The following is a 72,089-nucleotide window of genomic DNA, read 5'->3' on the forward strand; positions in this document are numbered from 1 at the left end:
TTTGATGGAGCAGTCTGAGTGGTGGTAGGCAGCAGCAGGCTCGTAAGCATTCATTCAAACAGCACTTTCGTGCTTTTTGCCAGCAGCTCTTCACTGTGCTTCAAGCATTGCGCTGTTTATGACTTCAAGCCTATCAACTCCCAAGATTAGGCTGGTGTAACCGATGTGAAATGGCTAGCTAGTTAGCGGGGTGCGCGCTAATAGCGTTTCAAACATCACTCGCTCTGAGACTTGGAGTAGTTGTTCCCCTTGCTCTGCATGGGTAACGCTGCTTCGAGGGTGGCTGTTGTCGATGTGTTCCTGGTTCGAGCCCAGGTAGGAGCGAGGAGAGGGACGGAAGCTATACTGTTACACTGGCAATACTAAAGTGCCTATAAGAACATCCAATAGTCAAAGGTATATTAAATACAAATTGTATAGAGAGAAATGGTCCAATAATAACTACAACCTAAAACTTCTTACCTGGGAATATTGAAGACTCATGTTAAAAGGAACCACCAGCTTTCATATGTTCTCATGTTCTGAGCAAGGAACTTAAACGTTAGCTTTCTTACATGGCACATATTGCACTTTTACTTCTCCAACACTTTGTTTTTGCATTATTTAAACCAAATTGAACATGTTTATTTATTTGAGGCTAAATTGATTTAATTGATGTATTATATTAAGTTAAAATAAGTGTTCATTCAGTATTGTTGTAATTGTCATTATTACAAATACATTTTATTTTAAATGAGACGATTAATCGGTATCGGCTTTTTTTCGTCCTCCAATAAAGGGTATCGGCGTTGAAAAATCATAATCGGTCGACCTCTAATTCTAACTACTAATGTAGTGAAAAGACCTGCATTGTAACTTATAATGTAGTGAAAATACCTACATTCTAACTACCAACTGCAAACAGTAACCACCGGTTGTCACGGCTGTTTGTAGGATCGGACCAAAATGCAGCGTGTTTGTAGTTCAACATCTTTATTTATTCGTGAAACGTAATGCAATACACAACATACTTGAACTAACAAAAACAACAAACCGTGACGCAGAGAGAAAACACACTACTCAAAATATAATCACCCACAAAAACAAGTGGGACAAACATCAGCTTAAATATGACCTCCAATTAGAGACAACCAGCTGCCTCTAATTGGAGATCATACCAAACAAAACCAACATAGAAATACAAAACTAGAAACTGAACATAGAAATACAAAAACAGACAAACACCCCGTCATGCCCTGGCCTACTCTACCATAGAAAATAACAACTTACTATGGTCAGGACTTGACACCGGTGGCCAAAAATGCCATGCTACACTAATGCTAGTCTAAATCAACAAATAACACAGGGTTCATCAGGGATAGGGTTAATACGTGGATCATAAGGCAGCTGTTAGTGGAGCTTATGTTCCCAGTGGATCACTTGGTTTCATGGTTCCTTTTACAGTATAACTGCTCGCTGTACCAAAACTGCATAACCGCATAATATAAAGGAATTAATTTTGGAGCCGCTGCAAGAAGTACCATCAGCCAAAGGTGTGTGTACAGTAGTAGTTACTGACAAGGTTCTCCATTTCATACATATGTCATTTAGCTTATACCAGGGCTCCCTTTAGTTGGCTTCAACACTTACAGTACATTTCATTCAGAAAGTATTCACACCCCTTGACATTTTCTACATTTTGTTGTGTTACAGTCTGAATGTATTACATTTAGATGTTGTGTCACTGGCCTACACATAATACCCCATAATGTCAAAGTGGAATTATGATTTTAGAAATGTGTACAAATAAAAAAATACATGAAAAGCTGAAATGTCTCGAGTCAATAATTATTCAACTCCTTTGTTATGGCAAGCCTAAATAAGTTCAGGAGAAAAAAGTTACTTAACAAGTCACAAAATAAGTTACATGGACTCACTCTGTGTCCAATAAGTGTTTCAAATGATTTTTTGAATGACTACCTCATCTCTGTACTCCACACATACAGTTACTATAAGGTCCCTCAGTCTAGCAGTGAATTTCAAACACAGATTGAACCACAAAGACCATGGAGGTTTTCCAATGCCTTGCAAGAAGGGCACCTATTGGTGGACGGGTCAAAAAAGCAGACATATTGAATATCCCTTTGAGCATGGTGAAGTTATTAATTACACTTTGGATGGTGTATCAATACACACAGTCACTACAAAGATACAGGCGTCCTTCCTAACTCAGTTGCCGTAGTAGAGGAAGGAAACCGCTCAGGGATTTCACCTTTAGGCCAATGGTGATTTTGAAACAGTTAGAGTTTAGTGGCTGTGATAGGAGAAAACTGAGGATGGATCAACAACACTGTAGTTACTCCACAATTCTAATCTAAATGACAGAGTGAAAAGGAGGAAACTTTCTACAGAAAAAAATATTCCAAAAAATATTGCAATTATGATGCATCATGTGCATCCTAAAGTGAAAAGAAATTAACTTTATGTCCTGAATAGAAAGTACTATGTTTGGGGCAAATCCAACACAAAACATCGCTGAGAACCACTCTTCATACTGTATTTTCAAGCATGGTGGTGGCTGCATCATGTTATGGGTATGCTTGTCATCGGCAACAACTCGGGAGTTTCTTTTTGTATAAAAATAAATGGATATAGAGCTAAGCACAGGCAGTGTCCTAGAAGAAAACCTGGTTCACTCTGATTTCCAACAGATACTGGGAGACAAATTCCCATTAAAGCAGAACAATAACCTAAAACACAAGACCAAATATACATTGGAGTTACTTACCAAGACGACATTACATGTTCGGGAGTGGCCTAGTTACAGTTTTTACTTAAATTGGCTTGAAAATTAATGGTAAGACTTGAAAATGGCTGTCTGGCAATGATCAACCAGCTTGACAGAGCTTAAAGAATTATAATAATGTCCAAATATTGTACAATCCAGGTGTGCAAAGCTCTAAGAGACTTAGCCAGAAAGACTTACGGCTGTAATCACTGCCAAAGATGATTCTAGCATGTATTGACTTATGGGTGTGAACACTTATGTAAATGAGATATTTCTGTATTTCGTTTTCAATAAATGTGCAAACATTTCAAAAAATATGTTTTCACTCTGTCATTATGGGTTATTATGTGTAGATGAGTGAGGAAAAATGATTTTTTATCCATTTGAAATTCAGGCTGTAACACAACAAAATATGGAATAAGTCAAGGGGTATGAATACTTTCTGAAAGCACTGTACATACATACTGTACATTCATACATACAGGAGAGTTCTTGTTCCCGCTGAAGCAACAAAGCCCCTCAACCACGGCAAGGCGGAGTCCACGAGAGGGGAACAAAAATCTGAAACGAGGACCAGCACTGGGTGAAGCGGTGATGGAATCGAGGTTTCCAATGTCCTAGAAGATATTGCTCATTAGATGGTTGGAGAATGTGCTTATTCTGTTAATTCTTGTACAATTTTTTAAAACTTTTGACCCCTTTTTCTCCACAATTTCGTGGTAGCCAATTGGTAGTTACAGTCTTGTCTCATCGCTGCAACTCCCATACGGACTCGGGAGAGGCAAAGGCCAAGAGCCATGCATCCTCTGAAACAAAAGCCACACTGTCATGCGTCCGACAAAACCAAGCCACACTGTTTCTTGACACAATGCCTGCTTTACCCGGAAGCCAGCCACACCAATGTGTCGGAGGAAACACTGTACACCTGGCGACCGTGTCAGCGTGCATGCGCCCAGCCCGCCACAGGAGTCATTCGAGCACGACAGGACAAGAACATCCCTGCCAGCCAAACCCTCCCCTAACCCAGCCAATTGTGCGCTGCCCCATAGGTCTCCCGGTCGCGACAGAGCCTGTACTCGAACCAGGATCTCTAGTGCCTTAGACCACTGCGCCACTCGGGATAATGTTTCTATTCTTTGCAGATGGTTAGAACATTGGAGAATTAGATTTTTCTGGCATTAAACCTGTCCGGCGATTTCTTTGAGCTAACACAATAAATATACTTAATGAACAGACAATCTATCAAAAATAAAAAACATCTGGAATAATACAAATAAAAAATAAAATGTTTCCAGAAAACAAATAAGGTATATTGTTCCATACATCATGATACTTCTTCCTCCTCCTCAGGCTCCTTCCTGGTTTGGACAGTCGCAGCCAATGGGTCATCTTCACCTTCCTCAACCTTGTCATGTCTCCTCGTCTTGGAAGATATTGATATAGTCTGGAATCAAACGGACATTATTACAGTATCATTACATAGAAACCATTGGCTAATGAGAAACCTAATTCGTAAGTTTAGTCACAAAACAATGGAGGACAGTGAAATACATATGTAGCAACTTCATTTGATCACCCAGTTGAGGGAACTGGAGAACTTCCCGGCAATGTAGGACATTTAACACTTGTAGTATATTTGAGGTTAAAAAGGCTTTTAAAGTTTGCAGTTTCCACTTTGAAATTTCAGATTAGATTTTCCTCATGAAAAATGTATCAACCCTTACAAAAATGTCTATGAATTATAATTTTCATAATAATTCAAATTTCCTGTTGCTGCACGATTATTTTCCTGCTGTAGCAAACTGACTCAAATTAAGATCCTACATCTGTAACTACTCACTAACCACAGCATACCTGTTCTGGTGCCTTGGCCACAATTGAACTCCTGGAAAATATTGTCCAGGAAAAGAAAATATATTAACTTGAGCAAAATCAATATATGATCATCTAATGCAAATGCATTATTTTCACAATGCAAAATTCAGTTCATGATATTACAGTAGTTGATATTACCAAGGAAACTGTCTGTATTTCCACCAGTACCATACAAGTGCAGCAGAAACAATCAGACATAGAATGACCAGTAGAACCCAACAGGCAGCAGAGGTCTCTGTGAAGAGAGAGGGGATACAATTAATATAAGAAACAGTCTGTATTTATAATTACATGTAATCTTGTTGCCCTAGCAACCATCATGGCTCTAATGCAAACATTTTCCTGCAGAAAGCAAAGAGATAATACCAGGTTATAAGTCATGTACATATGCAGTAAGAGATGAGTGTGTATCATGACCATCTTAGTGGTTATACAGTAACTTCCTATAGAAAGGGGAATGAGGCCATAAGTCTGATACTAACACATGCAGTGAAAGATAAGTGAGCATCTGGCTCAACTTTGTCATCCATGCAACATCACATTTCTCATAACTTCATATATGTGTTTTATGTGTATACCAGGAATGCCTATATTGTTGCCAGACAAATGTCCCTATGGGACAATAAACTATTCATTCAATCAATCAATCATGTAACAATTATAAGCATCTTATAAAACAGCATAAGCAAATAGTTAAGCAACCAGCATGAATAGTGTGTGAGTGGGTGTGTGTGTGTCTCTCTCTCTCAGGTGCTTCTCACCAGAGGATATGTGTACATAGAGGGAGCCAGTTGCTCGTCCGTAAGGGTTGGAGGCCTCACAGACATAGAGACCATTCAGCTCAGAGTTGAGACTGAGGAGGTGCAGTTTGTCTCCCTCTGCTCTCACCGAAGACCCAGGCCATGGCTGGACCAACCTGGGGGAGAGAGAGGAGAAGGGCTTTGTGTGTGTGTGAGATAGGCAAAGGCATCATTTGACTACCATCATAATATATGAACATACTGAAGCTTCAAGCTAATCTGTTTCATATGTTTAAACAAGTGTACCTAACATTTACATTTAAACTGGTTTGAACTAGTTTCCAGTGAGTACCTGCTCCAGGTGTAGTTGGGTTGTGGGTTACCATCTGCTACACATAGTAAGACTGTGGTTTTAGAGGTCTCACTAAGGGTAACGTTCAATGACTGAGGTGGATCTATGAGAGAGAGAGAGAGAGAGATGGTTACAGTTACTGCAGATATAGAATGTAAATAGACCTACACACCAAGACAGACCCATAACAATGACACTACAGACTCTGAGCAGTGGGCAGGAAAGAAACTTTCATCCACAGATGAGGAAACACTAAGAAATATTTCTTCCTTCATTTCAGTTTGATAGATTACTTGCAGTAGAGGAGCAGTACAATGAAAGCACATAAAGGTCCATACCACTTGTGTGCCTCAGTGGATGTCTATAGTGTAGGACAGTGGTAGTAGAATATATTTACAGTGGATGTTTATGCTGTAGTTGTAGGTCTTCTCTGTTACCAGGGCAGACTGGTTGACCACACACTGGACCTGCTGCTGATTGGCTGCCTTGGTTGGTACCCCAAGCAGGTGGCTGAGTACTGTGGTGGTGCCGTTGGCGTGCTGGGTAGAGTTGGTCACTATCCTCAACAAACTGCCGAATGCACCTGTCTTCCACGTCACTTCTGCCTGTGGCTTGGCTCCAGCAGCCACACAGGTTGCAAATACAACCTCATTCTCCCCAATGACAGGAGGAATATCAACTGTCACATTCACCACTGGAGGGACTATGGCCAGAAAACAAACAAACAGAGAAAAGAAAACATGAACAAATCACTAATTATAAATGTGGAACCATATGTAACCGATGTGAAATGGCTAGTTAGTTAGCAGTGGTGCGCGCTAATAGCGTTTCGATCAGTGACGTCACTCGCTTTTGTGGCGCGATGGGTAACGATGCTTCGTGGGGTGTCAGTTGTTGATGTGTGCAAGGGTCCCTGGTTCGAGCCCGGGTTGGGGCGAAGAGAGGGACGGAACCTACACTGTTACACATACATGAAAAAAACAACCAAAATACACACAGCCCATCATGTAAAGCTTATCCAAATGCTCATGTCACATGACCAACAAACTTTAAATAAACCCAATCATGTTCTCCATCTTGCCAATTGCAATATATACCATTAGTAGCTATACATTTACTGTATTGGAGGTTTGGTCAAATCCAGTTAACAGGTTTTAGCTCACCCTGATGAGAGGTACCTGCACCTGAGGTATTAAGTTTCACACACATCACTAAAGCTGTTTTTCATTTTCAGCAGTTCCACTGACAAGCATTCACAATCCCAGTGATTATGCTGTTAAGGGATGCTGTATATAGTGGTGTATATATTCCAACATCTGTTCCACCATTAGGTAAACTATTAATGCCTGTACTCTCCTGGTTACAGCTTGAGTAAGAGGATACACTCAGGAAAAAAAGGCGCTGAATACAACCATATAATGTAGTGTTCTTTGGTTTGTTCCCATACGGGAACCCTTCTTCGTGCTTCGTGTATGTCCTAACCGACTTGCCAAAACTATAGTTTGTTAACAAGAAATGTGTGGAGTGGTTGAAAAACGATTTTTAATGACTCCAACCTAAGTGTATGTAAACTCCCGACTTCAACTGTATGAGGGTGCAATGAGATACCCGATGGGTTGGACAATACTCTTCTCATCAATAATCTTTAAACAAAACTTTTACTCAAAAGCTGGAAATAAGCCAATCCTCCGTCTTTCACGAAATGGAAAGTTCAAATGCGTTATTAATTTAAAAAAATTTAAAGAGCGTGGGCGACGGAGAGAAACAAAATCGTGCAGTTTGAAGCCATGTGGCAGAAAGTGTTGCGGGTGCTGGAAATAGGGGTGGGGGCTAGTGGGTCTGGCGGGTGTGCTGTAGATGTTTGTATGTATGATGTAGTTGTTTGTATGTGTTTGTTTTGTATTGTTGATAAAAGATCATATAAAATCTTGTAAAAAAAATACAAAAATGTACCAACCAACTTTTTAGCTGTCGAGTGTTGGTTATCACACGCAGTCTTTCTAGACTTTCAAAAGTAGAAACATCGAATCAAAGAGTGAAGGAAGAGTTCTTACCAAGCACAGTCAGGGGTATCTCTGTAGTGTATGCGCCACTGGGGAAAACACTGAAGATACATGTGAAGGTGCCTTCATCAAGCAGTCTGACAGCTGTTATTCTAATAGATCCAAGGTTTTCTGATGGGTTCCCAATAAACTGGACTCTACCTGCCAATCCATTTGGTGCAATAAACTTAGTAACCCCATTGGGATGAATCAGCATAAAATTATGGTTCTGTGTTTCTTCCCAAGTACTTTTCTGCCATGTTATCTGTTCAAGCTCCTCGTCTGTCTCTATCAGTCTGCAGGATAAGTCCACATCCTCCCCCAGTACTACAGTCCTGCGTCCTCCAATCACCTGTGTACCTGAAGAGAAAACACAAGCCAAAAAAACAAATCCAAAAGAGACCTGTAGAATAGATGCTTATGAACTCTAATAAACAGAGATGTTACCTAAACACACAGACAAGACCATTATAAGTATTTAGCTGTGCTTATGAACTATGATATCCTATTGATGCTGAAATGTGGCTATTGCAACAACAAATGTGCCAATTGCTCAATCTTTGACCCTAAGCCCATTTGGGCAGCCATAGTCAGAGGAGATGGCTAAAGCACGTACTGATCTGGGTCCAGTCTCGGCTGAAACTACTTAGTGAATATGTTATTAGAATAATAAGCGAAAGGCCCTGACTCTGTTCTTACACTTAATCAAGACTATGATATTCAAGACATTCCTAGATACTTGTGCATGCTCAGCATGTCTCAAAACATACTGAGTTAAAAACATAGTAAACACACTGAGTTAAAAACATAGTAAACATGCTGAGGTAAAAACATAGTAAACATACTGTGCCTTATCGTACCCTAAAAGGACCAGGACTGCAATTTAATGGTGGGGTTTTGTGGTTGTTATTGTCCTTGCATTGTGTCAACATTAAAAGAGAGAAAAAAACATGCACTCAAAATTATGGCATTTTATGACATCAATTGGAAACATACTTTCTGTATCCATCTGGATGATGAGTAGAATCACAGAGCACAGCTTCAGTAACATGCTTTGCTCTTCTCATTGCTAGGATCACTAGGGAAAATGTAATAATAGCATTATATTACATTTTGAGATTGGCGTTTTGTAATAATGACGACCTATTAATTGTTTATGTACGACAGTTATGTTGGGTAAGCTACAAAAGCATGCTCGTGCGGCAGAATCGATATCCGCTCTTATAAACCCAGGTTCGTTACACTATGTTGCATACAATGCTAATTATTCGAGCAATGCCCTGCAATCATTACTCTTTGATGGAGACTATGCACATCTTGCAAAGTAGCCTATACCTTACTACAAAAATAAACAAACAGTCCTACATTGGTCAGTAATAATGGAACTAAACAAGAGCAACTGTAAATGTAATAGGCCACAAACCTTTGATGAATGTAAGTTCTTCTGCTGAAGCATCCGACACCTTTTCCTACCACAATACCGCTCCAATAGGAAAACGCTTATTCAGTAAAGGCGTCCAACCGAAAAGGTTCTTCTTCGATGAGGTTTAACGTCGGTTGGCATCGAATAAATGTTGCATTACCGCCTCCTAGAATGGAGTACAACTCCTTTATACTTTGCTTAAAAAAATAGACAAATAAATAGACAAATACCCTACCATCTAACCCTACAATCACTTAAATCAAAAATAAAAACACCACCCTACTCCACTATTTAAATATATTTAGTCCTACTTCAGGCCAACAGGCTGAAAGTATGGGACGCCACCACTTAACAAATCAAATTAAATTGTATATCACATGAGCTGAATACAACAGTTGTAGACCTTACAGTGAAATGCTTACTTACAAGCCCTTAACCAACCATGCAGTTTTAAGAAAAATAAGTGTTAAGAAAGTATTTTCTAAAATAAACTTTAAAGAAGAAAAATTGTAATATAACAAATAATAAAGGAGCAACAATAAAATAACAGTAGAGAGGTTATATACAGTGGGAACCGGTACAGAGTCAATGTGCAGGGGCACAGGTTAGGCGAGGTAATTTAGGTAATATGTACATGTAGGTAGAGGTAAAGTGACTATGCCGTGCGGTAGCAGAGAGAAAAGTCTATGACTAGGGTGGCTGGAGTCTTTGCCAATTTTAGGACCTCCCTCTGACACCGCCTGGTATAGAGGGCCTTGATGGCAGGAAGCTTGGCCCCAGTGATGTACTTGTCCATGCGCACTACCCTCTGTAGTGCCTTGCGGTCGAAGGCCGAGCAGTTGCAATACCAGGCAGTGATGCAACAAGTCAGGATGCTCTCGATGGTGCAGCTGAAGAACATTTTCAGGATATGAGGACCGATGCCAAATAAGTGTTGTCGTGCCCTCTTCATGACTGTCTTGGTGTGTTTGGACAATTATATTTTGTTGATAATGAGGACACCAAGGAACTTGAAGCCCTCAACCTGCTCCAATACAGACCCGTCGATGAGAATGGGGGCGTGCTTGGTCCTCCTCCTGTATTCCACAAACATCTACTTTGTCCTGATCACGTTGAGGGAGAGGCTGTTATCCTGGCACCACACTACCAGTTCTCTGACCTCCTCCCTATAGGCTGTCTCATCGTTGTCGGTGATCAGGCCTACCACTGTTGTGTCATCTGCAAACTTAATGATGGTGTTAGAGTCGTGCTTGGCCATGCACTCATGGGTGAACAGGTAGTACAGGAGGGGACTGAGCACACACCCCTGAGGAGCCCAGTGTTGAGGATCAGCATGGAGGACATGTTGTTACCTACCCTTACCACCTGGGGGTGGCCCGTCAGGAAGTCCAGGATCCAGTTGCAGAGGGGGGTGTTTGGTCCCAGGGTTCTTAGCTTAGTGACGAGCTTTGAGGGCACTATGGTGTTGAACGCTGAGCTGTAGTCAATGAATAGCATTCTCCCGTAGATGTTCCTTTTGTCCAGGTGGGAAAGGGCAGTGTTGAGTGCAATAGAGATGGCATCATCTGTGGATCTTTTGGGGCGGTATGCAAATTGGAGTGGGTCTAGGGCTTCTGGGATAATGGTGTCGATGTGAGCCATTATCAGCCTTTCAAAGCAATTCATGGATACAAATGTGAGTGCTACGGGTCGGAAGTCATTTTGGCAGGTTACCTTGGTGTTCTTGGAAACAGGGACTTTGGTGGTCTGCTTGAGGATACATACAGGAGGTACCAGTACAGCTGATGCTCTCATGCATGCTTCAGTGTTGCTTGCCTAGAAGCAAGCATAGAAGTCATTTAGCTCATCTGGTAGGCTCGTGTCACCCGGCAGCTCGCGGCTGTGTTTCCCTTTGTAGTCCGTAATCGTTTGCAAGCCCTGCCACATCCGACGAGCATCGGAGCCGGTGTAGTACGATTCAATCTTAGTCCTGTTTTGACACATTGAGTCTTTGATTGTTCGTCGGGGGGCATAGCGTGATTTCTTATAAGCATCCTTGAACACTTCAGCTCTACCCTTTAGCTCAGTGCACATGTTGCCTGTAATCCATGGCTTCTGGTTGGGGTATGTACGTACGGTCACTGTGGGGACCACGTCATCGATGCACTTATTTTTTATTTAACCTGTTATGGATAGGGGGCAGTATTTTCACGGCCGGATAAAAAACGTACCCGATTTAATCTGATTATTACTCCTGCCCAGAAACTAGAATATGCAAATAATTATTAGCTTTGGATAGAAAACACTCCAAAGTTTCTAAAACTCTTTGAATGGTGTATGTGAGTATAACAGAACTCATTTGGCAGGCCAAAACCTGAGAAGATTCTGTACAGGAAGTACCCGGTCTGACCATTTCTTGGCCTTCTTGATCATCTCTATCCAAAACAGGGGATCTCTGCTGTTACGTGACACTTCCTACGGCTCCCATAGGCTCTCAGAAGGCGTCAAAAAGCTGAATGGTGGCTTTGCAGGCCCTGGCTGAAAAACATTAGCGCATTTTGATAGTGGTCGGTCAGAGAACAGAGACTGGAGGCGCGTGCACGAGGCGACCCCATGTTTTTATTCTTTCGTCTTTGAACGAAAACAACGACTCCCGGTCAGAATATTAGCGCTTTTTTACGAGAAAAATAGCATAAAAATTGATTTTAAACAGCGGTTGACATGCTTCGAAGTACGGTAATGGTATATTTAGAATTTTTTTGTCACGAAACGCGTCGGGCACGTAACCCTTCGTCACCCTTGGATAGTGTCTTGAACGCACGAACAAAACGCCGCTATTTGGATATAACTATGGATTATTTTGAACCAAACCAACATTTGTTGTTGAAGTAGAAGTCCTGGGAGTGCATTCTGATGAAGAACAGGAAAGGTAATCAAACTTTTCTAATAGTAAATCGGAGTTTGGTGAGGGTCAAACTTGGTGGGTGTCAAAATAGCTAGCCTGTGATGGCGAGCTATCTACTCAGAATATTGCAAAATGTGCTTTCACCGAAAAGCTATTTTAAAATCGGACATAGCGAGTGCATAAAGGAGTTCTGTATCTATAATTCTTAAAATAATTATGTTTTTTGTGAACGTTTATCGTGAGTAATTTAGTAAATTCACCGGAAGTGTTCGGTGGGAATGCGAGTTCTGAACGTCACATGCTAATGTAAAAAGCTGGTTTTTGATATAAATATGAACTTGATTGAACAAAACATGCATGTATTGTATAACATAATGTCCTAGGCGTGTCATCTGATGAAGATCATCAAAGGTTAGTGCTGCATTTAGCTGTGGTTTTGTTTTTTGTGACATTATATGCTAGCTTGAAAAATGGGTGTCTGATTATTTCTGGCTGGGTACTCTGCTGACATAATCTAATGTTTTGCTTTCGCTGTAAAGACTTTTTGAAATCAGACAGTGTGGTTAGATAAACGAGAGTCTTGTCTTTAAAATGGTGTAATATAGTCATATGTTTGAAAAATGGAAGTTTTTGTATTTTTGAGGAATTTGTAATTCGCGCCACGCCTATCATTGGATATTGGAGCAGGTGTTCGGCTAGCGGAACGTCTAGATGTAAGAGGTTAACCTTCATTTAGCTAGATAAGTCAGTTAAGAACAAATTCATATTTACAATGACAGCCTACACCGGCTAAACCCGGACCACACTGGGAAAACGGTGCACCACCCTATGGGACTCCTAATCACGGCTGGTTGTGATACGGCCGGTTGTGATACAGCCTGTAATCTAACTAGGGTGTCTGGAGTGACTCCTTAGCACTGAGATGCTGTGCCTTAGACCGCTGCACCACTCGGGAGCCCAGTGATTGATGAAGCCACTCTCTGATGTGGTGTACTCCTCAATGCCATCAGAAGAATACCGGAACATATTCCAGGCTGTGCTAGCAAACAGTCCTGTAGCTTAGCATCTGCGGCATCTGACCACATCCTTATTTAGCAAGTCACTGGTGCTTCTTGCTTTAGTTTTTGCTAGTAAGCAGGAATCAGGAGGATAGAGTTATGGTCAGATTTGCCAAACGGAGGGTGAGCGAGAGCTTTGTACGCATCTCTGTGTGTGGAGTAAAGGTGGTCCAGAGTTTTTTTCCCTCTGGTTGCAGATGTAACATGCTAGTAGAAATGAGGTAAAACGGATTGAAGTTTCCCTGCATTAAAGTCCGCTGACACTAGGAGCGCCGCCTCTGGATGAGCATTTTCCTGTTTGCTTACAGCTCGTTGAGTGCGGTCTTCGTGCCAGCATCGGTTTGTGTTGGTAAATAGACAGCTACGAAAAATATAGATGAAAACTCCCTTGGTAAATAGTGTGGTCTACAGCTTATCATGAGATACTCTATCTCAGGTAAGCAAAACCCTAGAGTGCTCCTTAATATTAGATTTCGTGCACCAGCTGTTATTTACAAATAGACAAAGACTGCCACCCCTTGTCTTACCGGAGGCAGCTGTTCTATGTTGCCGATGGACTGAAAACCCAGCCAGCTGTATGTTATCCATGTCATTGTTCAGCCACGACTCGGTGAAACATAAGATATTACAGTTTTTAATGTCCCGTTGGTAGGATAGTCTTGATCGGAGCTCATCCATTTTATTATCCAATGATTGCACATTGGCTAATAGGACTGATGGTAAAGGCGGTTTACTCAGTTGCCGTCGGATCCTTACTAGGTACCCCGACCTACATCCCCGACATCTGTCTCTTCTTCATGTGAATTATGAGGATTTGGGCCTTGTTGGGTGTTTGAAGTAAATCCTTCATGTTCGACTCATTAAAGAAACAATCTTTTTCCAGTACGAGTTGAGTAATCGCCGTCTTGATATCCAGAATCTCTTTTCGGTCATAAGAGACGGTGGCAGAAACATTATGTACAAAATAAGTTACGAATAATGCAAAAAAAAACACACAGTAGCACAATTGGTTAGAAGCCCATAAAACTGCAGCCATCTCCTCTGGCGTCATCACACCCTGTAGTCTTGCACACCCAAATACCTCTCTGCAGCTGCCCCCACAACATACATTTTTTGCGACTTATGTTCCATCCCTGCAGTACAGATGATAACTATTTTTATAAATGCAAAAAATACAATCTTACTGGAACATAAATCACCTATCCCTCTGTACTAGTACAGATCTACTACTCACACCACTCTTCTCAGGATCCTTACAACTTGACCCATCTTCCTCTACTTTTTCACTGCCTCAGCATATGACAACTTCTTCACTACTCTAAGCCTGGAAACTTCAACCTGCCTCTCTTACACTGCACATTTCTGATCCCCATCCCCATGGGCACCCCTACAATTAACACATACCATTACTTAATCCAATACTACACATTTCCTTTTCTCATGCCCTTCTGCACATTTCTCACACCTTGGAACCTCCCTCTTACAAACTGCAGCCACTTGCGCATAGGCTTGACACCTGTAACAACAATGTATTTGGCACAAAATCTTGTACAGGATAACTTATACTGTATATCCTAACATCACTTTGTTAGGCAAAGACTCAACATCAAAACTCAAAAGAACAGACAATGGCTTTTCTGTTTCACCACTCACGCCACCATGTTTGCGTCGCACCAAATGACGAGCATCACAAACCCCGGGAATCTTCCCCTTCAGTTGGTAAACTTTCACATTTACCGCTACCCCAGTAATCACTCCTTTCAATGGTGCCCTTTTCTTGAGAGCAAAACAATTCACATCTCTTGTCCACCTTCGTGTAACACAGAGCGCCTGCTCCCTCTGACCAGCAGAAACACAAACAATTATTTAGAGACCACTTTTGGTTACTACCTTCACTGATTTCACAGCACCCGACTCTGTTTTCACCCACCCTGAAACCACAAATGGATCAGCCAAAAGGCAAGGGTCACCTTTTTCCAAAAACTTCACTCCTACTATCAAACTCATCTTTATCCTGACCCTCGGCGCAAGCCTCAGGCTCTGAGAACTTCAGCACACCTACCCACTCCGATACCTCACCCTCATTCACTTCCATTTCTCCTCCTGTCTTTGATCCAGCTTACAGATCACTCTGCTTACCCTTTCTACCATTCGTCTTTAACAAACAATCTCCCTTTGTAAAATCTATTGGTCGCTAAATCTGGAGAATTTACGGACAATGTAAAAAACTGTTGGTCACTAAATCTGTGTAGAAGGACCAAGTAAAAACGGTTGGCTGGTATGCCCACACCGGACTGAGCGGTCGGCTGTGAATGCCCTCACCCGCAATATACTTATAAGTGACTGGTTCGGATCTGTCCTCTATAGTGCTGTCTGGTTAGAACAGGATGTTGAGGCCCATCACGGTACTCTTGATAGTCACCACCACACACACAAGCAGACACAGCTGTTTCCATTTGAAGAGGATTACATGGTTTTGGTAATCGGAATGACTTGGAATCTTAGTGTTGTGGATAAATAAGACAAAAAAGAACACATGTAAACAGTATTAGCTTTTGTATTTATTTAATTTATTCACCTTCACAGATTTCACAGCACCCAACTCGGTTTTCACCCACCCTGAACCTATTGTAAAAAACGTAATTGTAAATAACAATTTGTTCTTAACTGACTTGCATAGTTAAATAAAGGTTAACTAGGCAAGTCAGTTAAGAACAAATCCTTATTTACAATAACGGCCTACCAAAAGAAAAAAGGGTTCCTGCGTGGACAGGGGCTGGGATTAAAAATAAAAATAAATTCAATAAAACTATAGGACAAAACACACATCGCGACAAGAGAGACGACACAACACTGCATAAAGAGAGACCTAAGACAACATTAGCTAAGGGTTATAACTATACAATATACATATACACCACCGTTCAAAAGTTTGGGGTCACTTAAAAATGTTCTTGTTTTTGAAAGAAAAGCTAGTTTTTTGTCCATTAAAATAACATAAAATTGATCAGAAATACAGTGTAGACATTGTTAATGTTGTAAATTATTATTGTAGCTGGAAACGGCAGATTTTTTATGGAATATCTACATTGGAGTACAGAGGCCCATTATCAGCAACCATCACTCCTGTGTTCCAATGGCACGTTGTGTTAGCTAATCCAAGTTGATCATTTTAAAAGGCTAATTGATCATTAGAAAACCCATTTTGCAATTATGTTAGCACAGCTGAAAACTGCTATGCTGATTAAAGAAGCAATAAAACTGGCCTTCTTTAGACTAGTTGAGTATCTGGAGCATCAGCATTTGTGGGTTCGATTAAAGGCTCAAAATGGCCAGAAACAAAGCACTTTCTTCAGAAACTCGTCAGTCTATTCTTGTTCTGAGAAATGAAGACTATTCCTTGTGAGAAAAGACCAACAAACTGAAGATCTCGTACAATGCTGTTTACTACTCCCTTCACAGAACAGTGCAAACTGGCTCTAAGCAGAATGAAACTTTTAACCTAGCGGGGCAGTAGCCTGACGACCCATCTGGGATAGGTACTGAGGGCCGACAAATGCTGGAAACAGACCAAGTGCAACTGGAGACGAATGACCTAGTGCTAGGGACTAAGGGAAGAAGTCTGAGAACCTAGCACAGGTACAGTGACGGAAAAAAGTATTTGATCCCCTGCTGATTTTGTACGTTTGCCCACTGACAAAGAAATGATCAGTCTATAATTTTAATAGTAGGTTTATTTGAACAGTGAGAGACAGAATAACAACAAAAATATCCAGAAAAAAACGCATGTCAAAAATGTTATAAATTGAATTGCATTTGCATTATCAGCTCATTGTTATGGATGTATCCAAATTATTTTCAATAGAAAACAGCTACTTTGCTGTCATTCTGGCTGCAGAGGTTATGACAGTGTTAGCCATAGCTAATTGGCTAGCTAGCAAGCAAGGAACAAGAATATTGCTAGTGAGTATGGCAACGGAACATAAAGAACGAATGACTAGGTCGCATCCATAAATATCAAACTAGTCTCCAACAACCAAAAGATGAGAAAGTTTTTTTGTCACGTTCTGACCAGTAAAGGGGTTATTTGTTATTGTAGTTTGGTCAGGATGTGGCAGGGGGGTATTTGTTTTATGTGGTTCGGGGTTTGTTAGTATATGTGTTTATGTAGAGTGGTGTTTGGTTAGAGTATTCCGGGGTTTTTGAGTTATGTTCTTTATTTCGTATTTCTATGTTGTGTATTTCTTTGTTGGCCTGGTATGGCTCTCAATCAGGAACAGCTGTACATCATTGTTGCTGATTGAGAGTCATACTTAGGTAGCCTGTTTTCACCTGTCCCTTTGTGGGAAGTTGTGGTTGCATAGCTGTGTGTTTTAGCCTGCAATCCTGTTCGTTCAATCGTTTTCTTGTTTTGTTTGTGTTCAATAAAAGTCATTATGAGCACTCAACCCGCTGTGCCTTGGTCCACTACGTACGACGACCGTTACATTTTTGCTTATAAAAATGAAAATATCAAACACAAAATTAATTATACCTGTAAATGTGTGCTTTCATACTGATTTTTTTTTTACAACTGTGGTATAACGGGCATAAACACATCCATTCTGTACATTAACTTGGAAAAATATATAGTTGAAGTCAGAAGTTTACATACACTAAGGTTGGAGTCATTAAAACTCGTTTTTCAACCACTCCACAAATTTCTTGTTAACAAACTACAGTTTTGGCAAGTCGGTTAGAACATCTACTTTGTGCATGACACAAGTAATTTTTCCAACAATTGTTTACAGACAGATTATTTCACTTATAATTCACTGTATCACAATTCCAGTGGGTCAGAAGTTTACATACACTAAGTTGACTGTAACTTTAAACAGCTTGGAAAATTCCAGAAAAAAGTATGTCATGGCTTTAGAAGCTTCGGATAGGCTAACTGACATCATTTGAGTCAATTGGAGGTGTATATGTGTATGTATTTCAAGGCCTACCTTCAAACGCAGTGCCTCTTTGATTGACATCATGGGAAAATCAAAAGAAATCAGCCAAGACCACAGAATAAAAATTGTAGACCTCCACGAATCTGGTTCATCCTTGGGAGCAATTTCCAAATGCCTGAAGGTACCACATTCATGTGTACAAACATTAGTGCGCAAGTATAAACATCATGGGACCACGCAACCGTCATACCGCTCAGGAAGGAAGTTGAATTCCGTCTCCTAGAGATGAACATACTTTGGTGTGAAAGTGCGAATCAATCCCAGAAAAACAGCAAAGGACCTTGTGAAGATGCTGGCGAAAACAGGTACAAAAATATCTATATCCACAGTAAAATAAGTTGTATATCGACATAACCTGAAAGGCCGCTCAGCAAGGAAGAATCCACTGCTCCATAACCACCATAAAAAATCCAGACTACGGTTTGCAACTGCACATTGGAACAGAGATCGTACTTTTTGGAGAAATGTCCTCTGGTCTGATGAAACAAAAATAGAACTGTTTGGCCATAATGACCATCGTTATGTTTGGAGGAAAAAGCCGAAGAACACCATCCCAACCGTGAAGCACGTGGGTGGCAGCATCATGTTGTGGGGGTGATTTGCTGCAGGAGGGACTGGTGCACTTCACAAAATAGATGGCATCAGGAGGTAGGAAAATGATGTTGATATATTGAAGCAACATCTCAAGACATCAGTCAGGAAGTTAAAGCTTGGTGGCAAATTGGTCTTCCAAATGAACAATGACCCCAAGCATACTTCCAAAGTTGTGGAAAAATGGCTTAAGGACAACAAAGTCAAGGTATTTGAGTGGCCATCACAAAGCCCTGACCTCAATCCTATAGAAAATCTGTGGGCAGAATTGAAAAAGTGTGTGCGAGCAAGGAGGCCTACAAACCTGACTCAGTTACACCAGCTCTATTAGGAAGAATTTGCCAAAATTCACCCAACTTACTGTGGGAAGCTTGTGGAAGGCTACCCAAAGCGTTTGTGTCACGTCCTGACCGGTATAGGGGTTATTTGTTATTGTAGTTTGGTCAGGACGTGGCAGAGGGTATTTGTTTTATGTGGTTTGGGGTGGTTGGTGGTTTAGAAGGGTGTTTGATTTATTATTTCCGGGTTTTGGGCTATGTTATATGTTTTGTATTTCTATGTTCATTCTCGTATTAGTATTTCTTTGTTTAGGTCATTGGGTGTTGGACTCTCAATTGGAGGCAGGTGTTTCCTAGTTGCCTCTGATTGAGAGTCCTATATATAGGTTTGTGTTGGTAGTTTGTGGGAGATTGTGCTTGGTATAGCTTTGTTGCCTTACCGGCATGTTATTAGTCATTGTGTCAGTATTTATTTTGGTTTTTCCTTCTTTGCCAATTTAATAAAAGAAGATGAGTGCACATAACCCTGCTGCGTTTTGGTCTGACAATGATTTTTCTTTATCATCTGACGAAGAAGAATGTGACAGTTTTACCCAAGTTAAACAATTTATAGGCAATGCTACCAAATACTAATTGAGTGCATGTAAACTTCTGACCCACTGGGAATGTCACGAAAAAAATAAAAGCTGAAATTAATCATTCTCTTTACTATTATTCTGACATTTCACATTATTAAAATAAAGTGGTGATCCTAACTGACGTAAGACATGGATTTTCTTCTAGGATTAAATGTCAGGAATTGTGAAAAACTGAGTTTAAACGTATTTGGCTAAAGTGTATGTAAATTTCTGACTTCAACTGGGGACTTGGCTCCGTCTTTTCCTGCTGCGCCGTCCATTATTTCTAAGGTAATGTACAGAACGTCAATGTTTATCCCTTACTTAAAGGCCTGCATTTTAACTACTATGTACAGTACTTACTGATGACAAAAAATGCCATGCTGCATTGATGCTAGGCTAAACCAAAACACTGAGGTTTCATGAGGAACACAGTTAAGTTGTGGATCACATGGCAGCTGTTAGTGGAGGTTCTGTTCCCAGTTGATTACTACTAGCCACACTCTTGATGTTATGATTCCTCTCATAATTTCTCCCTGTATGAACACTACATAAAACTGCATAATATGAAGTAATGCATTTTGGAGCAGCTGCAAGAAGTACCATCAGCCAGAGGCGTGCCTAGTTATCACTAACAAGGTTCTTCAGTTTGTACCTAATTAATTAGCTAATACCTGGGCTCCCTTGAGTTGACAAACCCCCTCCATCATGACAATGCGGAGTCCATGAGTGTCACGGCTGTCTAGGACCGGTGGAGATGTGGAATCAGGAGCAGGAGACAGAGGGCCGGAGCAACAGTGTTTTAATGATAAATGCAAAACGCAATAGCCGTAGGGCACAGGGCGCGTGACTAAGTCCGCCAGGGGAAAACACATTCCCAAAAATAAACACTCTGGAAAAAGCGCACGGGGCGCAGCCCGGCAATACAATGGACAATAACCAGCTAAAAAGAACAGCTTCACTCGCAACTGTCTAGAGTAGACAATAAACAATCCCGCACGAGAACCCCAACTGAAAATACACACTAAATAACCCCCCACTAATTTCAGACACAAAACAGGTGCGGGATAGACAGACAAAACCAAAAGACACAGAAACAACGATCGGTGGTAGCTAATAGGCCGGCGACGACGACCGCCGAGCGCCGCCCGACCGAGGAGGGGCGCCACCTTCGTTAGATACTGTGACAATGAGAAGGGAACAAAAAACTGAAACGATGGCCAGAACTGGGTACAGCTGTGGTGGAGGAGGGGCTAAGCCGAGGTTTATAATATCACAGAGAATACTCCGTTAGATGGTTGGAGAATGTGCAGAAATTGAATTCTGCCCACTACCAGTGCTGTGAGATGAATAGATGACAGAAAACTGTGGTTATTTGCACCAGTACCATACAAGTCCAAAAGCAGCAGAAACAATCAGACATGGGAAGAAGATGACAACAAGTAGAACTCAACAGGCAGCAGAGGTCTCTGTGAGGAGAGAGGGGATACAGTTACTATAAGAAACATGTTAGATTTAAACCTATACCACAGACATATGAATACGGGCCTAATCTAATCGAAGCAATCGTCATAGTTCTTATTCAGGCACTTTCCCGCAGAAATGGACATGAGACAAAGACTAATGCAGTACGATAATGTGCATCATGACAGTCTTAGTTTGGTTACACCTTCCTTTACAATGGGGAATGAAGCCATACACCTGATACTAATACACGCAGGACACAACGCTACATAACATTTCTCACATTTCTGTACTTTAAAAATTCAGTGTAAGTGTAGCAGTGTGACGTTGTTCCCCTAGATTATGCACCAAGTTGCACACAAGGACCAGTTCAAATAGGCCCGGTCAAGAGGGGATGTTAATAATTTGATAATAATAATAATCCAGTGTGTTTTTTATTTAATTACAGCTGCATAGCTAATGTTATTTTTGGTGTGCAAACACTTTTTCATATCTATATTGTAAATACACTTGATTGTAAAAGTTTTGTATATTTTGGTTTGGTCCATCGTGGGCTATCTGTGTTACTATACCCTCCTATCGTTCTCTCTTGCCTGACCTTCAGCTAGCGAGGTGCCTGCGTCAAGGGCTAACATATTGTGCATTGTCTCTTCGTGCGCAGGTATGTCTTTTATTTTGTCCGAATTACGTTGTATATCATTTTGCTTGTATTGTCTGCTGTTGGCACTGAATGTCGCAGCACCTGTTACTTCTTTTTGATCGCTCTCTTGCCTGACCTTCAGCTAGCGAGGTGCCTGAGAGCTGTGACTGCGCCAAGGCCTAACATATTGTGCATTGTCTCTTCGTGCGCAGGGCAAATAAAAATCCAACAAGCAGACCTACAGTTGTGGCAGTGTCCTCATTAAATTACACAACGCAGAACGAACCACTCTACATAAGCAACGTGTTGAGTAAGTGCCTGTGTGTGTGTGTTTCAGATGCATCTCACAAGAGGATGTGTGTACATAAAGGGAGCCAGTTGTTCGTCTGTAGGGGTTGGAGGCCTCACAGACATAGAGACCATTCAGCTCAGAGCTGAGAATGAGGAGGTGCAGTGTGTCTCCCTCTGCTCTCTCTGAATACCCAGGCCATGGCTGGGCCACTCTGGGAGAGAGAGAGGAGGAGAAGGTCTGAGTGTGTGTGTGTCAGTATATGGTGGAGTTGTGTACATACAGTTTCAATGCTTTATTTATTACCCTTCGGCACCAGCTTTTTGGTATTTTCCCCGATGATGTATGGTACACTCCTCGCATCTTGCGACTTACTTATGAAAATTTACTCTAACCTCAACACCTACAAGGTCTGTAAAACAAATTAATCCAGGTTCGGGCCCTACCAATAAGCGGAATTTGGTAGTGCATCAGCCGTTTTGTTATGTCAGTCACTGACAGTCACTCAATTAGCCCATGTCAGCTAACATGTTTTAGCTGGCTAGACTAACTTACCTAGCAATCTATCTAAACCTTGTAGTAATCATGGCCAAAGGGTCCCAGGGGCCCTCACCTCCAGGGGGCCCCTATTGAATTTGTTAGTCACTCTTACCCAGATATCGTATGAACATGGCCTTAGTCATGGCAAAATATTCAGAATTGCATGAAAATAGATTAAAAACCGCAACATTTTCCATCGGCCCTATGGCAATATGTGTACAAATGCAGGAAATTAGCTTTAAAACTGCATATGTTTCACTCCACCCCATGGCAATATGAGTATAATTGCATTAAAAATATATTTAAAGCTGTAAAGTTTTCTCTACTCATCGCAAAATGTATAGAATTGCAGGAAATTCACTTTAACATTATACTTTTTTCTCTCCGACACCAAGAGGAGGGCACTAAAATATTCTGCCCTTGAGATGGGGGGGCCAGTCGGTAGTTAAGCAGATAGGTAAAGGCATGATTTGACTACCAGCATAATTCAACATCTGTCCGTAACTGCTCCAGGATAATGTTTCCTGCATGAGGTGGATCTGAGAGAGCGAGAGAGAGACAGCGAGGTGGTTACTGTTACTGCAGCTATAGAACGTAAGTAGGCCTAAGTTCACACCCATTCCTGGACAGATACACTACATGACCAAAGTATGTGGACACCTACTTGTCGAACATCTAATTCCAAAATCATTGGCATTACTTTGGAGTTGGTCTCCCCTTTGCTGCTATCACAACCTCCACTCTTCTGGGAAGGCTTTCCAGTAAATGTTGGAACATTCCGCGGGAACTTGCTTCCATTCAGCCACAAGTGCGTTAGTGAGGTTGTGCACTGATGTTGGGTGATTAGGCCTGGCTCGCAGTCGGTATTACAATTCATCCCAAAGGTGTTTGAATTGGTTGAGGTCAGGACTCTGTGCAGGCCAGTCAAGTTCTTCCACATCGATCTCAACAAACCATTTCTGTATCGACCTCGCTTTGTGCACGGGGGCATTGTCTTGCTGAAACAGGAAAGGGCCTTCCCCAAACTGTTGCCACAAAAATGAATGCACAGAATCGTCTAGATGCTGTAGCGTTAAGATTTCCCTTCACTGGAACTAAGGGGACTTGCCCAAACCATGAAAAATCCCCAGACCATTATTCCTCCTCCAAACTTTACAAATGGTACTACGCATTGGGGCAGGTATCGTTCTCCTTGCATTCGCCAAACCAAGATTAGTCTGTAGGACTGCCAAATGGTGAAGGGTGATTCATCATTCCAGAGAACGCGTTTCCACTGCTCCACAGCCCAATGGCGGCAAGCTTTACACCACTCCAGCCAACGCTTGCCATTGCGCATGGTGATATTAGGCTTTTGTGCGGCTACTCGGCCATGGAAACCCATTTCATGAGGCAGTTTGGAACTCAGTGTGAGTGTCCACCTGAGGGCAGAGAAGGAGGGGAGCGACTTCTCCAACTTTGGCAGGGTGCACAGACCGCTGTGGAGTACGCCCTCACCTTCCGGACTGTGGCAGCCTCCAGCAGATAGAATGAGCCGGCACGTTGCACCTTATTCAGAAGAGGACTGTGCGAAGAGGTCCAGATGGAGTTGACGTGTCAGGAAGACAACATTTCTTTGGACGCGCTCATAGCGATGGCCATCCGTCTGGATAATCTTCTTCGAGAGCGCCGGCACCCCCCTCGTCTCTCGCCTAACTCCTTTGGCCGCCCTGAAACAGAGCCTGAACCCATGGAGTTAGGTGCCACACACCTCACCGCAGCAGAGCAACGTCACCGGAGACAGCTGGGGTTCTGTTTCTATTGTGGTCAGGAGGGGCACCAGCTTCAGCGGTGTCAAGTGCGCTCCAACCCGGAGTCCACGAGGACAGAGGGACGGCCACGTGATCATCTGTCTCCGAGTTACATTTGAGTATTCCATCATCATCACTTTCCGCCAAACCCTTTCTGGTTTCCATTTCACTGGCTGGCTGTCCCTCATGTGTTGTCTTTATACCAGGATCACCAGGAGGTTTTCTCCAAGACCCGCACCACCTGTCTCCCTCCTCATCGCCCCTGGGACTGTGCTATGAAACTGCTTGCAGGCACTGTGTCTCCACGCAGCCGCATCTACCCTCTGTCGGATGCTGAAACCAAGGCTATGGGGGAGTACATCCAGGAGGCTCTCCAACAAGATTTCATTCGCACGTCCACCTCCTCTGCGTCGGCAGGCTTTTTCTTCATCGCCAAATGGACGGAGGTCTACGCCCGTGTATCCACTACGTAGGCCTCAATTCCATCACCACCAAGTACCACTACCCTCTCCTGTTGGTGCCGGCCAGTACAGTTCCACGGGGCCCGTTTTTATACAAAATAGGACCTGCAGAGTGCCTACAATCTTATCCGCATCTGGGAGGGGGATGAATGGAAAATGGCATTCAGCACAATGTCTGGCCACTATGAATACTTGGTGATGCCTTATGGATTAGCCAATTCTCTGTCAGTGTTCCAGGCACTAGTCTCAACGTCAACAGTGAAGAGGCGACTCCGGGATGCTGGCCTTCTAGGCAGAGTTGCAAAGAAAAAGCCGTATCTTAGACTGGCCAATAAAAATAAAAGATGAACCTCTTAGTGACCCCTTAACATGCGAATCCCGTTAGCGGGATCGATTTGACAACAGCCAGTGAAATAGCAGAGCGCCAAATTCAAAACGACAAAAATATCATAATCACACACAAGTATGCTACACCATTTTAAAGATAAGATTCTCGTTAATGCAACCGCTGTGTCAGATTTCAAAAAAGCTTCACGGCGAAAGCACACGTTTGCAATAATCAACAGCAGCAAGCCAAACAGAAATCCGCCATCTTGGAATCAAGAAAACTCAGAAATAGTATTATAAATATTCACTTACCTTTGATGATCTTCATCAGAATGCACTCCCAGGAATCCCAGTTCAACAATAAATGTTTGTTTTGTTCGATAAACTTCATCCTTATGTCCAAATACCTCCATTTTGTTTGTGTGTTAGGTTCACTATTCCAGGCATGCGCTTGCTAACTCCAGACGAAAAGTCAAAGAAAGTTATACTACAGTTATAGAATCATGTCAAACGATGTATAGAATCAATCTTTAGGTTGTTTTTAACATAAATCTTCAATAAAATTCCAACCGGACGATTCCCTTCTCTTTAGAAATGAAGATGGAGTAGGCTCGCTCCCAAGGCTTAACTCGTGCCTTATTCTGGGACACCTGTTTCCAGAAGCTCTTGTTGGCTCCCTGCTCACAGTAAAAGCCTGAAACAACGTTCTAAAGACTGTTGACATCTAGTGGAAGCCTTAGGAAGTGCAACATGACCCCGTTAACACTACAAATTAAATTGGGATTCACTTAAACTACAAGCCTCAGATTTCCCACTTCCTGGTTGGGTTTTTGCCTGCCATATGAGTCCTGTTATACTCACAGACATCATTCAGACAGTTTTAGAAACTTCAGAGTGTTTTTTATCCAAATCTACTAATAATATGCATATCCTACCTTCTATGTCTGAGTACCAGGCAGTTTAATTTGGACACGTTTTTCATCCGGACGTGAAAATACTGCCCCCTATCCCTAAGAAGTTTTAAGATTGGCAAAAGAACACAGACACTGGACAGAGGAACTCTGCCTAGAAGGCCAGCATCCCGGAGTCGCCTCTTCAATGTTGATGTTGAGACAGGTGTTTTGCGGGTACTATTTCATGAAGCTGCCAGTTGAGGACTTGTGAGGCGTTTGTTTCTCAAACTAGACACTCTAATGTACTTGTCCTCTTGCTCAGTTGTGCACAGGGGCCTCCCACTCCTCTTTCTATTCTGGTTAGAGCCTGTTTGCGCTGTTCTGTGAAGGGAGTAGTACACAGCATTATACGAGATCTTCAGTTTCTTGGCAATTTCTTACAAGAAATAGCCTTCATTCCTCAGAGCAAGAATAGCATAACGAGTTCAGAAAAAAGGTATTTGTTTCTGGCCATTTTGAGCCTGTTATCAAACCCACAAAAGCACAACATTGTAAGAGCTTTCATTGTCTGTTTATATGCCCCCTTTATTTATCCTATGGTTCTGACTTGTTGTACAGGGAGTACACTGTAAGAATGGCCCATGTTCTGAATTCTGTCGCTGTACATTTCAAAAGTCTGAACACTGCTGTTGGGACAGCTTTATGTAGGCCCTAACAGTTTGTGGGCACCGTTTGTCACCGTTATAGTGCAATTAATGCATTGTTTAGTGTTGTGTTCTGTAGTGGCTTTGCTGGCATGCATCCCACTTTTTTTTGCCCAACCAAGATTTACATGCTAAAATCGCCACTGAGAAAGACTTAGTGGTATAGAGAGGCCTGGGAAAGAGTTAAAAGAGTCCATGTGTCAAACTGTTAATGAAATGTGCAAACAGAAAATCTGAAATTTGCCTGTATTTCATAAAATAAATCACCATTTATTAAAGACATAAATTGTTATCATTATTTCCAGTATTCACAGTAGTACAACTGCGCTACTGCTAAAAAAATAACTACTGAACTGAGGTCTGACACAACTGAACAATTCACAGCTATAGAACCATGTGAGTTGGGTTTAAGCACTTTCTGCCATCCCATAGAGGACATAATTACGAATTTATAAAGGTTTTATATAACATGTTCACATTACTGTAGTTGTCTTTCACTCATGTTGTTACTCATAATAGACAAGTCTCTCATGATAAATTAACTTTTCCTGTTATTAAGGTTGCGATTTTAACTATACCTATCGTTTTATGTCTATTTCTGTTCTCTGCTACTGCACGGCAAGCGGTACCGATGCACCAAGTCAAGAACCAACAGGAAACTGACCAGCTTCTACCCACAAGCCATAAGAAAGCTAAATAGTTAGTCCAGGTAGCTATTTGGTTAAATATTTAACTATCTGCATTGACCCTTTTTGCACTAACTTTTTTAAGTCATCAAATCAAACTGTATTTTTCACATGCACCGAATACAACAAGTGTAGACTTTACCGTGAAATGCTTACTTACAACTTACAAGCCCTTAACCAACAGTGCAGTTCAAGAAGAGTTTATGAAAATATTTACCAAATAGACTAAAATAAAAAGTAATAATAAAAAGCAACACAATAAGAAAAACAATAACGAGGCTATATACAGGAGGCACCGGTACCGAGTCAGTGTGCAGGGGTACAGGCTAGTTGAGGTCATTTGTACATTTACATTTAAGTCATTTAGCAGACGCTCTTATCCAGAGCGACTTACAAATTGGTGCATTCACCTTATGATAGCCAGTGGAACAACCACTTTACAATAGTGCATCAAAATCTTTTTAGGGGGGGGGGGGGGTTAGAAGGATTACTTTATCCTATCCTAGGTATTCCTTAAAGAGGTGGGGTTTCAGGTGTCTCCGGAAGGTGGTGATTGACTCCGCTGTCCTGGCGTCGTGAGGGAGCTTGTTCCACCATTGGGGTGCCTGAGCAGCGAACAGTTTTGACTGGGCTGAGCGGGAACTGTGCTTCCTCAGAGGTAGGGGGGCCAGCAGGCCAGAGGTGGATGAACGCAGTGCCCTTGTTTGGGTGTAGGGCCTGATCAGAGCCTGAAGGTATGGAGGTGCCGTTACCTTCACAGCTCCGTAGGCAATCACCATGGTCTTGTAGCGGATGCGAGCTTCAACTGGAAGCCAGTGGAGAGAGCGGAGGAGCGGGGTGGCGTGAGAGAACTTGGGAAGGTTGAACACCAGACGGGCTGCGGCGTTCTGGATGAGTTGTAGGGGTTTAATGGCACAGGCAGGGAGCCCAGCCAACAGCGAGTTGCAGTAATCCAGACGGGAGATGACAAGTGCCTGGATTAGGACCTGCGCCGCTTCCTGTGTGAGGCAGGGTCGTACTCTGCGAATATTGTAGAGCATGAACCTACAGGATCGGGTCACCGCCTTGATGTTAGTGGAGAACGACAGGGTGTAGTCCAGGATCACGCCAAGGTTCTTAGCACTCTGGGAGGAGGACACAAGGGAGTTGTCAACCGTGATGGCGAGATCATGGAACGGGCAGTCCTTCCCCGGGAGGAAGAGCAGCTCTGTCTTGCCGAGGTTCAGCTTGAGCTGGTGATCCGTCATCCACACTGATATGTCTGACAGACATGCAGAGATGCGATTCGCCGCCTGGTTATCAGAAGGGGGAAAGGAGAAGATTAATTGTGTGTCGTCTGCATAGCAATGATAGGAGAGACCATGTGAGGATATGACAGAGCCAAGTGACTTGGTGTATAGCGAGAATAGGAGAGGGCCTAGAACAGAGCCCTGGGGGACACCAGTGGTGAGAGCGCATGGTGCAGAGACAGATTCTCGCCACGCCACCTGGTAGGAGCGACCTGTCAGGTAGGACGCAATCCAAGCGTGGGCCGCGCCGGAGATGCCCAACTCGGAGAGGGTGGAGAGGAGGATCTGATGGTTCACAGTATCAAAGGCAGCAGATAGGTCTAGAAGGATGAGAGCAGAGGAGAGAGAGTTAGCTTTAGCAGTGCGGAGAGCCTCCGTGACACAGAGAAGAGCAGTCTCAGTTGAATGCCCAGTCTTGAAACCTGACTGATTAGGATCAAGAAGGTCATTCTGAGAGAGATAGCAGGAGAGCTGGCCAAGGACGGCACGTTCAAGAGTTTTGGAGAGAAAAGAAAGAAGGGATACTGGTCTGTAGTTGTTGACATCGGAGGGATCGAGTGTAGGTTTTTTCAGAAGGGGTGCAACTCTCGCTCTCTTGAAGACGGAAGGGACGTAGCCAGCGGTCAAGGATGAGTTGATGAGCGAGGTGAGGAAGGGGAGAAGGTCTCCGGAAATGGTCTGGAGAAGAGAGGAGGGGATAGGGTCAAGTGGGCAGGTTGTTGGGCGGCCGGCTGTCACAAGACGCGAGATTTCATCTGGAGAGAGAGGGGAGAAAGAGGTCAAAGCACAGGGTAGGGCAGTGTGAGCAGGACCAGCGGTGTCGTTTGACTTAGCAAACGAGGATCGGATATCGTCAACCTTCTTTTCAAAATGGTTGACGAAGTCATCCGCAGAGAGGGAGGAGGGGGGGAGGGGAGGAGGATTCAGGAGGGAGGAGAAGGTAGCAAAGAGCTTCCTAGGGTTAGAGGCAGATGCTTGGAATTTAGAGTGGTAGAAAGTGGCTTTAGCAGCAGAGACAGAAGAGGAGAATGTAGAGAGGAGGGAGTGAAAGGATGCCAGGTCCGCAGGGAGGCGAGTTTTCCTCCATTTCCGCTCGGCTGCCCGGAGCCCTGTTCTGTGAGCTCGTAGTGAGTCGTCGAGCCACGGAGCAGGAGGGGAGGACCGAGCCGGCCTGGAGGATAGGGGACAGAGAAAATCAAAGGATGCAGAAAGGGAGGAGAGGAGGGTTGAGGAGGCAGAATCAGGAGATAGGTTGGAGAAGGTTTGAGCAGAGGGAAGAGATGATAGGATGGAAGAGGAGAGAGTAGCGGGAGAGAGAGAGCGAAGGTTGGGACGGCGCAATACCATCCGAGTAGGGGCAGAGTGAGAAGTGTTGGATGAGAGCAAGAGGGAAAAGGATACAAGGTAGTGGTCAGAGATTTGGAGGGGAGTTGCAATGAGATTAGTGGAAGAACAGCATCTAGTAAAGATGAGGTCAAGTGTATTGCCTGCCTTGTGAGTAGGGGGGGAAGGTGAGAGGGTGAGGTCAAAAGAGGAGAGGAGTGGAAAGAAGGAGGCAGAGAGGAATGAGTCAAAGGTAGACGTGGGGAGGTTAAAGTCACCCAGAACTGTGAGAGGTGAGCCATCCTCAGGAAAGGAACTTATCAAGGCGTCAAGCTCATTGATGAACTCTCCAAGGGAACCTGGATAAATGATAAGGATGTTAAGCTTGAAAGGGCTGGTAACTGTGACAGCATGGAATTCAAATGAGGAGATAGACAGATGGGTCAGGGGAGAAAGAGAGAATGTCCACTTGGGAGAGATGAGGATTCCAGTGCCACCACCCCGCTGGCTCGATGCTCTAGGGGTATGCGAGAACACGTGGGCAGACGAAGAGAGAGCAGTAGGAGTAGCAGTGTTATCTGTGGTAATCCATGTTTCCGTCAGCGCCAGGAAGTCTAGGGACTGGAGGGTAGCATAGGCTGAGATGAACTCAGCCTTGTTGGCTGCAGACCGGCAGTTCCAGAGGCTGCCGGAGACCTGGAACTCCACGTGGGTCGTGCGCGCTGGGACCACCAGGTTAGAGTGGCAGCGGCCACGTGGTGTGAAGCGTTTGTATGGCCTGTGCAGAGAGGAGAGAACAGGGATAGACAGACACATAGTTGACAAGCTACAGAAGTGTTGTTTCTTGTATTATTGTCTCTTGTGTCTTTGTACATGTAGGTGGGGGTGAAGTGACTATGCATAGATAATAAACAGCAAGTAGCAGCAGTGTACAAAAGGCTATTGAGGAGCCTTTTGGTCCTAGACTTGGTGCTCCGGTACCGCTTGCCGTGCGATAGCAGAGAAAACAGTCTATAACTTGGGTGACTGGAGTCTCTGACAATTTTATGGGCTTTCCTCTGACACCGCCTATTATATAGGTCCTGGATGGCAGGAAGCTTGGCCCCAGTGATGTACTGGGCCGTTCGCACATACGCTGATGCTACTGTTTACTATCTGTCACTTTATTCCTAGTTATATGTACGTATCTAACTAAATTACCTTGTACCCCTACACATCGAGACTGTACTGATACCCTTTTATCGTTACTCATTATATATCTATTATTACTTGTATTATTACTTGTTTTTACTTTTCAATTATTTCTCTATTTTCTTTCTCTCTGCATTGCTAGGAAGGACCTGTAAGTAAGCATTGTTAGTCCACACCTGTTGTTTGCGAAGCATGTGACTAATAACATTTTATTTCAATTTTATTTTATTTCAGGTCCTGGATACATAGCTTGTTGATGAGAAAGGTCGAAGGAGAATGACAAGAATCGTGCAAGCTAACAGGCGGGCCGCAAACAGGCAAATAACGGCGCAGTAGAACAATGGTGTGCAGAACAGCATCACGCAACATACAACTTGTTGGTTCCACTCCTATCAGTCAAAGACTACAAGAAGTGGCTTCAGTGCATGTGATCACCAACACTGGACAACTGAGGGTGGAAAAGCATTGCCTGTTCCGACGAATCCCGTTTCAGTCAGGATTTGCCATAAGCATTATGAGTCCATGGTCCCATCCGGCCTAGTGTCAACTGTACAGGCTGGTGGCGGTGGTGTAATGGTGTGGTAAATGTTTTCCTGGCACACTTTATGTCCCATGATACCAATTGAGCAACGTTTGAACGCCACACCTTGTAGAATCCATGCCCCGAATAATTCACACTGTTCTGGAGGAAAAGGGGGGTACGACCCAGTACTAGATGGGTGCACCTAATAAACTGGCCACTATATTTTCCCCATAGAACAACTTTAGGACTTGTTGGGCTGCCAGGAGTTGTTTGCTGTTACTGTGTGTATGTTTAAACAGCCCTTGTCAAAATGGAAGAAAACTGCTTTGACGTTTTTCAAGGCAAGACCCAATTTCCAGGTTTTGAAAACATGATTTTGTCATGGCATGTTGAATGATCTAAAGAGAATTCGTCAGCATTTGTTAGGATACAGAGACATAATTTTGACTTTCATAATTGCTTGTTCATTGATTCAACTTATTTTGTACAAAGTTAATTTCATATCCATGTTGTTATTTTCCAGTCACAGTATGTGTAGAAATTGGAATGAATTGTCAAGTGAGTCTCTGCACTTACTATACAATACTATACAAATAAAAAGTAAACTGTTCTCTCTACTCTTTATTTTGGGGTATTTCATTTTTGTAATATTTTTGTTGTATTTGATGTGAACTACATCTTGTAACTTTTTTAGACTAAGATAAAGCAGAGATTTAGATTCATTGCCCTTGTATCGTGTAAGTGTAAGTGTTATTCTAACTGGTTGACTTGATACTGGGTCAGGGTTGAGGGTTTCACCTCACTCCCAATGTAACGGTTGTCGTCTGGAAAGGAGGACCAAAACGCAGTGGATTGTATACTCATCTTCTTTTAGTAGGCGAAAGAAGGGAAACCAAACAAACACGTATACAAAAATGATGAACAACGAAAATACAGTCTTGTCAGGCATAGACACGCAAAACAAGAAACAATCTCCCACAACACTACACCAAACAATTACCCATATATAGGACTCTCAATCAGAGGCAACGAGAAAGCACCTGCCTCCAATTGAGAGTCCAACCCCCCATTAACCTACACATAGAAATACACCAACCCAGAAAGAACATAGAAGTACAAAACAGAGAACATAAACCAAAACCCGGAAATAATAAATCAAACGTCCTACTAAATAAACCACCACCCCGAACCACATAAAACAAATACCCTCTGCCACGTCCTGACCAAACTACAATAACAAATAACCCTTATACTGGTCAGGACGTGACACCCAATGACCATTTTTTTTAAATATATTTTCAACACTTCTGCTTCAAGTATATCCTTTTGCCACTCAGCAACAAAGGTGTTGTTTTCAGTTATTTATGGTGTTGGGGAAATAAACTCTATTAGTTTGAGCCTTGCAAGTCGACACAAGTTCATATTTTCCAGGAATTCACATTGCAGCGGAGCCAGCAGTGTTGAAGGCAGAGGTAGGTCACAGTCATGGAAAGTAGAGGTCGACCGATTATGATTTTTCACCGCCGATACCGATTACTGGAGGCCCAAAACCCCGATACCGATTAATCGGCCGAATATTTTCTCTCTTTTTTTATAATGACAATTACAACAATACTGAATGAACACTTATTTTAACTTAATATAATACATCAATAAAATCCATTTAGCTTCAAATAAATAATGAAACATATTCAATTTGGTTTAAATAATGCAAAACAAAGTGTTGGAGAAGAAAGTAAAAGTGCAATATGTGCCATGTAAGAAAGCTAATGTTTAAGTTCCTTGCTCAGAACATGGGAACATATGAAAGCTAGTGGTTCCTTTTAACATGAGTCTTCAATATTCCCAGGTAAGAAATGTTAGGTTGTAATTATTATAGGAATTATAGGACGATTTCTCTCTATACGATTTGTATTTCATATACCTTTGACTATTGGATGTTCTTATAGGCACTTTAGTATTGCCAGTGTAACAGTATAGCTTCCGTCCCTCTCCTCGCTCCTACCTGGGCTCAAACCAGGAAAACATCGACAACAGCCACCTTCGAAGCAGCGTTACCCATGCAGAGGCAGGGAAAAAACTACTCCAAGTCTCAGAGCGAGTGACGTTTGAAACGCTATTAGCGTGCACCCGGCTAACTAGCTAGCCATTTTACATCGGTTACACCAGCCTAATCTTGGGAGTTGATAGGCTTGAAGGGGTGGGTATAATTTGTGGAACAGGAATCTGTTCCAAAAAACGTAAAGTAAAAGGTTGCCAACCAACGCATACAAAGTAGCAACGCATACAAACCTAGCTAACTAGCTGCCGAATAAGCATCAACTCACCACGTAGCTTATTCTTAATGTTTGTCCATAGGCAAACAGACATGTGAGGACAGACATTTTTCGGAATAAACGTGATGAGTGAAAAACGCAATGAAATAGACCACTCCCTACCCGGTATCTTATTCTGCTGCTGTACAACTTTGTATGCGTTGTTTTTTGGAAACCTTGTTATTTACGAAGTTTTTGGAATAGATTCCTGTTGGAACGTTCCAGAAATTATACCCACCCAGGTTGAAGTCATAAACAGCGTAATGCTTGAAGCACAGCGAAGAGCTGTTTGAATGAATGCTTACGAGCCTGCTGCTGCCTACCACCGCTCAGTCAGACTGCTCTATCAAATCATAGACTTAATTATAATATAATAAACACACAGAAATACGAGCCTTGGGTCATTAATATGGTCGAATCTGGAAACTATCATCTCGAAAACAAAAGTTTTTTTCTTTCAGTGACTTAAGGAACCGTTCCGTATTTTATCTAACGGGTGACTAAGTCTAAATATTCCTGTTAGGCATTGATGTTTATGGTTAGGTACATTGGTGCAACGACAGTACTTTTATCGCAAATGCGCTTGTTAAATCAACACCCGTTTGTCGAAGTAGGCTGTGATTCAATGAAAATTAACAGGCACCGCATCGATCATATGCAACGCAGGACATGTTAGATAAACTAGTAATATCATCAGCCATGTGTAGTTAACTAGTGATTATGTTAAGATTGATAGTTTTTTATAAGTCTAATGCTAGCTAGCAACTTACCTTTGCTTCTTGCTGCCCTCGCGTCACACTTGGTGGGCCCCTCTTAGTCAGTCCACCAGGCAGACAACAGCTGAACTTCCAGCTCCAGCGGGATGTCTTGCTCGTGAATATCACCGTTTCATCCAAACACAGTGCTCACACACTGCTAGAACAGAGGTTTACACTCTGTGGGTTATCATTAGATTGATTATGATCAAACCTCACACAACGTTTGTGAGTAGATTTATAGTCGATAGCACCTCAGTGAAGATCAAGAGAAATTCACAAAAGTTCACAGAACATTATGGTGTTATGTTGTAACAGTTACTCTAGCTCTCACTCTACACCTTTGTTCTTAGCGACGATTCAAGCTGCCTGACAGCAGAGAAAGATCTCCCTGATTAAAGGAGCGAACAAGAAGAGATTCACATTTAAGTAATTTTAACTGGCTTTGAGATGATTTCATGTTAACAGCTACTCTCTGTGACAAATATGTTTCCCAAATGACACCCTATTCCCTATTTAGTGCACTCACTACTTTTAACCAGAGCCATATGGGTCCTGATCAAAAGTAGTGCACTAGATAGGGAACAGGGTGCCATTTGGGACATAGCCAAAGGTTCTAGTATCTAAAGACTATGCACCTTTAATGTTAACCTCTAGGATCAGTGACTAGACCACCTCATTGACCTTACGATAGCCAGACACTACCCCAGGAGGACTCCTATTGGTCTGATTAATCCAAGGAAATGACTGTCTGCCTCATGACATATATCCACTTACAGTGGCAGGCATTCATTAATTGTCTCTGTGTGTTTTACAATCAGAGGGCAAAGACAGATCTCCAAATACACTGCATTCCTCAGGGCACTGTTTGGAGGGGGACATGTGGAAAAATACACCTCTTTATTGAAAGATGGCAGGCAAGGAGAGAGAGAGGCAGCCACATTAATACCAGGGCTTCTATAAATCTATCCACTGTCTATGTAGTTCGTCTGACTTTACCCATGCTGAGCCATGGCAGCTTGAGGAGAGAGCGCTCCTGGCACTTTCCATTAGAGGTCGACCGATTAATCGGAATGGTTGATTAATTAGGGCCGATTTCAATTATTATTTTTTTTACACCTTTATTTAACTAGGCAAGTCAGATTAAGAACACATTCTTATTTACAATGACGGCCTAGAAACGGGGGTTAACTGCCTTGTTCAGGGGGGATTCGTTTTTGCAACCTTCGGTTACCAGTCCAACGCTCTAACCACCTGCCTTACATTGCACTCCACAAGGATTAACAGGCTGACTACCTGTAAGGTCCAAGGCAATATACTATGTGAGTAACACAATTACCTACAGTGTATCATTACTTTGGCTTGATGAACATACAATTGAGCACTCTTTGTTTAGTACAAGTAGACCTCCTTGTTGTCCTTTGCAGTAAAAACATTGCTGCTTGTTCGGGGGTTGATTGAAGAACCTGCTGTTTTAGGTTGACTTGGCAATGCCTGTTCAAAAGAAAACAGGCTTCAGGACAGTCACTCCAGGACTGTGTCAATAAACAATGGTGTTTGCGAACACTCCATACAGGAATGTAGTTTAGCCTTTGTCCGGAATCAAACGTTGATTTCAATGTTTGAGTACAGCCCTCTTGTTGAGTATTTATGATATAGTATATGGTTCAATTGTATGGATTCCTGTGGCCAATGTGTCAAGCATCTCAGAGCAGTAGTGCTGATCTAGGATCAGGTCCTCCTGTTTATGCAATCTCATTCATTGTGATCTAAAAGGCAAAACTGACCTAAAATCAGCACTGAGATTCAGGGCCAATTTAGAGGACAGTATGATCTTTTGACACAAGATGGCGCTGTTTGAACAGGGTATTTTTTCCTCTCCCATCTGAGCCATGCTTCAAAGCCAACACCTCGAAATGTTGTGTCGTGAAATAGCTGGTTAATTGCGATGGATGACTTGCAACACCAATATATATGGGTTTGGAGCTTTTTGTTGACTGTTTTGTGGCTTTCAAATCCTCCACTCGGTATAATTATCTGTTCAAGGCCACTGGCCAGCCATCGCAATCTGTAGTTTCTTTTTAGCCTGGTCAGCTCAGTGCACGAGCGATTTGGGATGGAGACATTAGTGCACTGAGCTGACCAGACCTAGTCGGCCAGGTGCTTTCTCATCCATCTCTGTCACCTGAGATCACTCCACTTAAAGGTTCTGAAGGAAGCTCAGGCCCAGCATATCTTCAGATCTCTATCTTCACCCCATTTCTCTCCTCATATTGTTTATCAATAATGCCTCAAGCCACTTCTTTCTTCACCTTTCTGCGGTTTATGTGCAGTTTAAATAATGTCTGTGAGTATAACAGAACTGATATAGCAGGCGAAACTCCAAGGACAAACCATCCCTCCCCCGAAAAATTCAGCCTACCACTATTTTCAATGGCTGTCACTTTTATTATAAGGCGAAGTCCTCCCAGATTGCAGTTCCTATGGTTTCCACTAGATGTCAACAGTCTTTAGAAAGAGTTTCAAGCCTGTTTTTGGAAAAATGAGCCAGAAAGGTGGCTCCCATTTTGGCTGTAGTGTTTCCAAGCGCATGAATGAGAGCGCATTCTTTGGTATTCTTCTCTGGTAAAGACAATAATGATTGTCTCAATAACGATTGTCTTTACCGGACAATGGTTTGCTTTCGCTGTAAAGCCTTTTTGAAATCTGACACGACGGCTGGATTAACAACAAGTTAAGCTTTATTTTGATGTATTGCACTTGTGATTTCATGAAAGTTTAATATTTATAGTAATTTAATTTGAATTTGGCGCTCTGCAATTTCACCGGAAATTGTCGAAATGGGACGGTAGTGTCCCACTAATCCGCAAGAATTTAATCCAGCCGCTTTGTCAGATTTCAAAAAGGCTTTACAGCAAAGGCATACCATGAGATCATCTGAGGACAGCGCCCCGCATACAAAAGCATGAAAAACATTTTCCAACCAAACAGATGCATCACGAAAGTCAGAAATAGCAATAAATAAATTGCTTACCTTTGAAGATCTTCATCTTTTTGCAATCCCAAAGGTCTCAGTTACACAATGAATGGTCATTTTGTTCGATAAAGTCCTTCTTTATATCCCAAAAAATTTCAGTTTATTTGGCGCATTTGATTCAGAAATATACTGTTTCCAACTCGCCCAACATGCCTACAAAGGATCTAATAAGTTACCTGTAAACTTGGTCCAAACATTTCAAACAACGTTTCTAATCCAACCTCTGGTACCATAAAATGTAAATAATAGATTACATTTAAGACGGAATAAACTGTTTCCAATACCGGAGAAAAACAACACGGAGCGTGCTCTCATTCACGCGCACCAAAAGACTAGAGTCCACCTGAGTGACACTGAGTGAATACGACTACTTCTTCGTTTAAAAAAAACATAGAACATTTCTAAAGACTGTTGACATCTAGTGGAAGCCATAGGAACTGCAATCGGGGTCCTAATAATTCAGCTTTCCAATAGAAAAGAATTGGAAAATCCAATGACCTCAAAAAAGAATTTTCCTGGATGGATTGTCCTCGGGGTTTTGCCTGCCAAATCAGTTCTGTTGCACTCAAAACATTATTTTAACAGTATTAGAAACTTTAGAGTGGTTTCTATCCAATACTTCCATGCATATGCATATCCTATCTTCTGAGCCTGAGTAACAGGCAGTTTACTTTGGGTACCTCAGTCATCCAAACTTCCTAATACTGCCCCCTATCCCTAAGAATTAAGAGAGTAGAGGTGAAGAGAGGAGGCAGTGCTGATTCAGAGAGTAGAGATGAAGAGAAGAGACAGTGTTGATTAAAGAGAGGAGGAAGTGCTGATTAAGAGAGTAGAAGAGACGAGAAGTGAAGAGAGGAGGTGGTGATGATTAAGAAAGTAGAGGTGAAGACAGGAGGCAGTGCTGATCAAGAGAGTAGAGGTGAAGAGAGGACACAGTGATGATTAAGAGAGTAGAAGAGAGTAGAGGTGAAGAGAGGAGACAGTGTTGATTAACCTCTCTGGGGTATGTGGGATGCTAGCGTCCCACCCACGGGACACACTATTCAACAGCCAGTGAAATAGCAGGGCGGCAAATTCAAAACAACAAAAATATCATAATTCAAATTTCTCAAACATACAACTATTATATCCCATTTCAAAGATACACTTCTCGTTAATCCAACCACATTGTCCGATTTCCAAAAGGTTTTACAGCGAAAGCATAACATTAGATTATGTTAGGACAGTACTGAGACAAGAAAAACAACACAGCCATTTTCCAAGCAAGGAGAGGCGTCACAAAAACCAGAAATACAGCTAAAATTAATCACTAACCTTTGACGATCTTCATCAGATGACACTCCCAGGACTCAATGTTACACAATACATGTATGTTTTGTTCGATAAAGTTCATATTTATATCCAAAAAAACAATTTTACATTGGCGCGTGATGTTCAGAAAATGTTTTGCCTCCAAAACTCCGGTGAATGAGCACATCAATTTACAAAAATACTCATCATAAACGTTAATAAAATGTACAACAGTTATTGAAAGAATTACAGATACTTCTCCTTAATGCAACCGCTGCGTCAGATTTCAAAATAGCTTTACGGCGAAAGCACATTGTTCAATATTCTGAGTACAGAGCTCAGCCATCAAAGCAAGCTATACAGTTACCCGCCAAGTTCTGGAGTCAACAAAACTCAGAAATAGTATTATAAATCTTCACTTACCTTTGCTGATCTTCGTCGGAATGCACTCCCAGGACCTTCACTTCCACAAGAAATGTTTGTTTTGTTCGATAAACTCCATATTTATGTCCAAATACCTCCGTTTTGTTCGCGCGTTCAGATCACTATTCCAAAGGCACAGCGTGCGAGCGCAAAACCCTAGATGAAAAGTCAAAAAGTTCCATTACCGTTCGTAGAAACATGTCAAACGATGTTTACAATCAATCCTTAGGGTCTTTTTATCATAAATATTCGATAATATTCCAACCGGACAATAGCGTATTCATTACAGAGGGAAAAAAAGGAATGGCGCCCCTGTGTGACCACGCAGTTAACAACTCATTTGCCTCAGGCAGTCCACTTGTTGAGTCAGCTCTTATTCTCTCCCTAGTAACAGTAGAAGCATGGAACAAGGTTCTAAAGACTGTTGACATCTAGTGGAAGCCTTAGGAAGTGCAAAATGAACCCTAAGTCACTGTATACTGTATAAGCAATCACTTGAAAAACTACAAACCTCAGATTTCCACACATCCAGGTTGGATTTTTCTCAGGTTTTTGCCTGCCATATGAGTTCTGTTATACTCACAGACATCATTCAAACAGTTTTAGAAACTTCAGAGTGTTTTCAATCCGAATCTACTAATAATATGCATATCCTACCTTCTGGAAATTTCCCCTGTCCACTCATTGAAAGTGCTGTATCTCCCTCATTTTTCAGAGTAAAAGCCTGAAACAATGCCTAAAGACTGGCCACATGTTGTAGAAGGCATAAGTCTTTGTATGGTGGATAGGCTTTCAATGGAAAAACAGGCATTTCAAAATAAAGGCACTTCTTGGATTGATTTTCCTCAGGTTTTCACCTGCCACATCAGTTCTGTTATACTTACAGACATTATTTTAACAGTTTTGGAAACTTTAGAGTGTTTTCTATCCAAATCTACCAATTATATGCATATCAGCTTCTGGACCTGAGTAGCAGGCAGTTTACTTTGGACACGCTTTTCATCAAAAATACCCGAATGCTGCCCCCTACCCTAGTTTAAGAGAGTAGAGGTGAAGAGAGGAGGCAGTGCTGATTAAGAGAATAGAATAGAGTAGAGATGAAGAGAGGAGACAGTGCTGATTAAGAGAGTAGAATAGAGTCGAGGTGAAGAGAGGAGACAGTGTTGATTAAGCGTAGAAGATAGCAGAGGTGAAGAGAGGAGGCAGTGCTGATTAAGAGAGTAGAGGTGAAGAGAGGAGGTGGTGATGATTAAGAGAGTAGAGGTGAAGAGAGGAGACAGTGCTGATGAATTAAGAGAAAAAAGATTTTTCCTGGATGGATTGTCCTCGGGGTTTCGCCTGCCAAATCCATTCTGTTATACTCAAAACATTATTTTAACAGTTTTAGAAACTTTAGAGTGGTTTCTATCCAAGACTTCCATGCATATGCATATCCTATCTCCTGGGCCTGAGTAACAGGCAGTTTACTTTGGGCACCTCAGTCATCCAAACTTCCGAATACTGCCCCCTATCCCTAAGAATTAAGAGAGTAGAGGTGAAGAGAGGAGGCAGTGCTGATTAAGATAGTAGAAGAGAGTAGAGATGAAGAGAAGAGACAGTGCTGATTAAGAGAGGAGGCAGTGCTGATTAAGAGAGTAGAAGAGACTAGAGGTAAAGAGAGGAGGTGGTGATGATTAAGGGAAGTCAATGGTGACTTGTTTAAGAAAAGGTTGAGGCTGCACACCCTGTCCCAAGAGGCCTTTTCCCATTTTCTACAACTCCTTATGTGTTAGGCTACTTGACTTTGTCAAAACAACATAGACATGAGCAGAAGGCTGTGAAAAGCTTTTAGTGCTTAAATTAACACATGCACAGAACGTCAGGAATTTTATAAAATGGAAACGGTGTCCTGGGGCGGGACAAACACAGTTCGAGCTGCAAACTATGATCAAGTGCTTTAAGCTACTAACCTCTCCTAGCCTTGCACAATGACTTCTGTCTCCTCAGCCAGATCGCTGATATATGTGGTGGTTCTGTTGGCGTGCTGAGTAGAGTCAGTCACTGTCCTCGACAGACTGCCGAATACACCTGTCTTCCACTTCACTTCTGCCTGTGGCTTGGCACCAGCAGCCACGCAGGTTGACAAGAAAGCCTCATTCTTCCCAACAACAGGAGGAACATTGACCGTCACACTCACTACTGGAGGAACAATGACCAGAAAAGCAACAACATACTAAACAAATAGAGAACAGAAAACAAGTCACTATTTATACATTTGGAACTATACATGAAAAAAAAAAAAAACGTATTCAAATGCTCATGTCACATGACCAACACACTTTAAATAAACCCTATCATGTTATCTATCTGGTCAATTGCAATATACTGTAACACCCTGATCTGTTTCACCTGTCTTTGTGATTGTCTCCATCCCACTCTAGGTGTCGCCCATCTTCTCCATTATCCCCTGTGTATTTATACAGTGGTTCCTCCTTTAAAGTTGTGTCGTTCTGCGGCACACCTTGTGGGCTGCTGCATCATTCTGTGGCACGTTATCTATTTGTCAGACGTTTTTTTTCTGTTAATGCAAGTTATTGCTAGTTTAACCACCAGAGGGCATCTTTGAGAAGCATTTGATAGTCTTCCATATTGCAGGCATGCGGGAGACCGGGGTTTCATTCTCCGACAGGGAGGAAGGAGTAGGCCGTCCTTGTAAATAAGGATTTGTTCTTAACTGATTCCATATGTGTTATTTCATAGTTGTGATGTCTTCACTATTATTCTACACCTAGCTCGGCTATTAGACAATTCTTAAGTAAAGGTTGAATAGTCTATTGTTCAGCTAATAGCCCATCCTGCTATGCTTGTGAAAACTAATAATAATAATTTTTCCCTTTCCACATGTTAAACATTCCAATTGATAAAGTGTTTTTAGCCACAATCGGCCCCAACCCCAATTAATACATTCGGGCACAGTCGATAGCGTGCTGGACTTCGGGCTAGAATGTTGAGGGTTCGAAACCTGCTCCCTGCTTGTTTCATTACATTATTATGCCGGTCTCAGAGCAGATAGCCTGGATTGTTATTCCCATCTCGTTCCACGCTTCAGTATCCGCCTGAGTGGCTCGCTTGTGGGCATGCTGGCAGGATGTACTGTTTTTTATTCTGTATACATGAATTACAAATCAGCGTTTACTTAAATCATGTTTCTAGTCTATTGCATAGTTACAATGTGTCATTGATGTCCCAGAAGCAGGAGTGGTAAACACTGTTGAAATGTATAATTTTAATACATCTTTCAAAGAATGGAGTTTGATACACCTTGTACTGGATATAACTGAGAGAAAAAAATGTACTTCATGACAAGAAAATATGCACAATCGTTTGTCTCTACGTTAACTAACATATTCCTCTCAATTGTGCATTTTTTGCATTACTCGTCTGCTGGTCTTCTCAGGAGTCCCTAAAACATTAAACAACACGAATTACAATGTCATACTCATGTCATAACACCAGCTAGCTAGCTGGCTAATGTTAGCTAGTCAGCTAACTTGCTAAATAGCCAATTTCGTAAATTTACTTCATGACAAAAACATATGCACAATCGTTTGTCTCTACATTAACTAACATATTCCTCTCAATTGTACATTTTTAGCTTGACTCGTTATGACGTTATGATTACTTGATTACATTTGCTTCCCCTGTAATGTTTTGTCAGCCATCTTTGCTGAAGAAAGTCACCAGGGACGGGTGACTCGCATCAAATTCATAATTGGAACCACTCTAGTTCAGGCATACAAAACTATAACAACCGGATGTTACACAATTACATCCTTATATCCTCTGGGCTAACAGAAAACATAAACTATTGTAACCCTTGTTGCAATATCTAATTTTCATAGTGATGGCACGCTTGGTTTTAGAGCTATTGAAAATTGAGAAACGAATCTGGGAGGGCAATCACCCACTGGGGAGCCAGGCCTAGGCAAACAGAATGAGTTTTTCCCCACAAAAATGGCTTTATTACAGACAGAAATACTCCTCAGTTTCATCAGCTGCCCGGATAGCTGGTCTCAGATGATCCCGCAGGTGAAGAAGACCTGGTTAGCGTGTTGAGAGGCCGGTTGTGCATACTGTCATATTCTTTAAAACAACATTGGAGGTGGATTATGGTGGAGAAATGAACATTACATTCCCCGGCAACAGCTCTGGTGGACATTCCTGCAGTCAGCATGACAATTGCACGCTCCCTCAAAACTTGAGGCATGTGTGGCATTGTGTTGTGTGGCAAAACTGCACATTTTAGTGTGACCTTTTATTGTCCCCAGCATAAGGTACACCTGAATAATGATCATGCTGTTTAATCAACTTCTTGGTATGCCACACCTGTCAGGTGGATGGATTATCTTGGCAAAGGAGAAATGCTCAGTAACAGGGATGTAAACAAATTTGTGCCGAAAATTTGAGAGGAATACGCTTTTTGTGCGTATGGAACATTTCAGGGATATTTTATTTCAGCTCATGAAACATGGGACCAACACTTTACATGTTGCGTTTATATTTTTGTTCAGTACATGATAGGCCTATCTAGCTTATATGATTATGATGGTCATAATGCTTCTTGACACTGTCATAAAGTGTATTTTCTTAGTCCAAGTAAAGTGACACAGGATGGTCATAATGCTTCATGACAGCGTCATGAAGTGTATTTTTTGCAAATTATTTAAAATATGATGAAAAAAAACATGACTGTAAATTATTATTTACAATAACAACAAAGGACAACAATAACCTTTAAATGTCATAACCAACCAGCCATAAAATAATGCAATATATGTCACAACAGGTGTACATATATGGGTCATGACAGTGTTATGACCATATAATGATATGGTTATGAGCGTGTCATAACGTGGTGTGTCGCTGGGTGTCAAGTAAAGTGTTACCATTGGAAACATAAATACATTTGCACAATGAGCACTTGTTGTCTCTCAAATACGCTGTTACAGTTGTTGTTTAGCTAGCTAGCACATTTTTGCCATATTAGCATCAGTCAAAACAAGACATGGTATTGTCGTGGAAATTCTTCACAGGGACACCATAAGTCAATCTTAAATGAATCATTGTTTATTAACTGCACGCTGGAGACGTCCCAGTCAAACTTAGATGCATAAAGTGTCGGTCTGACGTGAGCTTCACCGGGCCAGTCCCGTTAGTTCTCTTATATACTGCTCACACAGACAAGTTATATTTGCATGATTTAGCTTATTCATTATTCATAATTAATTCATCATTAATGTTTGGTTCATGCATGTGACTGACCAATAACATAAGAGGCTTCCTCTCTCCAAGCTGAGACCTTGAAACTAAGATATCCCTTTAGTTCTCAAAGCACGGTTCTGGGTGTACTGCCAAATTGCATACTGATAGTGAGGATTCCTCCTCTGCACGTTCAATCAGTCACTTGCATGAGCACAGAAATTGGTTATTAGAAAAACACAAACAGAACATTTTTCATCACAGTATCACTAACTACACACAACAAGCTGAAAAGAACCACCTAAGATTCCCACATGTCAGCTTCTTGTCAATGTTGCTAGTTATCTGGTCATCCAGAATCACAACTACACATTAACTTCTGCCACATTGAAGCATGCGCTTTGTTTTCGTGACATTGTCAGCTAACCCGTATATGATAGTTGACTCTTTTTTGGCATGTTAAGTAACTGCTGTGTGATTACCACTGTCCATAGACTGAGTTGAGTCTTTCGAAGTATTGACTCCACTGGCGTTGTTCTCTTCTAGCAGTGTGACCATCCAACTGGGCATTGCTCTCCTGTAGGGGAGAGAAGAGAGGAGTGGAGAGAGAAGAGATAGATGAGGGCAGCAGGTACCCTAGTGGTTAGAGCGTTGGGCCGGTAACTGAAAGGTTGCTAGATCGACAAGGTAAAAATCTGTTGTTCTGCCCCTGAACAAGGCAGTTAACCCACTGTTCCCAGGCCATCATTGTAAATAAGAATTTGTTCTTAACTGACTTAGATAAATAAAAAATAAATAAATAAAAATGAGAGAAGAGGTGAAAACAGGAGACATCAGGGAGCAAAAAAAGATGAGCCAAAAGGAGAGCAGAGATGAAGAGAGTAGAAGAGAGGAGACAGTGCTGATTAACACATACAGTAAGAGCTAATTTATGCTTGATCCGAAAATCATGTATGGTGTGACACAATTGCGGAGCCTCCGAAATTCGGCTCTGTACCGCATCACCATGCACCTCTGGAATTGTGTAACAATGCAGATGGCTCCGTATAGCTCCGCATTGACACGATTGGGTCAGGGTAGGTGAGGGTAGGAGGTCCTGTATAAACACAAACTCACTTCCTTGACAACTTCCTTCACAACAGCACAACAGTATGAATGTCTTCTGCAGAGGACATATCACTGTAAATGGTGCAACAAGGCCACTGCAGACGTGCAGCATTTATGGTGATACAGGAGAGCAATGTTTCTGGATGCTCTGCTTTTGGGGGGGGTGCTACTATGGAAGAATATTATAAAATATGGAATTATTTTAAGAAAGTCAAATTAAGGAAATTAAGGATAATTTATTTGATTTTGAATTGTAAGACCCCTTCAAGTATAAAAAATATTAAACAATGATTTCATGACTAATTATTTTTGGCCTTACTGCTATTAGCCTATACAAACACATTGGATAACAGATTCACTACATTTAAGAACAGATAGTCACTCCTAACTTTTTTTTAAATAAGTTTATTCTGAAGTGTCTGTCCTGTACCGTGCATTCAGAAAGTATTCAGACCCTTTGACTTGTGGGCAGGCGAGTGGCCAGGCGGAAGCCACTCCTCAGTAAAAGGCACATGACTGCCCATTTGGAGTTTGCCAAAAGGCACCTAAAGGACTCAGACCATGAAAAACAAGATTCTCTGGTACGATGAAACCAAGATTGAACTCTTTGACCTGAATGCCAAATGTCATCTCTATGGTGAAGCATGGTGGTGGCAGCATCATGCTGTGGGGATGTTTTTTAGCGGCAGGGACTGGGAGACTAGTCGGGATCGAGGGAAGGATGAACGGAGCAAAATACAGAGAGATCCTTGATGAAAACCTGCTCCAGAGCGCTCAGGACCTCAGATTGGGGTGAAGGTTCCCCTTCCAACAGGACAATGACCCTAAGCACACAGCGACGACAAGACAGGAGTGGCTTCTGGACAAGTATCTGAATGTCCTTGAGTTGCCCAGCCAGAGCTCGGACTTGAACCAGATCGAACATCTCTAGAAAGACCTGAAAATAGCTGTGCAGTGGCACTCCCCATCCAACCTCTCAGAGCTTGAGAGGATCTGCAGAAAAGAATGGGAGAAACTCCCCAAAAACAGGTGTGCCAAACTTGTAGTGTCATACCCAAGAAGTCTCGAAGCTGTAACCACTGCCAAAAGTGCTTCAACAAAATACTGAGTAAAGCGTCTGAATGCTTATGTAAATGTGATATTTCAGCTTTTTTAATACATTTGCAAACATTTCTAAACAACTATTTTTGCTTTGTCATCATGGGGTATTGTGTGTAGCCTGACATGGGAAAAAAAGCACTTTATTCAATTTTAGAATAAGCTTGTTTTACGTAACAAAATGTGGTGAAGGAAAATGGTGTCACGTCCTGACCATAGAAAGCTGTTATTTTCTATGGTAGAGTAGGTCAGGGCGTGACAGGGTTTTTTTTTGTTTAGATTTTCTATGTTGTTATATTCTAGTTTTTGTATTTCTATGTTTTTTTTGGTTGGGATGATCTCCAATTAGGGGTTGGGAGATTGTTTTTGAGTTAGTGTATGTTTCACCTCTTTGTCACGGTGTGTTGTTTTTGTTCTTTAGTTTATTTGTATGTATTGCATAGTTTCACAGTTTAATAAAGAAAATGTGGAACGATACACACGCTGCGCTTTGGTCCGCTCCTTCATCATACGACAACCGTGACAAAATCTCCCACCACCAAAGGACCAAGCAGCATGCCCAGGAGGAGCAGGGATCCTGGGCTCGGGAGAGAAGAGAGTGGAGGACATCCTGGACCTGGGAGGAGGTAATGGCAGGGGACAAGACCCTGCCATGGAAGCAGGCGGAGATAGTGAGGGGGGGGGTACTGTCACGTCCTGGCCATAGAAAGTTGTTATTTTCTATGGTAGAGTAGGTCAGGGCGTGGCAGGGTTTTTTTCTAGTTTAGATTTTCTATGTTGTTATGTTCTAGTTTTTTGTATTTCTATGTTGTGGGATGATCTCCAATTAGAGGCAGCTGGTCATCGTTGTCTCTAATTGTAGATCATACTTAAGTAGTTTTTCCCACCTGGGTTTGTGGGAGATTGTTTTTGAGTTAGTGTATGTTTCACCTCTTCGTCACGGTTTGTTTTTGTTCTTTAGTTTATTTCTATGTATTGCATAGTTTCACAGTTTAATAAAGAAAATGTGGAACGATACGCTGCGCTTTGGTCCGCTCCTTCATCATACGACAACCGTGACAAAAGGAAACCGCACACTGCTCTTGATAGTATCACTGATCTTTAATAAGCTTACGTATCGGCCTCATGGCCTGCGTCAAAGCTTTTGTGAATAAAAAAAAATGTTGCACCCTTACGTAGACCTAGCCCTACCCACATCCGTTCCACGCATCGAAAGGGGTTGGAGGAGAAGGAAAAACAAATAAGTGCTACCAAATATAACAATATGCATTTCATAAATATTCGAATATAGTGTGTAAAGAAGACGAATTAAACACGTCTGTAAAACCTCAATGAGGACATAGCAAGTTTTCGTAAGTCATTGGGTATATTGTACAGAAAACATCAGAGTAATCTTGACTGAATAGGGACATAATTCATGTTCAAATTCACAACATAACATACATAGGCATTTCATCATTAGGTCCTTTAGGAAATAATGTCTGGAGGGTGAAAATCCAAAAACATTCTCTTTTACGCAGAGTACTATTAAAACCTGTTGAGGCTACAGGTTAGCAATGAACCCCGAGTCGGGATTGCTAACAAGGCTGGAAATTCAAAACATAAAAAATCTAATAATTTCAATTTCTCAAACAATCAACTATTTTACACAATTTAAAAGATAAACATCCCTTAATCTAACCACATTGTTCGATTTTCAAAGAGGCTTTACGGCAAAAGCATAAAGTTAGATTATGTTAGGACAGTACATAGCCACAAAAGTACAAACATCCATTTTCAATTCAAAGTCAGGTGTCACCAAAAGCAGAAACCAGCTAGAATTATGCACTAACCTTTGTCAATCTCCATCAGATGACACTCCTAGGACATTATGTTATACAATACATGCATTTTTTGTTCCATCAAGTTCATATTTATATCCAAAAACAGCATTTTACAGTAGCGTGAAATTCAGATTTTTTTCTTCTCTGAAATGCTTCCGGTGAACATAACAAAATTACTATTCGAAAACATTGGTAAATTATAATATTGTCATTCAAAGAATAATATATTATCATCTCGTAATTGCTACCGAATGGCCAGATCTCAAAATAACTTTACTGGGAAATCACATTTTGCAATAAACGGGGTGCTATGCTAAGAACAATAAGCTATGCTATACAGTTAGCATCATCTAATATCGATAATAACATTGTAAATATCCCCTTACCTTTGATTATCTCCATCAGAAGGCAGGCATCCCAGGTCCGGAAGGCATCCCAGGTCCGGAACAAATGTGGTTTCTTTTGACAAAGTTCATAATTTATGTCCAAATAACACCAAGTACTTAGCGTTCATTATGCTCCCACAAAACGTGGTGGGGGAGTGTAAAATCACGCCGAAAAGCTAAAAAACCTAGTAAATAATCTATTTACGTTCGTTCAAACATGTCAAATGTTGTTTAGCATTAATCTTTTGGTCCATTTTTAACGTTAAACATCAGTAATATTTTCACACAACCTATCCTATGTCTAGATAAACAATGATGACAAACTCACGCTTCTCAGATTTATGCGCAGGCGCAAAAAAATGAAGTGATGACATGTCAACTTCCTTGGATTCTAATTTGCTCTCTGTTTATCATAGACGCTTCAAACAACTTTATAAAGATCGTTGACATCTAGTGGAAGCCGTAGGTGTTGCGAAATGAATCCTTTCTCACTATGGTATCTATAAAACAATGACACTAAATAGTACAGTCACAAAATTCAAATTTTTTTTGGATCTATTTTTCACAGGTTTTTGCCTGCAATATGAGTTTTGTTATACTTACAGACACCATTCAAACTGTTTTAGAAAATTCAGAGTGTTTTCTATCCGAATGTGTTAATAATATGCATATCCTAGCTTCTGAGTTGGTGTAGGAGGCAGTTAAAAATGGGCACATATTTTTTTCAAAATGTCTCAATACTGCCCCCGAGCCCCAACATTAATATGACCTCCCCTGTCTGATGTCTTAACTTTCTCTATAGCACAAAATCTAAAGGTAGAAATGTCATGCTTTAGGTAATTAAAATGTACTGCGACTGGATAATCCCTGTCGTTTCTCCTGATTGAACTTTTATGTTCACTAATTCTCTGTTTGAGAGGACGAGAGGTTTTACCGACATAGCAGAGCCCACATGGACATTTAATAATGTAAATAACATGGGTGGCGGAACACGTAATAATGTAATTTATTTGGAACCATTTTCCTGTATGTGGGTGGCAGAAATATTCACTCTTCATCATGTTGTTGCACTGTGTGCATCCTCTGCATTTATAGCTACCATTTGGAAGAGGGCGTAAAAGAGCCTGGCTGATTTTCTTTTGTTGCTGGCAGTTGGCATAAACCAATTTATCGCGTAAATTGCGACCTCTCCTATACACAATAAGTGGTGGATTTTAAAATTCAGCCGGCAAAGCCAGTGTTTCTTGACCACATCTCCCACTTTTCGCGAGTTCAAAGTATATGTGGTTGTGAACATTACGGATTGTTCTTTAGCTTCAGCGGGTCTTTTTTGTAGCAGTTCATCTCGTGTTTTTCCCAATGCCAAATTAAGAGCTTCATCCACACATTGTGGAGAATAGCCTCTTCTTAGAAACCTAATACACATCTCCGCTGCTTTTTCTAGATAATCCTCTGTGGAGTGGCATATACAGTGTAGTCTGAAAAACTGGCTTCTTGGAAGTCCTCTTTTTAATGGCTCAGGATGGAACCTGTAATAGAGTATTTCTGTCGGTTTCTTTTCTATACAGAGTTGTAAACAGAGTTCTATTTGATTTCTCAATCCACATATCGAGGTAATGAAGACGTTGAGTGTCACATTCAATGGTGAATTTGAGATTGGGGTCAATGTCATTGAGTAATGCCATAAAGTCTGACAGCTCTTTTTCCGTTCCTTCCCATATGCAAAGAATGTCGTCAATATATCGATACCACTTCAGGACTTTATTCAAAAATGAATTTTCGTTTTCATTATTAACAAAACGTTCTTCTAAAAGACCCACATAGAGGTTAGCATAGCTCGGAGCGAATGTGGAGCCCATCGATGTTCCATTCGTTTGGAGGTAGTATTCATCATCAAACCTAAAATACCGTAATTTCCGGACTATTAAGCGCACCTGAATATAAGCCGCACCCACTGAATTTAAAAAAGATATATTATTTTGAACATAAATAAGCCGCATGTGCCTACCGGTACATTGAAACAAATGAACTTCACACAGGCTTTAACGAAACACGGCTTGTAACAAAAATAAATAGGCTTTAACGAAACACGGCTTGTAACAAAAATAAATAGGCTTTAATGAAACACGGCTTGTAACAAAAAATAAAAAAAATACCAGTAAGCTTTAGTTGTCTTTTTGCACTGAGTCAATTCCTCACGCTGCTGTTTCCAACGTCTTATCATCGACTCATTAAGACCAAGCTACTGTGCAGCAGCTCTATTTCCTTTTCCAACAGCCAGATCAATCGCCTTCAACTTGAAAGCTGCATCATATGCATTTCTCCGTGTCTTTGCCATGATGAGGGTGACAAAATGACTACCGTAATCAGAATGATGGGAAGTTTGAGAGCGCTCGATTTAATCTAAACAGTAAACAAAAAAGTTGTTTGACCTTAACCAGTTCGGCAATATCATTGGTCTAATGAAAGCTTCATGCCGCCAAAAAACTGAGCACGTCACAGAATGTGTTTTAAAAAAAAATCCATATATTAGCCGCGTCATTGTTTAAGCCGCAAGGTTCAAAGCGTGGGAAAAAAGTTGCGGCTTATAGTCCGAAATATACGGTAGTTATACGTCAAAACATATTCAGCCAGCTCTAGAATAAAGTTTGTTGGTGGATATTCGTTAATATCTCTGTCTCCCAAATAGTGACCTAGGGCTGCCAGCCCTCCCACATGGGGAATGCTGGTATATAGACTCTCGACATCTAATGTGACCAAAATACAGTCTTCTGTTAAACCCGTTATTTGTGAGATCTTGTTTATGAAGTCTATAGAGTCTTTTACATATGATGGCAATTCTTGCACTTGAGTTTTAATAAAATAGTCTACAAAGTTCGACAACGGCTCTAGCATTGAGCTTATTCCTGCAACCACTGGTCTGCCTGGATAATTGCCTTGTTGTGTTTTAGGTTTGTGTAATTTCTTTAAAATGTACAGGCATGGACGTGTGGCACATTTGCAGCAAAGATATTCATATTCAGGTTTTGAGATAAGGTGGTTTAATAGGGCTTGCTCCAAATTATCTCTAAAACTGGAAACACTTATCTCCCTCACTAGCTTTAAGCACCAGCTGTCAGAGCAGCTTACAGATTACTGCACCTGTATATAGCCCATCTATAATTTAGCACAAACAACTACCTCTTCCCCTACTGTATTTATTTATTTATTTTGCTCCTTTGCACCCCATTATTTCTATTTCTACTTTGCACTTTCTTCCACTGCAAATCTACCATTCCTGTGTTTTACTTGCTATATTGTATTTACTTCGCCACCATGGCCTTTTTTCCTTTACCTCCCTTATCTCACCTCATTTGCTCACTTTGTATATAGACTTATTTTTCTACTATATTATTGACTGTATGTTTGTTTTACTCCATGTGTAACTCTGTGTTGTTGTATGTGTCAAACTGCTTTGCTTTATCTTGGCCAGGTCGCAATTGTAAATGAGAACTTGTTCTCAACTTGTCTACCTGGTTAAATAAAGGTGAAATTAAAAAATACAACATTTGAGCATATTTCCCTTTGGAACACCTGTGTGGGATCAACACTCAGTTATTATAGAAACGTTCATTACTGAGTTGTCTCTGAATTTCTTCTTTATATTTTTCATAGTCTAAAACAACCACAGCACCCCCCTTATCTGCAGGTTTAATAACCAAAGATGAATCTTTCATTAATTCATTAAGTGCCTGTTCTTCTGTTCTAGTGAGCTTCTTCTGAATGTGGTTTGTGTGTCTCGTATATACTGACATGGCTTCTTGTTCGACTAACCTACAATAGGTATTAATCGAGGAGTTGTTAACCATAGGACAGAATTTGCTTTTGGGCTGAAAATGGGTGCCAGTTCTTTGATGTGTTTCTAGGCCCGAAACAGTGTTTTGCGAAAACACATGCTTAAGTTTAATCTTGCGAAAGAATTTAAACAGATCTACTTTCATAACGAATGGTTTATCTGTACATGTAGGTACAAAAGAGAGGCCCGTATATAAGACTGAGACTTGAGCATCAGTAAGGTATCCATGGCCTGTGTTCCTGGTCTCCTCTTCAACCGATTGCCTCTCCTACATCATTTATTTTCTTTCGTGGAGCCTTGTGTTGCTTCCGGGCAACAAAAAAACCGACTGTGTGCCATGCTTTCCACCTAACTACCCCTACTGCATTCAACAGCACTGCACCCCCCACAGCTACTTGCCCAAGCCTCCCCCATTTCTCCTTCTCCCAAATCCATTCAGCTGATGTTCTGAAAGAGCTGCAAAATCTGGACCCCTACAAATCAGCTGGGCTTGACAATCTGGACCCTTTCTTTCTAAAATTATCTGCCGAAATTATTGCAACCCCTATTACTAGCCTGTTCAACCTCTCTTTCGTGTCGTCTGAGATTCCCATAGATTGGAAAGCAGCTGCTGTCATCCCCCTCTTCAAAGGAGGTGACACTCTTGACCCAAATTGCTACAGACCTATATCCATCCTACCCTGCCTTTCTAAGGTCTTCGAAAGCCAAGTCAACAAACAGATTACCGACCATTTCGAATCCCACCGCACCCTCTCCGCTATGCAATCTGGTTTCAGAGCTGGTCATGGGTGCACCTCAGCCACGCTCAAGGTCCTAAATGACATCGTAACCGCCATCGATAAGAAACAATACTGTGCTGCCGTATTCATTGACCTGGCCAAAGCTTTTGACTCTGTTAATCACCACATCCTCATCGGCAGACTCAGTAGCCTTGGTTTCTCAAACGATTGCGTCGCCTGGTTCACCAACTACTTCTCTGACAGAGTTCAGTGTGTCAAATCGGAGGGCCTACTGTCTGGACCTCTGGCAGTCTCTATGGGGGTACCACAGGGTTCAATTCTTGGGCCAACTCTTTTCTCTGTATACATAAATGATGTCGCTCTTGCTGCTGGTGAATCTCTGATCCACCTCTACGCAGACGACACCATTCTGTACACTTCTGGCCCTTCTTTGGACACTGTGTTAACAACCCTCCAGACGAGCTTCAATGCCATTCAACTCTCCTTCCGTGGTCTCCAACTGCTCCTAAACACAAGTAAAACTAAATGCATGCTCTTCAACCGATCGCTGCCTGCACCTGCCCGCCTGTCCAGCATCACTTCTCTGGACGGTTCTAACTTAGAATTTGTGGACAACTACAAATACCTAGGTGTCTGGTTAGACTGTAAACTCTCCTTCCAGACTCACATCAATCATCTCCAATCCAAAGTGAAATCTCGAATTGGCTTCCTATTTCGCAACAAAGCATCCTTCACTCATGCTGCCAAACATACCCTCATAAAACTGACCATCCTACCAATCCTCGACTTCGGCGATGTCATTTACAAAATAGCTTCCAATACCCTACTCAACAAGCTGGATGCAGTCTATCACAGTGCCATCCGTTTTGTCACCAAAGCCCCATATACTACCCACCACTGCGACCTGTACGCTCTCGTTGGCTGGCCTTCGCTTCATAATCGTCGCCAAACACATTGGCTCCAGGTCATCTACAAGACCCTGCTAGGTAAAGTCCCCCCTTATCTCCGCTCACTGGTCACCATAGCAGCACCCACCTGTAGCACGCGCTCCAGCAGGTATATCTCTCTGGTCACCCCTAAAGCCAACTCCTCCTTTGGTCGTCTCTCCTTCCAGTTCTCTGCTGCCAATGACTGGAACGAACTACAAAAATCTCTGAAACTGGAAACACTTATCTCCCTCACTAGCTTTAAGCACCAGCTGTCAGAGCAGCTCACAGATCACTGCACCTGTACATAGCCCATCTATAATTTAGCCCAAAATACTACCTCTTCCCCTACTGTATTTATTTATTTTATTTATTTTGCTCCTTTGCATCATATTATTTATATTTTATCTCTGAACTTTCTTCAAACTACAAATCTACCATTCCAGTGTTTTTTTCTTGCTATACTTTATTTACTTTGCCACCATGGCATTTTTTTGCCTTTACCTCCCTTATCTCACATCATTTGCTCACATTGTATATAGTCTTATTTTTTTTTTTCTACTGCATCATTGATTGTATGTTGTTTTACTCCATGTGTAACTCTGTGTTTTTGTATGTTGTCGAACTGCTTTGCTTTATCTTGGCCAGGTCGCAATTGTAAATGAGAACTTGTTCTCAACTTGCCTACCTGGTTAAATAAAGGTGAAATAAATAAAAAAAAAAAAAAAAAAAAATGGTAGCTGGAGTCACTGTCTGTAGGGAATTCGCTCTCAGGGGATGCCTCTGTGTCCAAGTTTCCATGTCCTCCTGCTGCTGCGTATCTGCGTCCCCCGATCAGTGGTGCGTCCCTACGTCGTCCTCTCCGTGCTCCTGTCCTTGGGCCTTCCCATGCATACACCTGGTTGAGCTGGTAGTCCTCTGTGTCTCGCTGATATTTCTTGATCTGTGTTGCTTGTAGAAAGTCTCTGTATTTCCCAATGGACTGGTTGATCGTGTCGTCTATGGCTGTAAAATTTGGGCCTAGAATCTCCTTCATTATAACCTCATGTTCGCTAATCTTAACTTCAACTTCTTTTACTTCCTTCAACACATGTTCAACGATTAATAACATTAAATCTAACGAACATTTGTTGAGTATTTCACCCCATTGCTGAATGAAAGTTTTGTCGTTTTTCCCTATTGTAGGCTCCTTCTGTATTCTCAGTCCTCTTGGAATGTGCTTGTTGCACCAATACTCACTAAGAGTGGTGCCATGCAGGAACAAACAAGTTTCTTTCTCTCAGAGTCTCTGGAGTTGGATTTTATGTTCGACAGTCGAGTGCGGAACTGGGTTGTCCATGTTGGAGGTAGGGAAAATAATCTTGTTGGTGTCTTCTTGTGTGAATGAAAGGGTACTCACACAACAAAATGTGGAAAATTGAAGGGGTCTGAATACTTTCCTAATGCCCTGTATCTGAGATATATAAGAAATGTCAGGAAACATTTTCTTTTTTATTACATGTACTGTACTTAACTTGTTATTTATGGCACTTAACAGTCTCCATATATACTTCCATTAATTTTTTCAACTGGTACAGGTATAACTGCGGGAAGTAGGAGTGCTGAGGGAGCTGCAGCACCCCCCGAAAAAATGTAATAAAATAAATAGATTAATTAACAAAAATGTGTCCAAAAAGTTGTTCTATAATTAAGAATAGTATCTTGCAGGATTCAATAGTTGTAATTGTAAGACCTGTTGCCCTGTACCTTTCTCTGGGATTGTCATTCTAATGGAATCCAGAAAGAACAAAACCCTGTCCTCAAACACCTACATCAAAAGGTGCAAAGTTATGGGCAAAGACACAAAACATCCACATCAAATTAAATATTTTTCTTGGTCAAATAACATTGAGAACAACCACCTTTTGTGCAGTATTAATTTACCTTCCTTACAAACCACTTAATGTAAATGAACATTGCTGTATTGTCAGTGGCTGACCAGAGTGCCATACAGGCACTTCTAATTTTGGGGGAATTGTGTACCAGCTTCTCTATTAAACAATGTAGCCTATTGCCGGCCCAGATTCACACACTGAGGCAAAAAAAAAGATTGATCAAAGTGGAATGAAGGCGGGATCTGCATTGAATAGCAATGGAGAGTGGGCATTCATTTCCTGATTCTGCTTTCTTCAAGTTTATTTGCTGATAGTCTGTGAATTTTTGTGTGACAGTAGGCTGAATGCGTATGATGCGCTGTGTCAAATTAGGTCAAATTTGGGTTTGTAAGGACATGAAAAGTCATTGAAATGAGTTTATAAATTTTTGCTAATGTAATTCATGGAGACACACTTTTAAATATGATCAATGACTTAAAAATAGACATCAGCCATTATCGGAATGACCCTTCAGTGCCTGTCTGTGTGTGTTGTGTGTGTGCCAGTGCGAAAGAGCGCAACATCTCAGCAGCAGGTATAAAATAATGAAGAACATCATACTAACTATATAGCCAATTATAAACAATGTGTAGCAGTTATCTCCCAAGTTAACTAAAGCTAACTAAGAATTAATGTAATTGTCGCCTTTCCACTGGCACTATAGCCTAAATAAATCTGTACAGTTGGAAAGCTGGTATTCCCCTCTATTAAACCGTAGGCATGCAATTGCAACAACAAATATATTCTAGAAATATCTTAACTGACAAATAACTTGCTGTGCATAGATTTCCCCTGAAATATGAATATTTGATCCTAAACAGTTAGATACCTTGCTTTGAAGTAGCGTACCTTCTCCATTTGAGCCCTGATTCATTGAATGAGGGAATAATTTTATAAAGAGAAGAGTATTTGGTTATAATGTTGCAATATTTTATATCAAGGGTGGCAACCCTCTTCCAGGTCAGCTTCTGGGTCTACAGGCCCTGGTCCAATCACATGGTAGCCTAAACATCAGCTTGAACTTGATAAGCAGACTTGGGTGTTTCATGGCTGCATCAAAATCCAAGTCTGCACACCCCAGAGCTCTCCAGATGGTGGGTTGACCACATGTTGACAATATGTGACTAACAGTGTAGTTCTACTTTGTGGGGGGTTAAGTGCCTTGATCAAGAGCACAACGGCAGGAGATGGTATCAGACACTGCAGCCTTCTTAAGCCTCTTAAGGCTCGGGGGGAGTGTTCGGAAGTTCGGATGAATGACGTGCCCAAAGTAAACTGCCTGTTCCTCAGGCCCAGAAGCTAGGATATGCATATAATTGGTAGCATTGGATAGACAACACTCGGAAGTTTCTGAAACTGTTAAAATAATGTCTCTGAGTATTACAGAACTGATATTGCAGGCGAAAACCAGAGGAAAATCCATCTGGAAAAAAAACTATTTTGGTCACATTTCAATGATAGCCTATGGGAAAAACAAATAGATAGGACCCAGATTGCAGTTCCAATGGCTTCCACTAGATGTCAACAGTCTTTAGAAAGGTTTTCAGGCTTGATTTTTGAAAAATTAGCAAGTAGTTGTAGTTTTTCCAAGGTGTCTCTCATTAGAAAAGTAGTCTTGTGGTGTGTGTGAATGAGGTGTGCGCTGTTCGTTATTTATCTTTCCTATTGAACATACTATTCTCCGTCTTAAATTTGATCATTTATTTAGATATTAGAGTACCTGAGGATTAATTAGAAACATCGTTTGACTTGTTTGAACGAACTTTACCGGTAACTTTTTGGATTTTTTTGTATGCATGTTGAACAAGTGGATTACTGAAATTGCTGGCGCCTATTAAACTGACTTTTTGGGATATAAAGAAGGACTTTATCGAACAAAATGACCATTCATTGTGTAGCTGGGACCCTTGCGATTGCAAACAGAGGAAGATCTTCAAAGGTAAGTGATTTGTTTCATCGCTATTTGGGATTTTGTGACGCCTGGGCTGGTTTGAAAAAGTATTGTGATGTGGGGCGCTGTCCTCAGATAATCGCATGGTATGCTTTCGTGGTAAAGCCTTTTTGAAATCTGACAACGCGGTTGGATTAACAAGAAGTTAAGCTTTAAATGAGATAAGACACTTGTATTTTCATGAATGTTTAATATTACGATTTTTGTATTTTGAATTTCGCGCTCTGCAATTTCACCGGATGTTGTCAAAGTGGAACGCTATCGGTACACCGATCCCAAAGAGGGGTTACTTTTTCATGTAGGCTATAATAATGGTCATGAAAATGTGGTTGCCATGTAGAAGTAATGGAAAATGTGTATGAACCCTTAACAGTGAATAATCAGAGGTCTTTATAGCATAATGTAATTTGTGTATTTTGGTGAACAAAGTCTAATGGACCGACTTGGACAAAGACAGCTATTGCACTTCTTTCATCCTAAGTTAAGCATTGTGTAGTAGGTTGGTCATCTAGGTTTGTACCTATAGACTTTCCATTACCATGAAGACATCAAGTGGTTTGTGATGATGTTATGTTGTGGCTCAGTTGGTAGAGCATGTTGCTTGCAATTCTACGGTTGTGGGCTTATTCCCATGGGGGACCAGTACGAAGAAGTATGAACATGTATGCACTCGCTACTGTACTGGATAAGACTGTCTACTAAAATGGAAAAGGAATGAATAGACTGTTTCAGTTTTCACATAGAAATAACTTAAGTACTTCAAGAAACTGGAAAACATACTGTATATCAAAGCAAGTATTTTTATATTCGACAAGTATTATCAGATTAACTGTCGTACAAATAATTAGCAGGTTAATAACATTAAATCTAACGAACATTTGTTGAGTATTTCACCCCATTGCTGAATGAAAGTTTTGTCGTTTTTCCCTATTGTAGGCTCCTTCTGTATTCTCAGTCCTCTTGGAATGTGCTTGTTGCACCAATACTCACTAAGAGTGGTGCCATGCAGGAACAAACAAGTTTCTTTCTCTCAGAGTCTCTGGAGTTGGATTTTATGTTCGACAGTCGAGTGCGGAACTGGGTTGTCCATGTTGGAGGTAGGGAAAATAATCTTGTTGGTGTCTTCATTTGTGAATGAAAGGGTACTCACACAACAAAATTTGGAAAATTGAAGGGGTCTGAATACTTTCCTAATGCCCTGTATCTGAGATATATAAGAAAGGTCAGGAAACATTTTCTTTTTTATTACATGTACTGTACTTAACTTGTTATTTATGGCACTTAACAGTCTCCATATATACCTCCATTAATTTTTTCAACTGGTACAGGTATAACTGTCGTAAAAATAATTAGCAGACTCAAGTTACAAATGCTGGTAAACACTCAAATACATTTATTAAAATAAATATCACAAAAGTAGTGCACTGGGTCTTTACTTGTCCTGTTTCAGTGGACCAATAAACATCTTCAGAGTGGGCAAAAACAAAATATTTGCATCCCCTCCTCCCTCCCACCCCGTCGGCCAAGATGCTTGTTGGGGTCATAGAACACCATTGTTATAGGCATTTTATGGTAACAAATACTCTTATTGTAATCTTTCTTACCGTGGTTTCCTCTTAACAATAATAACACTTACAGTTGACCAGGGCAGCTCTAGCATGGCAGAAATGTGATAAACTGACTTGTTGGAAAGGTGGCATTCTATGATGGTGCCACATTGAAAGTCACTGAGCTCTTCAGTAAGGCCATTCAACTGCCAATATTTGCTATGGAGATTGCATGGCGTTGTGCTTGATTTTATACACCTGTCAGCAATGGGTGTGGCTGAAATAGCCAAATCTACTAATTTGAAGGGGTGTCCACATACTTCATGAAGTGGTGTATATAGAAGACAACTTTGAGGTGTTATTGCTGTAAAATTACAGTATGTTGCTGTATTCTGATTACAGTACACTCTTGTAAATTATATTGAATGTATTTTAACTGCAACTCAGTAGCCGGTAAGATATTATAATTTAACATGCTAAGCGATACAGTACAATCTTGTAAAATGAATCAACCTACTGGGATTTAAACTCAACCTGACATTTCCAGCTACACTACCATTCTGTCATCTGAATTTGTCGCGTTAGGGGGATTTCAACTTATATTGGCTTACCCCGGCCATTTTAAGAATATTTGTCTTGACTTTAACCTGACTCAACTCATTGCAAAACGCCACACCAATGAATGTAAAAATCAAACAAACTCTTCACTGATTGACCTAATTCTGACAAATTGCCCCCACAAGTACTTGTCTAGTGGGGTCTTTGCTAATGATCTCAGTTATCACTGTCCTATTGCATGTATTAGAGATACCAAACAGATTAACACTGATCTCCATAATTATGAAGAGACATTTAAAAAAAAAACACACAAACCTTTCATCATGATATGTATTACTCTGACATTTCCTAAATCATTTTTATTTACTCTAATTTATTCAGGGGAGGCAAATTGAGACAAATGTCTCAGTTGCATGGGTGCCTAGAGGGCAAAAATTCCTTCAACACAACAAAAAGATATAAACTACAAGACAGCTATAAATACAGTGAGATCCAAAAGTATTGGGACAGTGACATATTTTTTGTTTGTTTGGCTCTGAACACCAGCACTTTGGATTTGAAAATACACAATGACTATGAGATTAAAGTGCGGACTGTCAGCTTTAGTTTGAGGGAATTTTTTATCCTTAACAGGTGAACCATTTAGAAATTACATTACTTTTTGTACATAGTCCCCCCATTTTGGGGGACCAAAAGTATAGGGACAAATTAATTTACAGTGCCTTCAGAAAGTATGCATACCCCTTGACTTAATCCACACTTTGTTTGACTAACAAAACAGATTAAAACATTTTTAAATCGCTCATCTTCACACAATACCCCATAATGAAAAGTTAAAATATGTTTATAGAAATATTTGCTAATTATTTGCATATGAAATAAAAAAAAATCTAATTTACGTAAGTATTCACACTGCTGAGTCAATACATGTTAGAATCACCTTTGGCAGCTTTAAGTCTTTCTTGGTAAGTCTGAGCTTTGCACACCTGGATTGTAAATATTTGCACATTATTATTTTTTAATTCTTCAACTCTGTCAAATCGGTTGTTGATCATTGCTAGACAGCCGTTCAAGTCTTGCCATACATTTTCAAGACGATTTTTGTCAAAACTGTAACTAGTCCACTCAGGGACATTCAATGTCATCTTGGTAAGCAACTCCAGTGTATACAAGGCCTTGTGTTTTAGGTTATAGTCCTGCGAAAGGTGAATTCGTCTCCCAGTGTCTTTTGGAAAGCAGACAACCAGGTTTTCCTCTAGGATTTTGCCTGTGCTTAGCTCTATTCCGTTTCCTTTATCATAAACTCCCTAGTCCTTTAAGATGACAACCATGCCCATAACATGATTCAGCCACCACTATGATTGAAAATATGGAGAGTGGTACTCAGTAATGGGTTGTATTGGATTACCCCAAAACATAACACTTTGTATTCACAATAATTGCTTTGCCACATTTTTTTGCAGTATTACTTTAGTGCTTTGTTGCAAACAGGATGGATGTTCTGGAATATGTTTTATTATGTCCAGGCTTCCTTCTTTTCACTTTGTCAATTAGGTTATTGTGGAGTAACTACAATGTTGTTGATCCATCCTCAGTTTTATCTCATCACAGCCATTAAGTGTTTTAAAGTTGGGCTCAAGTTGGGCTCACAGTGAAATCCCTGAGCGGTTTCCTTCCTCTCCTGCAACTGAGTTAGGAAGGACGCCTGTATCTTTGAAGTGACTGGGTGTATTGATACAACATCCAAAGTGAAATTAATAACTTCACCATGCTAAAAGGGATATTCAATGTTTGCTTTTAATTGTATTTACCCATCTACCAATAGGTGCCCTTCTTTGTGAGGCATTGAAAACCTCCCTGGTCTTTGTGGTTGAATCTGTGTTTGAAATGAATTGCTCAACTGAGCGACCTTACAGATAATTGTATGCGTGGGGTGCAGAGATGAGGTAGTCATTAAAAAATTATGTTAAACACTAGTATTGCACACAGAGTGAGTCCATGCAACTTATTATGTGACTTGTTAATAAGCAAATGTTTTAAGCACATTTAAGCTTGCCATAACAAAGGGGTTGAATACTTAATTCGATTTTTTTGTTGAAAAAACATAATTCCACTTTGACATTATGGGTACTGTGTGTAGGCCAGTGACTAAAAAACGTAAATTAATCAATTTTAAATTCATTCTGTAACACACCAACATTTGGAAAAGGTCAAGGGGTGTGAGTACTTTCTGAAGGCACTGTCTTCACACATTCTCAAAAATATGAATATTGTTAGGCTACAGTGTTGTTCCCTGGGGTACAAAAAGGTCAAAGGTACATACATAAGGAACTCATATGGTACTGGTTGTGCGGATAATCTATTATTATGGTACATTTTTGCATCCAATATTTTGAATATAAGCTACAATCATCACTGTGCTCTGAAATGTAGGTGTGGACAATATACTGGCGGGGAACATTAGCATATTTGGGAGCGTGGGCTAATATTTGTATTTGTGCCAACCGTAAACAGCATACAGCAAAAAAAACGAATTGACCAATTTACTAATTTACTGTAAAATGATAACAAAGATTACAGTTAGAGTATTTGTTACTGTAAAACAATGACAGTAGTATCATTGGTGTCATAAATCAAGTACAGTAACAGTATTAGATACTGTAAAATACTGTATAGTAACACTGTACCTTTTTTTACTTCTTCTCTTACAGGTACTGGCTGCCAGTAAGTTACCGTAGAAACAACAACATTTTTGCAGTGTTTTAAAAAAAACGGAGTGAGTGCAGTACTGGATTTTCTGGAGCACAGAAGTTTTGGAAAAATGATACAAAGATTTCTGTGCATATATAGGATCCGCTGCGCGCTCCCCCTCTCAGTCCTTTCAGCTACTGCTGTGTCTAGACTGCACTTTAGGAACACATTCCTAATATTGAGTTGCACACCCTTTTGCCATCAGAACAGCCTCAATTAATCTGGGCATGGACGCTACACGGTGTCGAAAGCATTCTACAGGAATGCTGTCCCATGTTGACTCCAGTGCTTCCCACAGTTGTGTCAAGTTGGCTGGATGTCCTTTGGGGGGTGGACCATTTATCTTTTATTTATTTTTTACCCCTTTTTCTCCCTAATTGGTAGTTACAGTCTTGTCCCATGGCTGCACCTCCCATACGGACTCGGGAGAGGCGTGCGTCCTCCGAAACACAACCCCGCCAAGCCGTACTGTTTTTGGACACAATGCTTGCTTAACCTGGAAGCCAGCCGCACCAATGTGTCAGAGGAAACACCGTACACCTGGCGACGTGTCAGCGTGGATTGCGCCCAGCCTGCCACAAGAGTCGCTAGAGCGCGATGGTACAAGGACAACCCGGACGACGCTGGGCCAATTGTGTGCCGTCTCACAGGTCTCCCGGTTGGCTGCGACACAGCCTGGGATCGAACCAGTATCTGTAGTGACGAAGCTAGCACTGCGATGCAGTGCCTTAGACCGCTGCGCCACTCGGGAGTCCTGGTGGTGGACAATTCTTGATACACACGGGAAACTGTTGAGCGTGAAAAACCCAGCAGAGTTGCAGTTCTTGACACACTCAAACCGGTAATCCCGGCACCTACCCTGTTCAAAGGCACTTAAATATTTTGTCTTGCTCATTCACCCTCTGAATGACACACATACACAATCCATGTCTCAAGTGTCTCAAGGCTTGAAAATGCTTCTTTAACCTGTCTCCTCCCCTTCATCTACACTGATTGAAGTGGATTAAATAAGGGATCATAGCTTTCACTTGGATTAACCTGGTCAGTTTATGTCATGGAAAGAGCAGGCATTCCTAATGTTTTGAACAGTCAGTGTATATGTTTTTGGAATGTTCTTTCAGCTGTTCATAGGCTAAATCATCATGATCAAAATTGGTTGACAGTTCAGAAGAGGGTGAGTAGCCTCTTCTGACTCCTCTAGCTCCACAATGATGGTGCAGGCCAAGCAGCAGGCTTTTAGCCAGCCTTGCTGCTTTGTGGAGTCCGCCACAAGCACAGTCACTGTAGTCAGCTCAGCTCTCCCCATTGAAACCGTGTCTGTCAGGGCCGGTCCTTGCCGTTCTGCCGCCATAGGCAAGACCAAAAAATAACTGCACCAAAAAAGACGTCCAAAAGGTGTTGGTCTGTGCTCAATGAGGTGTAGCCTAAAACAGGCCACTGCATTGGCTTTATTAGTCCTTATTTCTGTGACTAATCAATTGGCCTATTTAAACTCTGAATATCAGCTACCCAGCTTTATGAGGAGTTATCGCGAGCCTAGGAAATGCATAAGTATTTTCTTTTCGCTATGATCAAAAATTGAAGGATACAAACTTGAAACCATTGATCATGACAACGGTGTGAAACTCCTGGACAGCAGTTGTGATTGTCCATTCCATATTGTCCATTTTAGTTTGACATGTCCTGTTTTTAGGATATGTTGTTTGTTAACATGACAGCAAATGTTTTAGTTGACTGAGTGCCATTTAGAGAAACCTGAATTTTGCAAAAAGAGTCGGTGTCATTACATTACAAAGAGTATGTGGCGTTTAAAAAAATAATAATTCTGTAGCCTACAAGCTGGAGATAAAATGTCTCCAGCTTGTAGGCTACAGAATTATTATTTTTTTTAAATATTTATTTAACTAGGCAAGTCAGTTAAGAACAAATTCTAATTTACAATGATGGCCTAGGAACAGTGGGTTAACTGCCTTGTTCAGGGGCAGAATGACAGATTTTGACCTAAGTTTGGTTTCCACTAGTTACCACAGCCACAAATTTGGCAATATCAAAAGAATTCATGAAAACTCCGTATTCGTAGCCTGGCCTTTCAGAAAAGGCATGTTCGACCCTCCCTCAGGAAGACGTTTCCCGTTTTCTAAAACCTTACATTCTGCACATTTTCAAGACAACATAAACATAAGCAGGAGGCTGCATAAAGTGTTTAGTGCGTAAAAGAAACACATGAACAGAACATTGGGAGTTTTAGAAAACAGGAAAAGGCATCCTGCTGGTGGGACAAACACAAGTCACACAGACACTTCGTTTAGTAATGATCAAGTGCTGAATGGGAAGGGTCTGATCTCCATAATTATGAAGAGACATTTAAAAAAAAAACACACAAACCTTTCATCATGATATGTATTACTCTGACATTTCCTAAATCATTTTTATTTACTCTAATTTATTCAGGGGAGGCAAATTGAGACAAATGTCTCAGTTGCATGGGTGCCTAGAGGGCAAAAATTCCTTCAACACAACAAAAAGATATAAACTACAAGACAGCTATAAATACAGTGAGATCCAAAAGTATTGGGACAGTGACATATTTTTTGTTTGTTTGGCTCTGAACACCAGCACTTTGGATTTGAAAATACACAATGACTATGAGATTAAAGTGCGGACTGTCAGCTTTAGTTTGAGGGAATTTTTTATCCTTAACAGGTGAACCATTTAGAAATTACATTACTTTTTGTACATAGTCCCCCCATTTTGGGGGACCAAAAGTATAGGGACAAATTAATTTACAGTGCCTTCAGAAAGTATGCATACCCCTTGACTTAATCCACACTTTGTTTGACTAACAAAACAGATTAAAACATTTTTAAATCGCTCATCTTCACACAATACCCCATAATGAAAAGTTAAAATATGTTTATAGAAATATTTGCTAATTATTTGCATATGAAATAAAAAAAATCTAATTTACGTAAGTATTCACACTGCTGAGTCAATACATGTTAGAATCACCTTTGGCAGCTTTAAGTCTTTCTTGGTAAGTCTGAGCTTTGCACACCTGGATTGTAAATATTTGCACATTATTATTTTTTAATTCTTCAACTCTGTCAAATCGGTTGTTGATCATTGCTAGACAGCCGTTCAAGTCTTGCCATACATTTTCAAGACGATTTTTGTCAAAACTGTAACTAGTCCACTCAGGGACATTCAATGTCATCTTGGTAAGCAACTCCAGTGTATACAAGGCCTTGTGTTTTAGGTTATAGTCCTGCGAAAGGTGAATTCGTCTCCCAGTGTCTTTTGGAAAGCAGACAACCAGGTTTTCCTCTAGGATTTTGCCTGTGCTTAGCTCTATTCCGTTTCCTTTATCATAAACTCCCTAGTCCTTTAAGATGACAACCATGCCCATAACATGATTCAGCCACCACTATGATTGAAAATATGGAGAGTGGTACTCAGTAATGGGTTGTATTGGATTACCCCAAAACATAACACTTTGTATTCACAATAATTGCTTTGCCACATTTTTTTGCAGTATTACTTTAGTGCTTTGTTGCAAACAGGATGGATGTTCTGGAATATGTTTTATTATGTCCAGGCTTCCTTCTTTTCACTTTGTCAATTAGGTTATTGTGGAGTAACTACAATGTTGTTGATCCATCCTCAGTTTTATCTCATCACAGCCATTAAGTGTTTTAAAGTTGGGCTCAAGTTGGGCTCACAGTGAAATCCCTGAGCGGTTTCCTTCCTCTCCTGCAACTGAGTTAGGAAGGACGCCTGTATCTTTGAAGTGACTGGGTGTATTGATACAACATCCAAAGTGAAATTAATAACTTCACCATGCTAAAAGGGATATTCAATGTTTGCTTTTAATTGTATTTACCCATCTACCAATAGGTGCCCTTCTTTGTGAGGCATTGAAAACCTCCCTGGTCTTTGTGGTTGAATCTGTGTTTGAAATGAATTGCTCAACTGAGCGACCTTACAGATAATTGTATGCGTGGGGTGCAGAGATGAGGTAGTCATTAAAAAATTATGTTAAACACTAGTATTGCACACAGAGTGAGTCCATGCAACTTATTATGTGACTTGTTAATAAGCAAATGTTTTAAGCACATTTAAGCTTGCCATAACAAAGGGGTTGAATACTTAATTCGATTTTTTGTTGAAAAAACATAATTCCACTTTGACATTATGGGTACTGTGTGTAGGCCAGTGACTAAAAAACGTAAATTAATCAATTTTAAATTCATTCTGTAACACACCAACATTTGGAAAAGGTCAAGGGGTGTGAGTACTTTCTGAAGGCACTGTCTTCACACATTCTCAAAAATATGAATATTGTTAGGCTACAGTGTTGTTCCCTGGGGTACAAAAAGGTCAAAGGTACATACATAAGGAACTCATATGGTACTGGTTGTGCGGATAATCTATTATTATGGTACATTTTTGCATCCAATATTTTGAATATAAGCTACAATCATCACTGTGCTCTGAAATGTAGGTGTGGACAATATACTGGCGGGGAACATTAGCATATTTGGGAGCGTGGGCTAATATTTGTATTTGTGCCAACCGTAAACAGCATACAGCAAAAAAAACGAATTGACCAATTTACTAATTTACTGTAAAATGATAACAAAGATTACAGTTAGAGTATTTGTTACTGTAAAACAATGACAGTAGTATCATTGGTGTCATAAATCAAGTACAGTAACAGTATTAGATACTGTAAAATACTGTATAGTAACACTGTACCTTTTTTTACTTCTTCTCTTACAGGTACTGGCTGCCAGTAAGTTACCGTAGAAACAACAACATTTTTGCAGTGTTTTAAAAAAAACGGAGTGAGTGCAGTACTGGATTTTCTGGAGCACAGAAGTTTTGGAAAAATGATACAAAGATTTCTGTGCATATATAGGATCCGCTGCGCGCTCCCCCTCTCAGTCCTTTCAGCTACTGCTGTGTCTAGACTGCACTTTAGGAACACATTCCTAATATTGAGTTGCACACCCTTTTGCCATCAGAACAGCCTCAATTAATCTGGGCATGGACGCTACACGGTGTCGAAAGCATTCTACAGGAATGCTGTCCCATGTTGACTCCAGTGCTTCCCACAGTTGTGTCAAGTTGGCTGGATGTCCTTTGGGGGTGGACCATTTATCTTTTATTTATTTTTTACCCCTTTTTCTCCCTAATTGGTAGTTACAGTCTTGTCCCATGGCTGCACCTCCCATACGGACTCGGGAGAGGCGTGCGTCCTCCGAAACACAACCCCGCCAAGCCGTACTGTTTTTGGACACAATGCTTGCTTAACCTGGAAGCCAGCCGCACCAATGTGTCAGAGGAAACACCGTACACCTGGCGACGTGTCAGCGTGGATTGCGCCCAGCCTGCCACAAGAGTCGCTAGAGCGCGATGGTACAAGGACAACCCGGACGACGCTGGGCCAATTGTGTGCCGTCTCACAGGTCTCCCGGTTGGCTGCGACACAGCCTGGGATCGAACCAGTATCTGTAGTGACGAAGCTAGCACTGCGATGCAGTGCCTTAGACCGCTGCGCCACTCGGGAGTCCTGGTGGTGGACAATTCTTGATACACACGGGAAACTGTTGAGCGTGAAAAACCCAGCAGAGTTGCAGTTCTTGACACACTCAAACCGGTAATCCCGGCACCTACCCTGTTCAAAGGCACTTAAATATTTTGTCTTGCTCATTCACCCTCTGAATGACACACATACACAATCCATGTCTCAAGTGTCTCAAGGCTTGAAAATGCTTCTTTAACCTGTCTCCTCCCCTTCATCTACACTGATTGAAGTGGATTAAATAAGGGATCATAGCTTTCACTTGGATTAACCTGGTCAGTTTATGTCATGGAAAGAGCAGGCATTCCTAATGTTTTGAACAGTCAGTGTATATGTTTTTGGAATGTTCTTTCAGCTGTTCATAGGCTAAATCATCATGATCAAAATTGGTTGACAGTTCAGAAGAGGGTGAGTAGCCTCTTCTGACTCCTCTAGCTCCACAATGATGGTGCAGGCCAAGCAGCAGGCTTTTAGCCAGCCTTGCTGCTTTGTGGAGTCCGCCACAAGCACAGTCACTGTAGTCAGCTCAGCTCTCCCCATTGAAACCGTGTCTGTCAGGGCCGGTCCTTGCCGTTCTGCCGCCATAGGCAAGACCAAAAAATAACTGCACCAAAAAAAGACGTCCAAAAGGTGTTGGTCTGTGCTCAATGAGGTGTAGCCTAAAACAGGCCACTGCATTGGCTTTATTAGTCCTTATTTCTGTGACTAATCAATTGGCCTATTTAAACTCTGAATATCAGCTACCCAGCTTTATGAGGAGTTATCGCGAGCCTAGGAAATGCATAAGTATTTTCTTTTCGCTATGATCAAAAATTGAAGGATACAAACTTGAAACCATTGATCATGACAACGGTGTGAAACTCCTGGACAGCAGTTGTGATTGTCCATTCCATATTGTCCATTTTAGTTTGACATGTCCTGTTTTTAGGATATGTTGTTTGTTAACATGACAGCAAATGTTTTAGTTGACTGAGTGCCATTTAGAGAAACCTGAATTTTGCAAAAAGAGTCGGTGTCATTACATTACAAAGAGTATGTGGCGTTTAAAAAAATAATAATTCTGTAGCCTACAAGCTGGAGATAAAATGTCTCCAGCTTGTAGGCTACAGAATTATTATTTTTTTAAATATTTATTTAACTAGGCAAGTCAGTTAAGAACAAATTCTAATTTACAATGATGGCCTAGGAACAGTGGGTTAACTGCCTTGTTCAGGGGCAGAATGACAGATTTTGACCTAAGTTTGGTTTCCACTAGTTACCACAGCCACAAATTTGGCAATATCAAAAGAATTCATGAAAACTCCGTATTCGTAGCCTGGCCTTTCAGAAAAGGCATGTTCGACCCTCCCTCAGGAAGACGTTTCCCGTTTTCTAAAACCTTACATTCTGCACATTTTCAAGACAACATAAACATAAGCAGGAGGCTGCATAAAGTGTTTAGTGCGTAAAAGAAACACATGAACAGAACATTGGGAGTTTTAGAAAACAGGAAAAGGCATCCTGCTGGTGGGACAAACACAAGTCACACAGACACTTCGTTTAGTAATGATCAAGTGCTGAATGGGAAGGGGATACCTAGTCAGTTAGTTCCACAACTGAATGCATTCAACTGAAATGTGTCTTCCTCATTTAACCCAACCCGTCTGAATTAAGCTACTGACCTCTCCGTGCTTATCACAATGACTTGTCTGTTCCTGTTTTCGTTTCCTGTAGAAACAAAGTAACATGAATTACGTATTTCATTGAACATTTTACTCCTACTCAACAATAGATACAAAATGAGACCACAGTGCTTTAGGCAATGCAGATTTGATTGAATTGAGCTCTTAGGCACACGACTCTGAGCTACTCACCTACACAGCCAGACTATACAGCAGATGGTAATGCAGAGAACCACTCCTCCAATAGCAGATGGAATTGTGAAGAGCAATAACTTCCGTAGGCCATGTTCAGCATGATCTGTGTTAAAACAAACAGACAGAAACAATTGTGGTTTTCAGGAGAGTTGACAAGTCTAAAACAAGTGTTATATTCCTTTGCTTTTTAACAATATAGTAAACAATTGGGAGATAATAACCAAATAATAACATTATAACATTCAGTATTGATGGTTTGCAATAATTATCACAATAATTGATATTTTTGTTCATATCAAAATTCAACTTCAGAAATGTGCATATTTATATCTATCATTACAGAATACAGTTTCTTCTCCACATGTTACAATATGAACAGAACATTACTTCCATTACCTGTGAGGTTATTAGTGATGGTCAAATTCCACTCCATTGTCCGTACACCACTTTGATCATCTGTTATTTGACAGCTGTAGCTCCCTGTGTCATGTAACTCTACATTAAAGATAGTCAGCTTTGTAGGCGGATCAACACTCATCCTGTCAGAGGTGAATCTTCTTTCAGTTTTATTCAGTGTGTCACTATGAGAGAAAATGAGAACTGTGTCCTTCTTCCAGATGTATGATGCATCCATCTCTGAGTTATTGCAAACCAAAGTAACAATTTCTCCCAAAGAAGCTGATTTATTTTTCTGATATTTTGTTGTGTCAGCTGCTGACTCTATGGGACAGAAAACAACAAAGTCAATGTTGTAAGTACTTTACTTTAAAGGACAATGTGAGATTTTTTTTATCTTTTAAGAAGTCATAAGAATGCAAACCAAACACAGACAGACAGGTAGGTAGGCAGGCAGGCAGGCACAGACACAGACACACACAAACACACTGTACTATGATCATCCACTGTAGCTTACCTGTAGAGACAAGGAACAGCATGATGACCACAGACACCAGGTCCCAGGACAGGAGAGTTTCCATGACGATATTGGACGTAGCTGACTGACAGAGAGAGAAATGGACAGAGTGGAGTGGAACGTCAGAGTCTGAGATCAGTGTCACAGCTAGCTAACCAGGAACCACTCAGAGAGGGCAGGACATGAACATTTTGGTAGTCTGAGGTGCATGGTAAACAGAGGAAGTGGTCGTGTGAGAGAGAAGCACAGCAGTGAGTTTGCCTTAAATATCCCAGTCATTCAACTCAGAGACATTACACATA

At 41.2% G+C, this 72,089-nt stretch overlaps 2 protein-coding genes and 1 long non-coding RNA gene across 8 annotated transcripts; 1 reads left to right on the plus strand and 2 right to left on the minus strand.

Annotated features, from left to right (window-relative positions):
• Nucleotides 1-1,020: 1,020 nt before the first annotated feature.
• On the minus strand, nucleotides 1,021-9,474 carry LOC106586642 (nectin-3). Of its 4 annotated transcripts, none has more exons than XM_014174148.2 (10): nucleotides 9,200-9,474; nucleotides 8,773-8,854; nucleotides 7,789-8,136; nucleotides 6,132-6,437; nucleotides 5,735-5,837; nucleotides 5,404-5,558; nucleotides 4,781-4,877; nucleotides 4,622-4,652; nucleotides 4,091-4,211; nucleotides 1,021-3,328 (listed from the first exon to the last, which is right to left on the minus strand). In XM_014174148.2, exons 2-9 carry the CDS (start codon nucleotides 8,825-8,827, stop codon nucleotides 4,092-4,094), a joined length of 1,215 nt encoding a protein of 404 aa, XP_014029623.2. In that variant the 5' UTR covers nucleotides 8,828-8,854; nucleotides 9,200-9,474; the 3' UTR covers nucleotides 1,021-3,328; nucleotide 4,091. The 4 variants fall into 4 exon arrangements, with proteins under 4 accessions (XP_014029623.2, XP_014029622.2, XP_045563557.1 ...); XM_014174147.2 differs by having other exon boundaries at nucleotides 1,022-3,384; XM_045707601.1 differs by lacking the exon at nucleotides 1,021-3,328 and having other exon boundaries at nucleotides 3,463-4,211.
• Nucleotides 9,475-21,668: 12,194 nt separating this feature from the next.
• LOC106586572 (uncharacterized) lies at nucleotides 21,669-32,351 on the plus strand. 3 transcript variants are annotated; one of them, XR_006762009.1, is made up of 3 exons: nucleotides 21,669-21,749; nucleotides 21,941-22,038; nucleotides 31,453-32,351. It is a non-coding gene; the product is annotated as an uncharacterized lncRNA (long non-coding RNA). The 3 variants fall into 3 exon arrangements; XR_001324219.2 differs by lacking the exon at nucleotides 21,669-21,749 and adding an exon at nucleotides 27,353-27,438 and having other exon boundaries at nucleotides 21,898-22,038; XR_006762010.1 differs by lacking the exon at nucleotides 21,669-21,749 and having other exon boundaries at nucleotides 21,898-22,038.
• Nucleotides 32,352-44,651: 12,300 nt separating this feature from the next.
• Nucleotides 44,652-71,947, minus strand: LOC106586647 (uncharacterized). The gene is made up of 5 exons (XM_014174154.2): nucleotides 71,788-71,947; nucleotides 71,271-71,594; nucleotides 70,872-70,977; nucleotides 70,680-70,725; nucleotides 44,652-45,376 (listed from the first exon to the last, which is right to left on the minus strand). The coding sequence occupies exons 1-5, from the start codon at nucleotides 71,849-71,851 to the stop codon at nucleotides 45,278-45,280; spliced, it is 639 nt and encodes a 212-aa protein (XP_014029629.2). The 5' UTR covers nucleotides 71,852-71,947; the 3' UTR covers nucleotides 44,652-45,277.
• Nucleotides 71,948-72,089: the final 142 nt, after the last annotated feature.

Source organism: Salmo salar, chromosome ssa25, assembly GCF_905237065.1.
Source record: "Salmo salar chromosome ssa25, Ssal_v3.1, whole genome shotgun sequence".
Taxonomy (NCBI): Eukaryota; Metazoa; Chordata; class Actinopteri; order Salmoniformes; family Salmonidae; genus Salmo; species Salmo salar.

What these genes read in the sequence shown, in the direction of transcription:
- LOC106586647 (XM_014174154.2), bottom strand. Translation starts at nt 71,851, where the DNA reads ATGGAAACTCTCCTGTCCTGGGACCTGGTGTCTGTGGTCATCATGCTG. An exon ending in GCTGTTCCTTGTCTCTACAG is followed by an intron (nt 71,595 to 71,787) that starts GTAAGCTACAGT and finishes TCTGTCCCATAG; the next exon opens with AGTCAGCAGCTGACACAACA. An exon ending in TGTATAGTCTGGCTGTGTAG is followed by an intron (nt 70,726 to 70,871) that starts GTGAGTAGCTCA and finishes TTGTTTCTACAG; the next exon opens with GAAACGAAAACAGGAACAGA.
- LOC106586642 (XM_014174148.2), bottom strand. Translation starts at nt 8,827, where the DNA reads ATGTTACTGAAGCTGTGCTCTGTGATTCTACTCATCATCCAGATGGAT. An exon ending in CATCCAGATGGATACAGAAA is followed by an intron (nt 8,137 to 8,772) that starts GTATGTTTCCAA and finishes TTTTCTCTTCAG; the next exon opens with GTACACAGGTGATTGGAGGA. An exon ending in TGGCCAAGGCACCAGAACAG is followed by an intron (nt 4,212 to 4,621) that starts GTATGCTGTGGT and finishes GTTTGATTCCAG; the next exon opens with ACTATATCAATATCTTCCAA.